The 72089-nt window shown below is 35.0% G+C and overlaps 3 protein-coding genes across 3 annotated transcripts in view; 1 reads left to right on the top strand and 2 right to left on the bottom strand.

Moving 5' to 3' along the window:
* The first annotated feature begins 684 nt into the window (after nucleotides 1-684).
* Nucleotides 685-19437, top strand: LOC145280061 (transmembrane protein 254-like). Its single transcript, XM_080131750.1, has 4 exons — nucleotides 685-936; nucleotides 13684-13787; nucleotides 17913-17972; nucleotides 19180-19437. Exons 1-4 carry the CDS (start codon nucleotides 823-825, stop codon nucleotides 19286-19288), a joined length of 387 nt encoding a protein of 128 aa, XP_079987876.1. The 5' UTR covers nucleotides 685-822; the 3' UTR covers nucleotides 19289-19437.
* A 17398-nt stretch (nucleotides 19438-36835) lies between these two features.
* Nucleotides 36836-53270, bottom strand: LOC145280060 (stromal cell-derived factor 2-like). The gene is made up of 6 exons (XM_080131749.1): nucleotides 53054-53270; nucleotides 47311-47423; nucleotides 45191-45273; nucleotides 42235-42374; nucleotides 41531-41612; nucleotides 36836-37221 (listed from the first exon to the last, which is right to left on the bottom strand). Exons 1-6 carry the CDS (start codon nucleotides 53118-53120, stop codon nucleotides 37044-37046), a joined length of 663 nt encoding a protein of 220 aa, XP_079987875.1. The 5' UTR covers nucleotides 53121-53270; the 3' UTR covers nucleotides 36836-37043.
* An 18662-nt stretch (nucleotides 53271-71932) lies between these two features.
* Nucleotides 71933-72089, bottom strand: part of LOC145280062 (uncharacterized) — a 1995-nt gene continuing 1838 nt past the window's right edge. Inside the window, exon 1 of the mRNA XM_080131751.1 lies at nucleotides 71933-72089. This exon is cut by the window's right edge and continues 1838 nt beyond it. The gene's annotated coding sequence lies outside the window, so the exon portion shown is untranslated.

Below are 72089 nucleotides of genomic sequence, written 5' to 3' on the forward strand. Positions count from 1 at the left end.
GTTTTTGATCTTTATTTATTTTTGACAATTTACAATCTTAATTCATGGTTCTAAGGGAGGTAACTCTATTTTACTAAGAATTGTAAAGACAAAAAATTATTTTTTAAAAACTATTTTATTTAATGTAACAAAGTATTGTAACATTAATAAAAAAAAAATGTAAAATCCGGTATTGTGGCGTTAATAAAAAAAAAGAAAAGAAAGATCCTTTCCCCCTTAATTGTAATTTTTTATAAACATGTGAGTAATTGTAAGAAAAATGTTGTTGCTTTTTTAACTACTTTAGTAAAATACAGTTACCTCCCTTAAAACAATGAGTTAAAATTCCGAATTGCCCTTTTCTTTTAGCTCTTTACATCAAATGGATTCACGCCTTGTCTGTGGCGATTTCCATGAAAATAAATAAATAAATAAATAAATAAATAAATAGGGGCAGCCAGAGTAATACAAAACGAAAGGAGTTATTTCCCTTTAAAGAAAAACGGCGAAAATAAATAATAGAATTTAAAAAAAAAACATAGAAATAATTTTTATCTTTTTCTTTTTGGGAGGGGATGGAGGGTGATAACGCATTCACGAAATTTGCTTGACAAACACACTCAGTTTGAAGCGAAATAATATTCGCGATAACACACGCATAAAAATTTCTCTTTAAACAATTATCAAAAAAAGTAGGCGTGTCATCGTGACACTTTAAGTAGCGTTTAATGCTGCTGTTGGTATTTTTGTTTATGAAAAGGAAATAAAAAAATATATAAAAAGGCCAAAGTATCACCGGATAGAAACAGGCGATTAAGCGCGTAGACATCATCGTTACACGTTATGGCTTCTCGAAACAAATCAGCTCCTAAAAAACCCCGACTTCGAGGGACCGAACCGCAATTGCCGCATTGGTTACCACTTGTGTTTGTGCCTATCGGTATTACCCTCTTACTGGTGAATATTATTTTTATTTAATATATATATATATATATATATATATATATATATATATATATATATATATATATATATATTGTTTTTATTAACAATTCTTGCATTCGTAAAGAAAGGCCCCCTTAATAGACACCAGCTCCACAACCACTGTCAAGCGGTAAATTCAATATATATATATATATATATATATATATATATATAAACCGGGTATGTTTGACAATAGACAAAAAGTGTCCCAAACCAAATATATAACAAATAAATGTTACCAAAGGCAAGATCAGTTACTCTTTTATCTGTCTGGATAAGGTTTTATGCTGTTTTAACTTATTTTTAAAGCGTGAAACGCAAGTGGCGCTGAGCGCTTAAGTTAAAACAAAAACAAAGATGACGACATGAAGCTGCAACCTTTAGCGTCTCAGGAATTGTAAAACAAACACAAAATCTTCATGATGTATGTACCCGTCAAAGAACGAACATGTCATGTTTCAAAAAATCACGTAAATTGATCAAATAGTTTTATTTTTAACGAAGGAAAATTAAAATTTATGAGAAAGCAAAAATAGATTGTCTGTCTTGCGTCGCCTACTTGAAAAAAAAAGGGGGGCAGATAAGTCCATAATAATTCAAATTTCCGAGATCAGCCTTGTAATTCTTTAAATCGTTTAAAGATGGTTATCAAAACTACTTGATCAATTTATGTGATTTTTGGCATATGACGTTTCTGTTCCATGACGGATACGTGCAAAACTGCATCATAAATATTTTTCTGTATTTTTTTTTTTTAAACTAGGTTGAATTTTAAATAAGAACTGTATTTTAGTAAATAAGTAAATGAGTTACATTGTTGTCGATGAACAACTTCCGCCCCTCCCCCCAAAAGAGAATCGTAGCAACAACAACAAAATTAGAATTTAGAATGTGAGATCAAGTTCGCTTATAAATTTAAGGTAAAATCGTCACCGATTTCAATTCTAGAACCGGGTAGTGTTTAAAGTAGATTTTTTTTATATATATATTTATTATGAGAAAAATTCTGTGCATTGTGTGTGTGTGTGTGTGTGTGTGTGTGTGTGTGTGTGTGTGTGTGTGTGTGTGTGTGTAGAATGGGTTTCATGGTAAAAAGTTAATCATAAAAATAAAATATTCTAATTTTTAGGCGATTACATACGGCTTTACGATTTTTGAGAGAAGAGGACTTGTTACTTAGATTTAGAGGTTGATGGTAGAAAAGGTAGGAAGATTTTTTGGAGGGATGGTCACTCAGACTTAGGATTAATTATAGGGTTCAGGGAGAGTTTTTTTTATCATTGACTATTTTTTCTTAAACGGTTTTAAAAATGTACTTTTTAGTTTTTTTGTTTTTTTTTTTTGCTAAAATAATGACTATGTTTTTTAAGGATGAAAAGTCATTTCTTTTCTAACTTTTCAGACTGACCCCTTCTTATGCTGTTCCTAGCGACGTGTAGTTTATTTTGCTGAAGTCTTTGGAAAGTCCCAAGAACAGCGTTAACAATTAATAAATGTGTAGTCGAATTGACGAATGAAAAAATAAATAAAAACACAAGCGCTAACTCAACAACGGAAATTTCATAATGAAAGCGAGAAAACATGTTAAAGTACAAAATATATTTATACATCAAGAATTTTTCAGGAATATAAAATATACTTTGAAAAATCAAAGTTTGTGGAGAAGTTTTAAAGTTCATGAATAAGAAATAGACAAAGTTAATTTCAAAGTTTCGTTGTATGTGTGTGTGTGTGTGACCTCTGCGGTCTCTACCAAATTACTCAGACATTTTCTGGTCTAAACATTTAAAATTTTACATAAAGGGTATTCAGAGATAGGGCAAGCTTTTTAATTGGTTTAGGTCGAAAATTTGAGCTATCAATGTATAAATGTATATATGTATGTTTGCATGTCTGCCTAAAACTTTCAACAGAGGCAACGGATTTTCACAAGTATCGGTTTTAAGCTCGACCCTTCAGATGAAAAATTGGCTAAAAACATTAATTTCTTCACCCTCGACTGGGCACTTTTCTACAGGGAGGGGTAACTTTTTTCACCGATATTTTCGAAAATCATCCCCTCTTTTCGATTGTCTAGCCTTAATTTAAACATAAGTCACTTCTAGGTGTTATCTATTCACTGAAAATCAAGGGATTTTAGCAAGCTTCATTCCAATCTTCTGTGATGGATGTCTGGAGAGTGGACGCAGGCGTTGCGATATCCAGGAATAACTCTGTTTATCAAGCCACTGTTTTATAGGCTTGGAGAATTTTGCACTAGATTACTACATTCACGTATACGTGTTACTTTTGGAGATTTGAAAATATTTTTTATTGATTGAAAATATTTTTTATTGATTTAACACATTCATGTTAAAATTTGGTAGCTTTAGGAAGTAACGAAGAGGGTATATTGAAACTGGCCGGAGAAAGAAAGAAAGTAAACAATTAAGATGATTGTGTTTTTGCATTCATCTGAATCACATTTCGATGTAACAATCCGATGATAAAAGATGTGAAAAGGAAAGAAGAAGGAAGAGTAATCTCAACGAACATAGAAGGAAAAGAGGTAGTTTATTATGCTCATTCGTCTCGTATCGCACATTGATTTTAAATCTACCACCCCCTCACCCAACAAAATGCACGCACACACAAATATGTAGAATTTATCTTCTTGAAAAACCGGCAATAAACGTTTTAAAAGTTTAAACCTTAAAAATATTTGAGACTTGCATATAAATTTAATCTAAAAGATAGAAGTAAAATTTATACTGAAATTTTTGTAAATAAAAAATAAACTAGTTTTTAAGATAAATTTTTGTTATAGTTAAGTAAGTTAATATTTTTGTTATAGTTAAGTAAGTTAATATTTTTGTTATAGTTAAGTAAGTTAATATTTTTGTTATAGTTAAGTAAGTTAATATTTTTGTTATAGTTAAGTAAGTTAATATTTTTGTTATAGTTAAGTAAGTTAATATTTTTGTTATAGTTAAGTAAGTTAATATTTTTGTTATAGTTAAGTAAGTTAATATTTTTGTTATAGTTAAGTAAGTTAATATTTTTGTTATAGTTAAGTAAGTTAATATTTTTGTTATAGTTAAGTAAGTTAATATTTTTGTTATAGTTAAGTAAGTTAATATTTTTTTATAGTTAAGTAAGTTAATATTTTTGTTATAGTTAAGTAAGTTAATATTTTTGTTATAGTTAAGTAAGTTAATATTTTTGTTATAGTTAAGTAAGTTAATATTTTTGTTATAGTTAAGTAAGTTAATAATAGGAGTTTGGTAGGCAAAATTTGTTAAACAAAAATATATATGTATACATAAATATATATAGAAACAATTTTGTATTTACTATAAACTTTTTACGCAAATATTATGTAAGTATAAATCATGTAGAATATCTGCATGAATATAATTACACGTAATAGTTAACTAAAGATGATTATCCCATTAGAAAACTGAACCAACTAATAGGGAATTAATTAAAATGAATGTTTAAAAGAATATGCAAATTAGCTAGATCTTTTGCTAGTGAATGCAATTCCACAACCCATACATGAGAAAATTGTATTTTCTTTTAAAATAAATAGAAAAGAGCGTTGAGTTCGGCTGTGTTTTCATTTTGCTGCTGTTCAGAGACCGGCTGCCGGTCCCTGTGGGGCGGGTGAGCCTTGTTTTTATTTTTCTGCCTCCCCGCGAGGCCATTGACTGTCTTGTTTACGAATTATTTCAGGTTGTCTCTTTTTCCGACTCGACCGGTCTGCGTCTGAGGTGGTTGTTCGAAGTCATATCCAACGGAAACTTCAGCCGGGCCAACCGGGAAGAAGACGCAGAGGAGGAGGGTAACTTGGCCGGGCTCCGGTAGTGCAGACATGTCTAGCCCGGGGTCCGGTTCCCAGAAGGGGCTTCAGCCACCTCTGAGCACAGGATTAGGCCTTGGAAAAAAAAAAATTCTACCGCCACGTGGTCCGAGTTCCGACCCCCCGCCTAGCCCAGTTTCTGGCGTTCGTGTCCCCGACACGCCCGCCGGTTCAGGCCCAGTAGACAGACCACTAGGATGGATTAGTGTTGACCCCCGCACAAAACTCGGTGTTGTCCCCCGCACCGCTAATTTAGGGGAATCGTTTGCGTTAGGCAGCGACTCTCACGTAACTAGTCGTACTGCTGTTCCCGGCAGTAATAGTAGTAGCAGTAGATTTAGGCCAGCTGAAAGAGGTGTTCCGACTCGGTGGAATCACCCGAGGAAGAGGGCTTTAACTGTCAGCCCTCCCGCCCATGGGAGAACGGACCCCCTAGGGTCGGGAATTAAACCAGCAACCTCTGGAGATATCTCAATATGGAGAAGCACCGAGTCGGAACAGACGTTTTCGAACGGGTTGCCAGACGACAGGGAAGAGGCCATTAACATGTTAACGCTTTTAGACGAACAGTTGAACGCCGCGAAGCAAGCCGACATAGAATTTAGTAGCAGCGACAGTAGCGCTGATGAATGCAACAGACAAGAACTGCTACTACGACAAGCGAGAAAGTCGCGTCAACGAGAAAGAAAGGGGGCTGCTCAGACTGAAAGAGAGAATGGGGCAGCTAGTGCCACAGCCACAAAAGAACCGGCACTGACCCCTAAACCGTCGTCCCCAAGGGAGAAGCCGGAAGAGTGGCCGACGTTGCCAGGGAGTTCACAAACAATAGACTCGTCCGGTTCTATTATTGCCCCGGGACAGAAATCACCGCTGTTAACAGTGTCACAAACGATAATATCAACACCGCAGACGGCCGCGGTGGCAGTGGTAAAAGACTGGGGCCCCCAGTCGCAACTAACTCCCGGGGATTACCGCCGGTTATTCGATACAAAATATAAGGATTTGACCGACGGAAATGTTATTAGAGTAGAACCGAAAACTATGAAAGAACTTTCAAAGAGAATAATATCGTTAGTCTCCATAGACACAAAGAAACGAGCGCTAACCGGTGTGCCGAAAGACGACATGGCGAAAATTCTGGGGGAATTAAATATCCCCGCAACCTATATCTGCCGTAGAAGCTATGCAGTGTGGGATTTACTACTGCCCAAAGAGGAAGACGCCGCCAATATTTTCAAATCGGAACACACGTGGCGACATATTCGACTTAAGCCGGAATATTTAAGTAAGACGCGGACGAACGTGTCTATTTTGGGAGTCCCCTGTATTCTCGGCCCTGAGCAATTAGGGGCCTTTATGAGTCAATATGGGGACGTAGAGTCCGTCATTCCTGTCCGTGGTCTCCGTAACCTTATGGTAGGGGACTACAACCTAAAAATGCGTGTTGACAAGGAAGGATTACAAAACATCCCCCCCATGCTCAGGTGCGACATATGGTCGATGAGCATTATAGTAGAAGGTCGCAGGCCCCACTGTTGGAATTGTCAACAGCAGGGCCATATGGCACGGGAATGTCTGAAAAGAAACCCACAGACAGTAGTAGTAGTAGCAAAGCCGGCGGCAGTGGTACCAGCAGCCCCTGAGAAGCTAACCGGAGGGGGCAAAGAAGCAACAACGTCGGACGGCTGGACTACAGTGGTAAAGAAGAATGGCAGAACCACCAAGACCCCCTCCACAAGAGAGCAGCCCCCTGAGGTACAAGGTCAGCCGGTTCCCACAGTGTCGTCAACGGTCTCTTCCACCAACGTTACCACTAAAGAAGTTGTTAGCGGCCAGAAAAGAATGCATCCGGTCTCCTCGTCTGACTCAGAAGGGGAGCACGATAAGGAAACGGCTACTGTGATAGAGTACCAAGTGCCGAAAAAGGAAACTAAAAAGAAGGCGAGAAAAAACAAGGAGGCAGGGTCCCGTTCCCCGTCCCCTATGAATGTAGAGAAGACTGTCTCTACGGTGCAGCCACCCAAAACCCCTACCCTAACCTCATCGGCTGAACCAAAATCCCCATCCCTTTTCGATACCCCCCCAACCGGTGCCCGCTCGTTGTCCCAGGAGAAGCCGGCGACAAAAACCAACAGCGGTAGAAGAGCCGCCTCTGTATCTCCTGTAAGGAGTGAAAAGACGAAAAAGCTCCCCTACCTTCCTGGAGACCGGATTTGCGAAGTAGACCCCCTTCACGCTGACACGTATATAACGCAGCGCCATAGGGGCCTGATTAAGCCGCTTAGAGAAATGAAAATAATCGACGGGAAAAGTGTTACCAACCCTAAAAACTTCCCAGACGCCCCCCTAGTCATGACCTTTGTGCGCCATACAAAAACTGGACGCACGAAGGCCATGTGGAATATGATCGACGACGCCAGGGGGGCGATTCCAGATTTAAAGTTGGTGGAAGAGAGGCATGACTCCCTCGATCAGCTGGCGCCGAGATGCGAAGGTAGGGTTCCTATTTACGTCCACCCTTGTTTGTATAGGGCCCTTAAATTAACGTTTCCCCTGGATGTCGGAGGTATTGCGCGAGACGGACGAGTAACGTCCGAGTTGCTTTCGGGCAACCTCGCCCAGTCCTGCGGCACCCTTTCTAGCAAAGACTTTAGGTCGGTGGTTGCGGATATCTAGACACAATGGCCACGTCCTTGAGCTTGTGTAGTTTGAACGTTAGGGGCATGAGGTGCCGAAGCAAAGCCGCTAGGGTACTGAGGGACCTCATGTCGATGAATATAGATGTGGCTGCGTTACAGGAGACTCACTACGATTGCGTTGACGATCATCGGGTGCTGGAGGGGCATTATGATGTCTTTTCAACATACGGTGATAGTCAAAGTAGGGGGGTTTCTTTGTTAGTTAGGCGCACCCTTTCTGCAACGGTTAGCGTTGTTCACGCGGATGCTGATGGTAGACTGATCGTGGCCGATGTTGCCGTGGCAAATAGAGCGTTTCGAGTCGTCGTGGTGTATGCGCCCAATTGCGTACGGGAGCGGGTTTCCTTTTTCCGGCGGTTGGAGGTGTTTCTCGGGGGTTCGGAACGGTTAATACTAGTGGGTGATTGGAATGCCATCCTTGACCCCAGGGCAGATAAGGTGGGCGGGACTAGCGGGACGGATGGGTGTGAAACCAGTTTGTCGGACCTGATGGCTAGATGCGATCTGGTAGACAGGTATCGGGTGGATCACCCGGGGCGGGAGACGTGGACGTGGCTCTCTAGCAGGCCTTCCGCTTCAAGTACTTACTTGGATCGGTTGTTAGTTAGAAGAGGCAACATAGAATACATATCTTGTCCCACGTTCCACTGGTTAGGCCACTCTGACCACAAACTACTTGTGGCCAGGTTAGACTTAGATAGCAACCCCAAGTTAGCTGGGTACTGGAAGTTAAATACCTCCCTACTGGAGATAGGTGACTTTCGGGAAAGGCTAACTAAACACATACAGAAGGGATTAGTGGGGGCGGTTACCGGGAGTAAGTGGTGGGTAAACGCCAAATCTAGCATTAGAGACTTCTCTGTCAAATATGGCCAACGCCTCGCGCTAGATAGGGCCAAGGCAGAGAAGCGTCTAGAGGATAGACTATCCCGGGCGGTGGCTGGGGGGGATTCCCTAGAAATAGGGTTAGCTAAGGCGGATCTGAGTCGTTTGGCTAGCGAGCGATATCAGGGCCAGGTAGTTAGGGCTAGAATTAAAAAGATGCCCAACGAAGCTGTGAATGTTGACAAAGCCGAACGAGTCTATTCGCTCGGGCGCAAATCGGATAACTACATTCGTAAAATTCAGAGCCCGGAAGGGGACTCCTTAGTGTCGGCTCGGGGGATTTGCGAGCGGTTTCGAGTGCACTTTGAAGATCTCTTTGCGCAGCTGTCCAGGCTCCGCGTCCAGGAGTTTGGCAACTATTTGGCTGGCTCGCCCCGCCTGGAGGCGGCCCGAGCGGCTGGTTGCGATGGTCGGGTTACAGAGTGTGAGGTCATAGCTGCTATGAAGCAGGTCGCCTATAACAGATCACCAGGACTGGATGGACTACCCTACGAACTTTACTTGAGGATGTCACACATGTTTGTTCCGATTCTGACGGGTGTGTTTAACCACTGGTTTGACACGGGATCTATCCCGAGTCAGGTTACCAAAGGAGTGGTCACACTTCTGAAGAAGAACGACACACATGTTGGGGGGATAGATGATTTTAGGCCAATCACGTTGCTGAATACGGATTTAAAAATCCTGGCCCGAGTGCTGGCGAATCGTTTGCAGATTGTTATCGCTGACTTGGTCGAACCGGATCAGAATTACGCTGTGAAGGGAAGATCAATTCAAAATAATTTGCATTTGATACGTACAGTCATAGAAAATTTAGAAGACGACACTGAAGCCGCGCTGATTAATTTGGATCAGTCCAAGGCGTTTGATAGGGTGGATCATCGTTTCCTGATGGCTGTTTTAGAGACCGCCGGATTTGGATCCGGCTTCTGCAGATGGATTTCCATTTTGTATGCTCGGCCGACGGCAGTTGTGCAGGTCAACGGGGTGCGGTCGGCGCCGTTCGCGGTTTCTCGGTCGGTGCGACAGGGGTGTCCATTGTCGCCCTTGCTGTATGTCCTCGCGCTGGAACCATTCCTTAGGAAAGTGAGGACCAGGGTGGCTGGACCGGCCCTGCGCGGAATTGCTCTTCCTGGCGGTGCGCGAGCCAGGGTTTCCGCGTTTGCCGATGATGTCACTGTATTTGTTTCGAGCGTCGTTGATATTATTACGGTGATTAAGGCTCTCAAGCGTTATGAACAAGTTACAGGGGCTGTAGTCAATCTCAGCAAATCCGTTGGCCTGAGGTTGGCCGCTTGGCGGGGCTCGAATGCTTTGCCTGGCGCATTTGTCTGGACGGATGGCCCGGTCCGTATTCTGGGTGTTTGGTTTGGACCCGGTCTATGTCTAGATAAGAACTGGTCGGAAGTACAGAGCAAGGTCGAAGCGTCTGTCAGGGTTTGGCTTCGAAGGGGATTGTCCCTTAAAGGTAGGGCGGAGGCATGCGCCACTTATGTGTTTCCGCTGATCCTTTACCGATTGGCTGTACTTCCTCTGCCTGCGGTCCGCATGGCGGCCTTAACGCGTGCGCTTTTCTTACTGTTGTGGAATGAGCGACGGCCGCTTGTCCGTAGACAGGTCTGCACTCAACGTCTTGAAGATGGGGGCCTGGGGATGCCTGACCTGGCTAGCCACAAAAATGCCGAAAGGTTGGCGTTCCTGGGTAGAACTCTGATTGAGGTGTCTGATTGGGGTCCCGCGGTCGGTGCAGCTTTTCCCGACCTTATCCCCAATCATTTAATTGAATGCCAAAGAAGGCCGAGAGGGCAATCAAGATTCTTCAACGAATGCCGAAATGCGCTTAGAGCGATGCCAGGGTCCTTGGACCTTGCACAGCCTAGAAGGGCATTATATCGGGGATTAGTGGTGGGGACCGCTTCGGACCCGCTTGGGGAGCGGCTGCAGCTGTCGGAGGGGGAGGTTCGCTCTCTGTGGAATTGGGCGCCAGGCCGGGGATACCTTAACAATTCCGAATTTTCCCTGACCTGGCGATTGGTTAGAAACGCTCTACCCCTCAATGACATATTGTTTAGAATTGGTATGGTATTTAGTCCCTTTTGTCCACGGTGCGACGAAGATAGCTTAGAAACCGTAGAACATGCTTTTTATACTTGTTCCAAGCTCCGTGAATTCTGGGAGTATGTCAGTGAGGTCACGGCTCGCATCGTCCCCGATCAGGTGACGATCCTGGATTTAGCATCCGTTGTCTACAACGCAGATCCCTTGTGGCCTAGGGAGGAACGAATGGTGTTCCTAGCGACCTTGGCCGTAGCTAGACTGGTAGTGTGGGTTTCACGCATAGAGATAGGGCGTGGGGGGGAGCCACCTTCTCATCGGGATCTGATTTTGTATTTTAAACACCAACTTAAAATCAAAATCAGATGCGATAGAAGGAGGTTATCTCGCTCACAGTTTAGTAGGAGGTGGATTCACACCGCTAGTTTATGTGCGTTTGTACGAAACAAGCTTGAGTACGTGTTCCCTGCCTAGGCATGGCACACGCCGACCGTAAAAGCAACCCCCAGACCAGATCAAGATAATCCCGTAGTGGATCAGTCCCTTAGCTAGTTGGTATAAATGAGTTCCATGTCCCCAATTTTTATTTTTAGGTGTTAGGATACCTCCAAAGAAGCCCAGTCCTGATAATTTATTTTAGTCCCAACCCGTCCCGATGTTATTTTTCTTGGAGGTCACCGAATATCCCTTCCCCCCCCCCCTTTATTTTGTCCGTAGCTGTGCCTACTCCCTCTTAGGAAGTGCTCCCTTGTTTTCGGCCGATACCGGAAAACAGGAAGCATTTCAAAATCAAATAGGTAAGGGTGGGTCAATACTAACACATTCACTGTTTAACGTTTTATTTGGTTCATTTATTTTTTATTACTGTTATTTTTCTTTATTTTGGGGTGTTTTTAAGGCTCTCATTATCCCCGCCCATCATCCGCATATATCATACACATCACAATTTCATCCGCATATATCATACACATCGCAATTTCCATTTTGTCATTATTTCATTGTAAATATAAAGTCAAAAAAAAAAAAAAAAAAAAGGAAAAAAAAACAAAAAAAAAAAAAACATTGTATATAATTTTATTGTTAAAAAAAAAAAAAAAAAAAAAAAATTGTACATATTGTCATCTGGGGCTTTAAGTAGATCCAACTCCTAGAGTGAATGCGGTATTGTGGTGATTGCAACTAGTGATAGGGAATAGACAAGTGGACGACCCCCGACACCCATCTTCCCCCCCACACCCTTTTTGGCCTCATGCCACATTTAAAAAGAATTAGTTGCCTGTTTTATATAATTTTAACCCTAAAATTCTGTAAAATTTGTGATTTTTCTTCTTAAATAAATATTTAAAATAAATAGAAAAGAGGGTTTTTAATATGAATATCAATACACACAAAAGAAAAACTGATTTATAGGAGTATAGAGGATAAAGAAGGCTTTAAAATAGTCAAAATTTCAGCTGTGCTATTAAAAAAGTGCTCAGCTGAAGTAGCTCCAATTCTCTCCAAACTCTACAACAAATGCCTTAATGAATCTTGCTTTCTGGGCTGTTGGAAAACTGCTTTTGTGGTACCAGTTTACAAGAATTTTGGTAACAGAACTGACTCATTAAATTATCGCCCTATTAGCCTCCTCCCACTTTTTGACAAAATATTTGAGACCTTAATTAACCGTGCTCTAGTCCATCATCTTACAGATGCTAAACTTCTGACTGACCAACAATATGGATTTAGACAAGTCCGTTCCACAGCAGACATCCTAACTGTAATCTCTGAACGTATATACCATTCACTGGACAAAGCGGAGGAGGGCAGAGCGGTAGCTCTAGATATATCTAAGGCTTTTGACAGGGTATGGCATGAGAGTCTCCTCAGGAAAATTAGATCATACTGTATCACTGGTAGAATACTTAACATAATTAAATCCTTCTTAGATTAGAGAAAAATCCAGGTTGTCCTCGACGGTCGTACATCTAAACAATATTATATAAATGTGGGAGTGCCTCAGGGGTCTATCCTTGGACCTCTATTGTTCCTAATACTCATAAATGACCTCTCCGACAAAATTGCCTCTGAGATGGGTATATATGCTGATGACACTACACTCTATAACAGGCACGACAGGAAAACTAATGAACACATGTCTAAAGAAATGGCAAAAACACTTGAAAATGACCTCCAATCTGTAATGGAATGGGGACAAAAATGGATGGTCACATTCAATGCTGCCAAGTGTTGGTTTCCTTCAATAATTACAAGAAACCGTCTTTGCCACAAATAGCAATGGGCAGTGACTCTTTATCTGAGAGTACATCTTTTAAACTCCTTGGCCTAACGTTCACAGGAAACATGAGTTGGAACAATTACATTGAAAGCATTGCCAGAGCTGCTGCGAAAAAGGTAGGCTCACTCTACTGTGCTAGAAAACTACTAACACCCGAAAGTATCCTGTACCTCTATAAAGCCACCATTCGCCCATGTATGGAGTATTGCTGTCACATTTGGCTGGTGCATCTGCTACTAGTCTCTCGCTCCTAGACAAGGTTCAAAAGAGAGTCGCCAATCTGATAGGCCCTGAACTGGTATCTAAGCTTCAGCCTTTGTCCCATCAATGAAACGTTGCATCCTTCTGCCTGTTCTACAAGTATTTTAATGGTGAATGCTCTGGCGAACTGCAGACACTTGTGCCCCACGACGTAGACACCCTCGACAAACCCGACAGCCAGCTAAATCCCACCCCCACACAGTAGAGATCCCTAGATGTAAAAGATCTTTCTACTCCAGTACTTTCTTCCCCAGAACCACTAGCCTCTGGAATTCCATTCCAGGTCCCTGCTTTCCCAACTGTACTGACATGCAGAAGTTCAAGTGTAACATGAACCGACATCTTGCTGCCCATATCCCTACATAGTACCCCAATAGTTTTTGCCCTTGATAGTAGCCTCCTACACCAAAGTGCCAATTTGCCTTGTTTGGAGTGAAAATGTAATAAAAAAAATTTTTTAAATTTTGATAATCTGCATAATTTTGCATATTTTAACCATGATTTAAATAATGGTGAAATAAAAGTTTAAAAAAGATATAACCAACTTGCAACAATTCGCATTGTTCCTACAAAATTTCAAATTCCTATATCTCATGATTTAAAAGTAGTCAGTTGACCCACAGATGACTTTGATATTAATGTAGGATTTATATTGTTGCCTTTTAATTTTAAAATCTTTTTTTGTTTTTTCTTTTTGAAAGCTGTCGTTGTTCCTTCCGACTGCAATTCCTTATGGATATCTGGGTCCCCTTGGTGTCTTCATCAAATATCTTATTGTTCATCAGCCAAATATTCTCATTGGACTGTAAGTACATTCTTTTTCTTTTTTTTTTTTTTTAAACTAGCTAAAGTACCCATCTACTATGAGTTTCTCAAATTTTTCTGCAATTTAAAGTGCGATTATGAAAATCCTCCTAGTATTAGGGGCACATTTAATGCTTATCTATGGAACAATGCAATACTTGTCAAGTTGGAGATTTGGAGGAATGTTCTGGAAAGTAAAAGTCTGAAAATGAATGTTACCAATATCAAAATGATGATCAATGATTCTTGTGTTGGAAAGTCCCTAGAAAGAGTAAAGTTTCCCTTATAGGTTTGTGGAAAGGGAGTCAGATTCAATTAAGTTTTGTAGTACTTGAATGCACAAAAAATGCAGTGGAAACAGGCAGTTTAAGAAATAACAAGTTTGCGTGCAACAAGTGTAAAGACAATGGAGGTAGATGGAAAAATCAAATATGGAGAAAGTAAATTTATATACATATTTTTCGTTCACCCCTAACAAGGCATATCGCCAGTTGGACGTAAGGGGCTACTATTTGGGACCATACCTAAGAAAGATTAACAAGATGTTGGTTTACGTTACATTTAAACTTCTGCATATCAGCACAGCTAAGGAAGCAGGTAGCAGGAAGGGAATTCCAAAGTCTAGCTGTACGCGAGAAGAAACTAATTAGAATAGAATGCTTTCTGGCATTTAGGGACCTCAATAGTGAAGGGGTGGGATTTTATTGCTAAGCGGGTTTGTCGGGGATATGTACGTTGGCGGCAGGTGGGGGGGGAACACAAGTGCAAAATATGGAAAAGCTATTGAGATTGTTCCTGTTGTGTTTGTAAGAATGATCTCATTTGTTGCTGGTTGTGAAAATTAGCAAGTGTTCTTCATATGAGCATGAAACTAAAAAAATGAAAACTTTACAAGAACGATAGTGTAAATAGCAGGATTTGTTAACCGGCATTGCCCAGTGGAAACCTGCCCTGCCTACCTTCACAAAAAAATAAACTACAGTTGTTGTTGGTAGCCACTGCTAAACCTGAACAATTGCGGATACTGGCGGCCGTGGGCGAAATGTAATAATCTGGCTTTAACTGCAAGTACTATTTGAATCTAAGAAAAGCAATTAAAGGAATGCATAAATCAATATGAATTAATAAAATTACAAAAAATAATCCATTAGAAAAATAATAGAAAGTAAAAACAGAAATTTTAGATTCTCACTGTATATGAACTGTTTAGAGTGATCGAAATCAGTGGTAACAGTCCTAGCTGTTTCTATTTGTTGTTCCAGTCTTCCTCTCTTTTCAACTCTTCCACCAATAGTATTAAATTAAATTAAATTTCAGTTTAGTTCCACCAATAGTATTAAATTAAATTCCAGTCTTAGTTTAATATGTAAAACAATTACGACTTTTTTCATTGCACTTCTTTGAGTATTGTCATGTTAAGAACGGCTTTCGGAATAGACACCACCAACCTCTCCATCTTAATGGTGTTCAGAATAGATATCCCCAACATCCCCATGTGAAGATCGACTGTCAGAGTAAACCGCCTTTTTTGAGGGGGGGGGGAGTAATAATTCTCCCAAATTTAACGATGATAATCGTTGTCAGCATACCCACTCACAAATGGTAAAAAACAATTGGGGTTGGCAGTGTCGGTAGAAGAGAAGTAGATTTGTTTATCACACGTGCATATAAACATAGCAGCCAGTGATCTCTAAAAGTACTTGTCTCTGCAAAATTAGAATGAGATTTTCTTAATCAGCATAGTTGAAAACCAATAAAAGATGTCATTCTAAAGAAAATTGTGGAGGTGGACTATATGTAGCTTTAACTACCATTACAGACACATTCAGCCGTGATATTAAAATGCTACATTCCATCTGACAGTAAAGAAGTCAAAGTACTTCTCTAATTGTTTCTCAAATTGTCCTGAACTTTAAAGACCCCAATCATTAGAGGAAGGTTTTGAAGATTCCCATACAATGCAGATCTAAAACTAATATCAATTATAACACATGGCCCCTGGTGTGGCATTGATCAATTTTTAATCTAAATATTGGACCCTGAATTTAGGACCCATTATGTGTATCAGAAACAACAGAGATGGTGTGTAGTATTTAATAAGTGTTTTTTTTTTCTAGTAAGACTTTTGGTACTTCTGCATTTACTAACCCTTATTTCCATGATGCTGCCTAGGCATATCCCAACAGCTTATGTAAACTGACAGAATATGCCGAGCACTGATCAAATTTTACAACACTAGGAAAAAAAAAAACAAGTATCTGATAATAATTGCAGCAAAGAAAAATAGAAGTATAATAAATAAAAAATATCACATTAAACTACTGTAAGTTTCATGAATGATGTTTTTTTTAAATAAAAATATTTTTTGTCGTAAGAAAAGTTTTCAAAAACATGGGATTTTTTTCTTTTTGTTATCTATTTCTTTTTTCTATTTAGGTTAGGGGGGTATTTTCTTAGGAATATTTTCAGCCAACTGAAGGGCAACCACCGATGGCAAAGAGGAATATTCTCTCCACGTGATTCCTGGTAACCTTTGTCATTGAGTTTACGAAATGAAGACTGTAGTTCATCATTAGGTGTTGGAACCCTTCTGATTTTACTTGGTTGCAGGCTTTTCAACGGTCGGATACAACCAGTGAGATATCTACTGGAGTAGTAGAATGATCCCACCATTTTTCCAGTAGCCTTGGCAACAGATTTAATGCACATGTTCCATCTCAGATCAGGAGTAAAGGTTTACAAGATGTCCTGTGTGTTGAAAGCAAACCAGTGTTGATCGGAAGGCATCCTTTTTGTTTTGCTTATTTCGTGGGGTCCTTAATACCTAATTGATCCCTTATATTTTACATTTTATACATTTAGATGTACTCGGCATTAATTGCGTGAAAGATGTAAGTAAATATGTTATGGAGTCCATGACAGTAATAGTGCGGTTTACACGGTACTGAGTTGAACACAACTTGTTTGTGCCAAGAAGTGCAAAAGCGTCGACAAAGGCTATCGATGACATAAATCAAACCCAAGATTTCTGTTGACAGAGCATGCATCTGCATTGTGAGACAGGCCAGTGAGTATATTTTAGGTGTGAGTGAGTTAACGGGAATTACAGCCCCCCCCCACACACCCTAATATAAATAGAAATGCAGATGGGGATTTTTTAGTCAGTTAGTTGAGAGTTGAGTGTGAGTTCAACAAACACAGTTGTTGGATTTAACATTCTCGTGGAGCGATGAGAAGCAGCTATGTATGGAAGATGAATCAACAGAGAAATTTCCAACCTCCTTCTAAGGATAGGTAGAGAACAGGGGCATGCCATTCAACCATGAGACCATTTCCCTGAAATCCATGTGAACCTCTGTGTACTTCTGCTCTAAAATTTGACCACATAAACATTTCTATTTTTTTTTTTTAAATTTTAATAATTTTTAAATTATAAATAGAATTAAGTAAAACATACTCACTTTTCATATATGTCACGTATGAATGAAAACCCCACAATAATGTTGTATTTAAAAAAAAATTTTTTATGGAAGTCGCTTCAGACAAGGCATGTAGCTATTTGATGTACGGAGCTTAAAAAAAAAAACAAAAAAAAACCTAGCCAGTGATAAGTGTTAGAATGAATAGATTCAAACCCAGAAAACAGCAATTCTTCCCCCTTTTTCAAAACATCACCCAAAAAACCTTTCATGAACATATTTGTCATAGCGATTCTTTACAAAAAGTAGTCTCATAGTATAAACCCTATATCATTGAGGAATGGGGATAGGGACATGATCTCCATTACCATACTATACTATAACAGTATACCATACCATTACTATAACATGATTATTTTACAAGTCCAACATAAACAAGTTCTTGATGAGCCATCCTCCAAAATAAATTAACTCATCCAATTTTCATCATCACGGTGTTGTCTGACACCCATTAACCCTTATCCTTGAGGGTCATCCAGGCCTTAATAAACAGTGATTCTATTGTAAAATTGATATTAATTAAAATATTTTTTTTTTTTTTTCAGGAAATTAGAAAGCATTTAATTAAAATATATATTCAGTTTTTATTGGTTAATACTTAATTTTAACATTTAACTTTTTATTTTATTTTTATTTTCATTTTAAAGAATGTGGTTTTCAACGATTTGCCATGTTGGTGAGGCCGGTTATGTACTCTTTCTTTGCAGGTAAGGGTTCATTGCTATATACACTTCCTTTTATGTGATTCCAAAAAGTACTCAAATGATTTTGTGAAGGTGTTAAGTTTATTTCTTGCTGCCATCTTTGAAAAGCCCTCAAAACAAATTTTGCCATTAGATTGTTCATAAACTGATTCCAAAAAAATATTGGGAGGGGGGGTGCAACTTTGCTATAGTGTGTCTTTGAACATAATAAATTTCAGGTGAAAACATTATCACATACTTGCATATCATGCCAAAATTAGTATAAATTCTACAAATTATGAAAAATGGTCCAGTAGAAAAATAATTATAAATAAAAACAGAATTTTTAGAAGTTGTGATTTTTCACTGTAAATTAAACATTTAGAAGATCGAAATCAGGGGAAGATAACTGCATTTTACTGTTTAGACCTGACTACAATAAACGCACTTATTGAAAATGGACATGAACTCATTAAATTTGATAGATTTGATTGAGATAACTAACAATCAACAAAAACTTAGTGATTTTGCATTTTCTGTGAAAAAAGGTAGGTTTTTGCGTCTGCGAGCATAAGTTTTTGTGCAGAATAATGATTTATCTGTCCTTGCATAAAGTTGCTTTGTGTAGAATCCAATAACACTATCTTTCAGGTCGGCCATCTTGCTTCATCTCGATATTCTGCACGCTTTTTCCAAAAATTAGCTCTAGCAAATCTTCCACTTGAGAAGTTTTCATAATTTCCGGAACTTATACTAATTTCAACATGACATGTAAATATATAATAATGATTTCCCTGAAATGTCTTTGTTTGAAAATGCAGTCAGGTTGGACGACACACTATGAAGATATAAAATAATTAACAAAAACCACCTCCCTTTCTTATGTTAATATTATTATTTAGAAATCCATTCTTAATATGAAGAAGGGCAGGAAGCTTTGTTAACTATTCTGTACCATTTTCTTCCTCCTCTTTTTAATACTTTCTTTTTACTTTCCTTTTCTTTATTTACATCATCTACTTACTCCCATTTTCTTATAGTGCTGCTACTGCCGCATCTATTCCTACTATTCTTCTCCTCCCACCATTTCTTGCTTCATACACTCTTCCTCTTACCTAAAAACAAACAAGCTTATCAAAATTTTAGTATTATGATGATATTATATTACTTTTTTTTTTAATTATGTGCACCCCCAAACTTTTATTCATAATTTTTGTATTTTCTTTTTCAGAAGAGAGAAAGTGAATTTGTCGCATACACTGCAATGGTTTTTCCTTGTCTTGCTCTACGGAATATTCTGTCTTCGCTATTTCAAGCCAATCAGAGAGAAAAAAAATTAGCAGCAATGACCACAACGAAAGACTGCCATTATATGCACAGATATGAAAGAAATAGACACTCCGCAAAACTAACTCATGCATGATAAAAGCTTCCACCACTTTTGTTAATGGTTATCACTTGGGCCAAACAAAAAATAGTATTAAAAGTTTTAAACATTAATATTTTATACTAATTGACATTTTTTTCATCTCAGATATCAATATAGCTATCATATATCACCGTTTAAATATAATAGAAGCCAAATAATTATTAGAAATGTCAGAGGAGCTGAACGTAGACATTATCAGCATTAAATCACTGCAAACCTTGAGATTCCACTTTCCACTATTAATCAAATGATTGACCAATTCATCAAAGGGAAATAATTAATATTATCTCAACTAGGTTAATTAGGATCCTCTGATGGTAGCCTTCATTATTAATAATAATAATAACGGTGTCTATTTGCTTCTTTCATGCCTGTGCGTGTGTCGAGATATATATATATATATATATATATATATATATATATATATATAAAATGGCTATATGGTAAAAAAATGAAAATTGTTATAAAAATTTTACCTCAGCAACATGTTCTGCCAAAGTAAATGGCCTCATCTGAGTAAAATAAAAAATATATTTTCTATCACTCAAACGAAGCCATTTCTTTTAATAAAACATGCAAGATAAATTGTTCCTAAAATAAGCTAAAATTTAAAAAAAAAAAATGCAATAATATGGTGTTGATTTCTTTAATCTATGAGTGGAGAGCCTTCTCTTTTCTCGCAACCAATAGTACTCAACAAAAAAAAAAAAAATGCCAAACTAAACCCGTTATTTTTCTCATGCATTGTTATTATCAGTTCACATCCCATGCATACTGGACACCTTACTTAGTGGATATAAATGTTGGTTCAGAGATATCCTAAAGTTTAATTCTATTCCAAAGTGAGTTCAATCTCTGTTAACAGAAATAAGAAATTAATGGATAGGAGGTGTCTAAAAAAATATGGTAGAAAACCTATTGAAAACAGTCTTCTCCAGAAGATTATATAAAGTGTTTAATTTTGGAATTTCTGAAACATTACTCATTGCAGTCAAAGGCCTCTGACAAAAGACAGAGTATTTAATAGAAATGTGAATATAATTACAATGAGGATAACTGTCCAAATAATGGAAATAACAAAAACTCATGAATATCATTCACAAACCCAATTTTAAATAAACAATCTGTACGTTCCAGCCAGCGACTAAAATTCTGAAAACAATTCAATCTAATTCAGCGAATGACACAAAATTATCATAATTGGTGCTATCTTTAACAAACCTGGCAATCATAGAACTAAGATTCAATCACTGAGGCCGGATGTATTTCTGAAGTAAATTACTACTAAATCAATCATAAATAAAACCTTGTAAATGCTTCGAGGTGGGTTATCAAACATGAATTAGTTTTTGCTGCAGATTTTATATTTTAACTCAGATTCGCTCTACCAGCAACCCAAGCCTTTTTCAAAAGAAAAATATCTTGAATGCAACATTCTGCTACACACCATACAAACATTGCAAGCTCAATGGCTTGACAAAACACATTATATGTAACATGCACTTTCAGCTAATTAATAATTACTAAGAATAATTTTATGAAGTGGTTGTGTAGTAATATCTAGTAATTAATTAATTAGCAACTATATCTATCATTGACTTATTTCCATGACTAACTTATTCCATGACTAACTTACAAATGAACAATATTTGTTTTTAAATTTTAGGTGATTACAGCAGGAAGACCTGACATTTCTCAGGATTTAATGAAGATCACTGTTTTTTTTTTCGCTATGTTCATAACACCATATTTTGTTTTTACTGTTACCAGTCTTTCCTTTTTGCTCTCATAATATAATTGAAAGAAGCTGGAATGTTGAACACTTTTCTGAATTAGTGTCTTATATCAAGTTGACAAGAAAGTTCTTGCGGTTTAACTTTTAAATTCAGATAAACCTATCTCGGCTCAAACAAAAATTTATTGATCAATAAGCACCATCAGGATCAACATACTTTTGCCAATGCAAAACAAGTGTATTTATGCCAGTAATGTAAAAATCTTGCATTCTGGTGACAATGAAGTCGTTGAAGGTGTTTTGATATTGCTTAGATTTTTTAAGCATTTCTCATGTAGAAAGTTGTTGAGATGCTTGAAAAAGTGGTAGTCGGTAGGTGAGAGGTCTGGAGAGTATGGTGGATGAGGCAGAGTTTTGTAACCCCATTAGTTCAACTCTTGCAGGGTTGGTTTAGCAATGTACGGTTGGGCATTGTCATGGAGGAGAATTGGGCCTTTTCTGTTGACTAATGCTAAGGCATTTCTTTTGGTTGTTGTTCAATTTGTAATTTATCAAGATTTTTTTTCTTTCCAATCTTTCTCTAGTGGTTAGAAATCATCGTAAATGTTATGTTTAATTCAGGAATTTCTTGAACAGTTGTGCATGGATTAGCTTTGATTAAGGCTCTCAATTGATCATTGTCAACATCTGATGGTTGGCCACTACGCTCATCATCTTCAAGACTCGTCGCTGCCACAGAATTTCTTAAACTACCATTGTACTGTGTGTTCAGTAGTGGTTCCTGGGCCAAATGCTTCATTGATATCGCAAGCTGTTTCAATAGCTTTTCAGTCCAGCTTAAATGTAAAATAAGAAAATTGAGCAAATTTGTTTTTTTTCCATCTTGTATTCAATGTTCTGAAAAGAAGACACAATTGTTTTAAAACGATTTTAATTTAAACGATTAGATAGAGCGAAAAAAATCATATATAAAATAAAGGTATAACAAAAACTTATTTCAAAATACATCATTTGAAATAAAAATTACAAATTCTGTAAGAACTTTCTTGTCAACCTTAGTTTGAATTTAATTAAAATCGCATATATTTGTATTTCAAATTTTAAGGGGTTTTTGAATGGGTCACTTAAGTGTAGGGAATGTAGATATTCAGCACATACAGGATAATAGAGATTCTAGACCATTTTCATTGTATCCCCCCCCCCCAAAAAAAAAAAAAATTTATAAAAAAATGTTTGAAGTTTTAATTTTTACTCTCATAGCCACTTTAGGGATATATTCAGAGATTTGAGAACACTTTCATTGTTTTCCCTGTTAAATTTTACCGAATACTTTAGAAATTACAGAAATACTAAGTCAATTTATGTTATACAAAATAATTGATTAAGAGTGTAGCAAATAGAATTCTATTATAATATAAATCAGAAAGGTGAAGATTTTATTAAATCGTAAACTAACAAATTTTGAAAATACTATTCAGAAAAGCATTAAACAAGCAATAATTTGTAATCATAACTATTAATAAACTAATTAATGGATATTTATGAAAAGTCCTTTTATACACTTAAGTGTTTTCAGTAAATATTATTTAGTAATAATTTATGTCACCATTGGTAGTGTTCTCTATTTGAGGACCCAAATTGTATGGCCAGTTATATGTCTCACCTTGACAAAAAAAAAAAAAAAAAATACACTCCACCGATGCCAGACATAAATTCAAAGGACGAAAGTTTCATTTTCTTTCTAGTAATGCATATAAAAGAGTTGATACGTACCAAACCTTCTTGTAATATGTTTTTTCTTTATTTTTAAATTCTAGTTAACATTCACTTAAAATGGGTTGAAATTTACAATATTTTTCAATACAAAAAATATGTAACTTAACTCAATAAAAAAAGAAAAACATACTGTTGTTGATTATAGAAATTACCAACACCACAATTACTCACTCTACTGAACTTTATATGATACCAGTATTATTTTTGGAGAATTATCCAATCGGCCATTAAACCAAATCTGTCTTCCAGAACAATATGTAATTTTTCTTCTAATTTACTAAATTGTGAAGAAAAGCTGCCAGAAGCCGAGCTGTTTTTTATTATAAAAAAAAACAAAAAAAAAAAAACGAATCAATAAAAATACAAATTTTTTCAAATTCACTTTTTGTGTTTTCATTCTATCTTACATAATTCTTCTAATTTGAATGTATAGCCTTCAAAGTGTAGTATCTGTTCTATCTTCGGTCAGAGAAAGAAAAGTTCTTTTAAAAAAGGCAATTTTTATTTTCGTCTCAGTCCAGAAGTACTCCATTTTTGGGAGGTGGGTTCTTCACTACATTAAATGTCTACCTTGTGTCTAACTTGACCTTCATGGTGAGAAAAGCAAATAGACACGTGTTCCTTTCAACCGTTGGTGCCAATACTTGAAGTCTGTTGTTGAGAATTTGTTTCATTTCATATGAATCGGATATTTAAGCATTAGTTTCCCTGATATCTTTCTAGTTAGAATTCTTTCTAGAAAGACATCAGGTACTTACGGGAGGGACCACGTGAAGATTGCCAACATCCCTGAGTGAGAAAGTTTCTGTGAAACTGAATTCAAACTTGGCACATCCAGGTTGTCAGGCCATGTTGTTAACCATTTAGCCACCTTCACCGTCCAAAGTCAGTTGTGTAGTATGTGTTATCAGTGCCAAAGAAAGACAAATATTGTGACCAATAAAAAGTTGGTACTATCTCTCCTACTACCATTTTCAATACTAGACTTCATAAATTAAGTAATTTGCAGTTCAATTGTTTAAAAAATAATCCTAGTGTAAAGACAAAAATAAAATGCAGTTAATGCTTGTGTTATATTGTTCAATCAGACTATTATTCTCATCTTAGGTGTTATTAGCACAACGTTTCGGTTGCTGCAACCTACGACCTTCTTCGGGTGTTGAAAACATGCTTCCTTTTCTCTACTAAGGAAAAGAGGGTTGGCTCTGCATTACAAGAATTCGAACCGTGTATATTTGAGGGTGGGTCCGTAGATCATAAAGATATTTTTAAAGGCTTTCCTATGACTCAATTTTGCGGAATATCTATACTAATTGTTAATATTAGTGAAAAAAATGTTTTATGAAACCTACGCATATTTTTTTTTTAACACAATACAGGGGGGGAGGCAACTCCAAGGAGGAAAAACGTTTTTTTTTTTGTGAAGTTACCTCCCTTGGGTTGGGCATATGTCTTGTTTCTTGTTCTCATCTCAAAAATTCAGAATTGCAAAATGCAGTTAACATTTGCATCTTCAAATTTTTGAACATGTGTATTCATACACATGTTACATAGCTTACATAACTAAACACATTGTTCAAGTCCCAAGGACCACTAGAGAATAATGATTAATGAGTGTCAGGTGGCCAGTGAGACAACACCATGATGATCAGTAATGGTGGAAATTGGGCAGAATTTGATTATTAAAAATGATGGCTCATAAAGAACTTGTTTACATTGCACTTGAAAACAACCATGTTATAGTCATTACATACAAGTATTTCTAAGAAAGGAACTTTACTTATGGAATTTTTGCTTAGTTTTAGGCACAGATTTAAAAGGCAGGGAATCGTTTCTATTCATTTGTGCCTGATCGTAACACAATGTATCTACATCTATTAAATCGGAGTTGCTGCATAATTCCCATTACATTATAGAAATGCACATGCGTGAACCTACATCAAGATTTTGTCAATAAAACACAACACACATTTTTTATGGTTCACACATTTATTTCTCTCTGGTTAAAATTTTATCAAACCGTAATCGTTAATCGGCTGACATAATAAGACTTCCTATTTCATCTCCTCCAAAGCTGGTTTTTGAGAAAGGGGGGGGGGATTAACATGAGCTGCATTACATGTTTGCATAAGATGCTTGTTGTGGAAAAAATGATTGACCTTTATTTCTTCAGTTATGGCATGATGTCGCATGAAAATATATAATTCTAGCCATCTTTTATTCAAACAATTCAGAAACTTTTGAATTAAATGATTTTATGCTTAGTGTTCTTTGTTTCCAAAGATTAAAGAGTATGAGACAAATAGTTTTTTAAATATAATTTGTTGCTCAAAAATCATTTCAAAAATAAAATATTAACAATGTAACCAAGACCATCTTTCCCAAAATGTGCCAATGTCTTAGTATGTATTAAACGTTATTTTACATGAAAAAAAAAAAAAAATCAATGAAAACAGAAACAAAAAAAAAAAAAAAACACCATCTTTCCCAAATTGTGCCAATGTCTTAGTATGTATTAAACGTTATTTTACATGAAAAAAAAAATCAATGAAAACAGAAACAAAAAAAAAAAAAAACACCATCTTTCCCAAATTGTGCCAATGTCTTAGTATGTATTAAACGTTATTTTACATGAAAAAAAAAATCAATGAAAACAGAATGAAAAAAAAATCAATGAAAACAGAAAAAAAAAAAAAATCAATGAAAAAGTGTTAATTCAATCAAATGGTTTAATGATGAAAAATGATTTAAGACATGAAAGACCAACCAACTGTGAGAATGCATCTAATAAACAGATTTATTTCGTTCTATTAGGTTGAGAAGAAAGTTCGTGGAATTTTTAATTTTGATTTCAAAGGATGTATTTTCAAATGAGTTTTCATTATAATAACTTTACCTTATATATCATTTTAAAGAGCGTTTTTCACTCTATCTAATCGCTTAAATTATAATCATTTTAATTTTTATCGTTTTAAAACAATTACGTTTCATTTTCAGAACGTTGAATACAAGATGAAAAAAAGCAACAATTTTCTTATTCCAATCCAAGCTAGGTTGAAAAGCTGCTGTGATATCAACGAAGCTTTTGGCCCAGTTCACATTACTGAATGCACAGCAAAAGAAAATTTTGTGATGGCGACACAAGTCTTGAAAATGAGCATAGTGGTCGGCCATTAGATGTTGACAACGATCAATTAAGAGCCTTAGTCAAAGCCAATCTCTAGAAGTGTAAGCCATGTTTAGTTTCAGAACAGTTTCTGATGGTTCGTTGTTCTACACAGGTCCTGAGTGGTGACTGGTTTGCAGTAGACAGAAAAGGTTTAATATTTATGGAGCAATTCTGGTTTCTGATCGGTTGGTAGCAGAACATGAATTAATTCGATTCATCAGTTCCTAGCAGCATCGTTTATAAATAGAATCGCCTGACTGTGTGGAATCATACCCCATTATGAATCAAAAATATTGCAACCCCCCCCCCTATTTTTACTAATAGCGAAGTCCCTTGTGTTCATTATGCTAAAAAATAAATATATATTTTTATATTCAACTATACATAACAAAAATTAGAAAGTATTTGGTTCTTAAAATTTTAGCATGTAAAAAGACGCCATTTTTAATTGTGTTTGAATGTCAAACATATGTGTACAGAGGAGAGAAATAAAAGAAATGGAACATATTTTTACCTTATGTGAAAAAGAAACCATTTTTAAATTTGATTATGCAGTTTTGTTTAAACACGCATACATATAAATAAATATACATAAAAATAAACATACATGCAATATGTACCCGTTTAATGAGAGGGTTTTTTTTTTGTTAATTAAAACAATGCAAAAATAGGACATTTTTGAAAAATAAGAAAGAAAACTAATGTGCAAAAAAATAAAAGTCAATTGTAATTTATGCGCGCCTTAAAATAAGCATGCAAAAAGTATTTGTCGAAAAGAAAAATCGCACGGAAAATGTTTGCAAAAAAAAAAATGATGCAAAAACTATTTGTCAAAAGGAAATTTACAAAGAAAAAGTTTTAAAAAAGTGACTTTTAAAAAAAAATTTTTTTTTTATTTCAGCAAAAGTATTAGTTACGCATTAGTAGTTTAGAGTGTTAATACAAACAAAATGGATACAGTTTAATGTCTTGTCCAGGGCTATTTTTTTTTGTTTTGTTTTTGATATATAGAAATTTATATACATACATACAGGTCCGTGAAAAAGTTAATCAGTCGAATCCCCCAACAAGTTTTGAAGAAAAACGCTTTAACTTTATTCTTGTTGTGGGTTTCGTGAAGAAATCAGCGATATTTTGTTCTGATGATATGTAATTCAAAGTAATTGATTCCTTTTTCACCTCGTTTTTTATGAAATGGTATTTTATATCTACATACTTAGATCTTTGGTTGATTATCGTGTTCTGTGCTAAGACTATACTGGCTTGATTATCACAATTAATTACTACGGGGCTTTTAGTTAATTCTGGCTCTAAAATAGTCTTTAGGATATTTTTAAGGTAAAGTGCTTCCTGGGTCGTGTGTGTGATCGCAATAAATTCTGCTTCACACATAGAGAGAGATACAATCTGTTGCTTTTTAGATTTCCATGAAATAATAGGCCCATTTTCTGAGAGTCTGAAACAATATCCAGATATACTTTTTCGATCTTCATCATTTCCCCAATCTGAATCCGAAAATCCTTCTAATTTTAGGGGATTTTTTGATTTTCTAAATACTAACTTCTCTTCTTTAGTTCCTTTTAAATAATGCAGGACTTGTTTAGCTCTGTTTAAATCCTTCATTGTCGGTCATGATAATTTTTGTGACAGTTTTGTTACTGTATGGCATATGTCGGGTCTGGTCGCAGTCATTAAATATAAAAGACTACCTATAATTTCCCGGTATAATTTATCATTTATTATTTCAGATTCTGTATGAATTTTTTTATTAATATCATTTTCGACCAGTGTAGAGCGTTTCTTGCACTCTCCCATTCCAGATTTTAATAGTATTTTGTCGATGTATCTCAATTGAGTCATCGTAACAAGTCCTTTGCTTTGAGTAAATTCTATCCCCAAAAACCAGGATATTTTGCCAAGATCGCTCATTTTGAATCTTTTACTTAATTTGTTCTTAACATCGGTCAGCATTATGTCACAATTTGATGCAATTAAAATATCATCGACCCACAAAACCAAAATCAGTAGTTTATCGTCTTTGTGTTGGGTATATAAACAGGGGTCTGCAGCGCATTGTCTAAATTGTTGTTTAATCATATAATCATGAAATACTATATTCCAACACTGAGCACTCTGCTTTAGACCATACAATGACTTGTTAAGTCGCCACACGCTATTTTTATTTTTCATTATAAATCCCTCTGGAGGGGTAATATAAATTTCACAGTCTATTGGGGCATTCAAATAAGCATTTTTTACATCCATTTGATGGATGTTTAGGTCATATTGCGATGCGATTTGCAGTAAAATTCTGATTGTCGTTAGGTTTGTGGTCGGTGAAAACATAGAAAAATATTCTATGCTGTAAATCTGAGAGTATCCTCTAGCAACAAATCTAGCTTTGTACTGTTCTACGCCTGATGCTGTAGTCTTTTATGTAAAGACCCATCTTGTAGAAATAACATGTTTATCTTTTCGGAGAGGCACTACCATATAGGTATCATTTTTGATTAAAGCATCTATATCGTTTTTCATGGCAATTTTCCATTCATCACAATGTTTTGAATTAATTGCTTCATTAAAGCTTTTTGGCGCATTTTCCATTGAATAGCAATAGTCAATTTGATAATCTTTTATATTGTCGACCACAAAAAAATCGGGTCGCCTTCTATTTCTTTTGGGATATCTTTCGACTTTATCATCATCATCATCATGGATACTCTTGTCTCCGTCATTTTTATCATCTTCGTTTGTTTTATTAATTTGAGGAAATATAATTTCATCCTCTTCATATGACGGGTTTTCGTCTTTAAAATTAAACGTGTCTGTGAATTTTTCACATCGGATTCTTTTTTTTTTTTTTTTCTCTGGAAAAAATACTAAATTGGCTGGATCGTTTTTATCATATCTAATAAATATACCTCTGCCGGCTTTAATATTCAATTTACTCTTTTTATCTATATATGCGAAGCAAGTTGAACCAAATATATTCATTCTGCTTAAATTTGTTTTCTTACCACAGAAAGATTCATATGGAGTTTTAGATAGTGTTTTGTTAAAACACCTGTTGCGTATATAGGCTTCCGCCATAAGTGGGTACATCCAGAGGTTTTTGGGGAGTTTTGATTCAATGAGTAGGCATCTTGTCATTTCAAAAAGTGTCCGCCACGCTCTGTCAGCAGTCCTGTTTTGGTGTGGCGATCTATGAGCTGCTTTTTCATGCTTGATACGTGGTTGATTTTATTGGTGAATTCCGTACCGTTGTCAGAGCGAATACACTTGACTTCACCGTAGGGAGCCATGTCGGCTAAATATTTTTTAGTTGCTAGCAGGGTATCAGATTTGTTCTTTAAAAAGTAAACCATTATTAAACCTGAATGGTCATCTACGAAATTCAACACATATCTATAATGTTCTCTGGCTATCGGTTCCACGGGACCATTCAAGTCACAATGCATCATTGATAGGATTTTTTTTTTTTTGGCCTTCTTGTCTGGTATCTTGCTTTGATAGTTTGTCATTTCCCCTTGAGTACAGACGTTGCAGTCGAAGTTTTTTGATGTTTTTATTTTCATTCCATCAACTACAGTCAGCAACTTTTTGATATCAAAAATATTGCAATGTCCAAGAATTTTATGCCATGTCTGTAGATCATGGCAGGTGGTTTTCGATGGGACTATGCTATTTAAATAATAGTCTTCCATTTTCTTTAATGTTGAATACAGTTCCATTCGGGTACACCAGTTTTGATTTATTGGGGTTAAAGTTTATATTTTCACCTTGTTTAGTGGCAGCTTGTACAGAAAATATATTTTGTTTAAATTTTGGGCCCATAACCTCTAGAAGTATAAGCCATGTTTAGTTTCAGAACAATTTCCGATGGTGCGTTGTTCCACACAAGTCCTGAGAGGTGACTGATTTGCAGTAGACAGTTCCACAGAGCAAAAGATTCTTACCGTGTCGAGACGGAAAAAACATGCAAAATTGCTACAGAAAAGGTTTAATATTTATGGAGCAATTCTGGTTTCTGATTGGTTGGTAGCAGAACGTGAATTAATTCGATTCATCATTTCCTAGTAGCATTGTTTATAAATAGAATCGCCCGACTGTGTGGGATCATACCCTATTATGAATCAAAAATATTGCAACACAATCCATGCACAACTGTTCGAGAACTTGCTTCTGAATTAGACAATAAATGGATGAAATGCATCAGGAACTTCAACAACATTCGGCATTAGTCAACAGAAACGGTTCAATTCTCCTCCACAACAATACCCAACCACATGTTGCTAAACTGGCCTTGCAGAAGTGAACAAGTTGGGCTATGAAAGTCTGCCTCATCCGCCATACTCACCAGACCTCTCAACTTCTGACTACCACTTTTTTAAGTCTCTCGAAAACTTTCTACGTGAGAAATGCTTCAAAATCCTAAGCGACATCAAAATGTCTTCAACAACTTCATCGCCACGAGAACGCAAAATTTTTAACGTTACTGGCATAAATACAATTGTTTTGCGTTAGCAAAAGTGTGTTCATACTGATGGTGCTTATTTCAGTCAATAAATTTTTGTTTGAGCCGAGATATGTTTATCTGAATTTAAAGAACTTTCTTGTCAACCTGATAATATTCAATTTTTTTTTTTTTACTTGAAAGTTACCGTTTACTACTCAAGGGTAAGGGTTAATAAGTGTTAGGTAGTTGGTGAAACAACTCCATGATGATCAGTAATGGTAGGGCTTAGTTATTTAAGAGGACGGGTCAACAAGAACTTATTTACATTGGACTTGAAAATGATCAAGTTATACTCAACTGGGAAGCAGTTTCATGGTATCTTGTTCTACATTCGGACAGTTTTAGGGAAGAAACTATGATTTCTCCAGTTGTACAACAAGCGGTTTTGGTTTGGTGATGTTTTACAGCTTAACACTTTTTGGGTTATTTAATGCTGAATTCAGGCATTTTAGTAAGTTTTACGATTCAAGTTCATTATATCTTCGTGATGTTTGGTTTGATTGTTTTGTAGAGAAAAATTGCTGTTTTTGACTTTGCAGAAGACGAATGAGTTTTGCAAAAGGAGATAAAAAAACAAAAAAAACAATAGCACGAATGTTTGGTGCATTTTAGATCAGGAAGCCGATACTTCAGACAGCCTGATCACCAGATACAACAAATAAAAGACTTAAAAATTTTTTTTTTTTTTTTTTTTTACAGCTTGAAATTTTACACTTCTAAAAATTTTGTGCTTAGAAGAAATGCCTTTCTGCTATGTCACTGCAAAAAAATTTAACAAAAAAAAGATTTTGTACGAACATACCCCTTCAAGTTTACCAGTGTAAAGTTTAAGAAAGTAGAATACAAGGTGAATTTTCACCAAGTTGACACAGAATTCACACGTTTTATGAACACCTTTCTGTTGACTTTAGTTTTGATTATAGCATTCTATTTATGTTGCTTTTGGTCGAGGGACACTGCATAATGTTTCCAGGTTAAAAGCCATAGAATTTCAGTTAGGTATGTCTGTGTAAGTTCATCAACTTGTGTGTCATTTAACTTATTTATTTATTTATTTTTTTTTTTTATTACATTTTCACCCCAAACAAGGCACATTGCCACTTTGTTGTATGGGGCTACTATCAGGGACATAGGCATCAGGGGTACTGTGTAGTGAGTTGGGCAGCAAGATGTCGGTTCACATTGCACTTGAACTTCTGCATGTCAGTACAGTTGGGGAAACACAGACCCGGAAGGGAATTCCAAAGTCTAGCTGTCCTGGGGAAGAAACTACTGGAGTAGAAGACTTTCTTACATCTAGGGATCTCTACTGTGAAGGAGTGGGATTTAGCTGCTTGTTGGGTTTTCAGAGGTATTTACGTCGAGGGGGCACAAGTGCTTGCAGTTCGTCAGAGAATTCACCATTAAAGTACTTGTAGAACAGGCAGAGGGATGCAACATTTCATCGATGGGACAGAGGCTGAAGTTTAGATGACAGTTCAGGACCTATCAGATTGGCAACTCTCTTTTGAACCTTGTCTAGGAGGAAGAGACTAGTGGCAGATGCACCAGCCCAAATATGACAACAATACTCCTTACATGGGCGAATGGTGGCCTTATAGATGTATAGGATACTTTCGGGCGTTAGTATCTTTCTAGCACGGTAGAGAGAACCTACCTTCTTCGCAGCGGTCCTGAGAATACTCTCAATGTAATTGTTCCAACTCATGTTTCCCGAGAGCGTTAGGCTGAGGAGTTTAAAAGATGTACTTTCAGATAAAGAGTCATTGGCCATTGCTATTGGTGGTAGAAAAGGTTTCTTGTAATTATTGAAGGAAACAAGTTTAGTCTTGGAAGCATTGAATGTGATCATCCATTTATGTTCCCATTCCACTACGGATCGGAGGTTATCCTCTAGTGTTTCTGCCATTTCTTTAGATATGTGTTTATTTGTTTTCCCGTTGTGTCTGTTATAGAGTGTGGTGTGGTCAGCATATATACCCATCTCACAGGCAATTTTGTCAGGGAGGTCATTTATGAATATTAGGAATAACAGAGGTCCCAGGATAGACCCCTGAGGCACTCCCGCATTTATATATTGTTTAGATGTACGACCGTCGAAGACAACCTGGATTTTTCTCTTATCTAAGAAGAATTTAATTAGGACATGTATTCTTTCAGTGATACCATATGATCTGATTTTCCTGAGAAGACTTTCATGCCACACCCTGTCAAAAGCCTTAGATATATCTAGAGCTATCGCTCTACCCTCCCCCGCTTTTTCCAGTGACTGGTATATACATTCTGAGATTACAGTTAGGATGTCTGCTGTGGAACAGGCTTGTCTAAATCCATATTGTTGGTCAGTCAGAAGTTTAGCATCTGTAAGGTGATGGACTAGAGCTTGGTCAATTATAGTCTCAAATATTTTGGCGAAAAGTGGGAGGAGGCTAATGGGGCGATAATTTACTGGGTCAGTTCTTTCGCCAGAATTCTTGAAAACTGGTACTACAGAAGCAGTTTTCCAGCAGGCAGGAAAGCAAGATTCATTAAGGCATTTGTTGTAAAGTTTGGAGAGAACTGGAGCTACTTCGGCGGAGCACTTTTTTTAATAGCACAGCCGGGACGAGATCAGGTCCGCATGCTTTTGCAGTGTCAAGATTTCTTATGATAGCATGCACCTGAGAAGGGGTGATTTTCAGATCATCTATTGTGGCGTCTGTCCGCAAAGGAAAGTCAAGGAGGGGGTAATTAGAAGTGTCCAACGTGGAGTTGGAGGCAAACCGGCTGGCAAGCATGTTAGCCTTCTCGGTTGCTGAGCAAACAACCTCATGATTGTTGGATAGTGGGGGAATTGTTGATTGCCCATTATTTACTACACTGTTGTAGATTTTCCAGAAGTCGCAGGTTCCTAATTTCTATGCTTCGATGCGTTTTTGGGTGGCTTCAGTAAATTCTCTCTTAGCTGTCGCTATTTCTTTCTTACAATTACTTCTGGCTTCTATATATTCTGCCTGTTTGAACTGGACTTATGTCGGTTAAATTTGCGGTATGCATGCTGCCTTTGCGCGATGGCAATTGCACAAATAGAAGTAAACCATTGTGGAGAGTGGGGCTTGCTATAAAATTTGTGTGAGAACATGTGCTTCAATTGCTGTTTTGAACCATTTAGTGGTCTCATTTACACACTGTTCAGCAGGAAATGAACAGATATTTTGCCATGGGGCATCCCTGATGAGATCCCTGATGGCTTCCCAGTCAGCCTTTTTATAATATCATTAATATCTTATTAATGAATGAATAGATTCGGCTACCCCTAGTTTATGTAAGTAACCCTCACGTTAGACTAGCGAGTAATAATTTGATAAGTTTACTCTGAATATCCATAATTGTTCACAAAGCCATGGTAACAGTGGCATGCAGGGGTCTGGTGATGACCTGGTAATACCCCGAGTCCACTTCTTGACTATATGCCCTAAAGACTAAAGTATAAATCCTAGTACTGAGAATTATGAGAAAGGGAGATAATTTTAATATGATTGGATGTCTGGGGGGCCACCACTCTGTCACCTCCTTTGCAAGCTAATGCATGGTAACCTTTCATTTCCTTGGGCATTGTCCATTATTCAGATGCGCTGTAGGTAGAGATTCAAAAATAAATAACATAGTTGGTAATTTAATGATTTTATATAACGTTGAATGAGCAAGAGAAATATTGCTGAAATCTTCAATAAATACAGGGTGGAAAGATAAAATTGTCACCCTAGAAAAGACGACATTATTCCATTTCCATTTGATGAAAACCGGTTTTCTTTTTTTCTTGCAGACTATTTACTAATTGGCTGGTTGTATACAAATCCCAAGAACTGTAAGAGCCTTCTATCATGTCTGAAAGTGACACAATGTTCAACAACCAAGATTGGAGATGCGCTACTGTACAACTCATGCTCCCTACTGATCTAAGTTATGACAACAGGACCATTGCCAGCACCCTCAAAATGTAAATTCGGACAGTTCAATGCTTGAGGGCACAGCTCAACGCATTGGATGATCCACGGTTATGATCTTTGGTGTGGTTTTAAGTGAGAGCCATATCATACCACCTCACACCTTCAAAGTCAACATCAAAGTGCATCTGGATGTTCTGAAGAGTGTGGCGATCCCCTGGTATAATCAGGTGGTCACTGACAGACCCTTGGGTGCAGAAGCAGGACTCAGTACCGGCCCACAAGTCCAAAGAGACCCAGGCCTGGCTTCTACGATTTTGTATCCTTGTCTCACTGCCCCCCGCCTACTGAACCTGCTGGGCTACATCGTTTGGTTATATGTCGAGAACATCACCAACATGACGTCTCACAACATCAAAATCAGCCTGATTGCGGTCATCCGCCGAGTTCCTGCCAGTGCTTGTAGAAAAGACATACTCCCAGTTCCAGATCCATATCGAGGTGGTGATTGAAGCTGAAGGCGGTTACATTGAATAGATGTCAGCTCTACTACATAATCAAATTACCGGAATTGACTTTTTTCAATAAAAGTTTTAAAATAAAGCTGCAGTGTTGTTTTCTTTAGGGCAACTTCTGTTCTTCCCTGTAGCCGATACTGTGTGACAAATTGAGGGGGTGTTTAGCTACTGACCAGAGGCAATCAGGATTATTTATTTTGCAGATATCAAAAAAAGATGCAATTACTTAACTGTGTTGGTTAAGGAAGGCGGTGGATCAGTTATCGTCCACATCTATTTTAACAGATATGTTAAATAAACAGTAAATATTCTTACATGACTTACACTTTAAAATAATTACAACTGGAGGAAAAAAAAAATGATGTATAAGGGTATTGGTCACTCCTGTTTAAAATCAATATTTCACCAATTTGATCTGGCCCTTTTTCCATTAATCTTCTTTGCCTACTGTATTAAACTTCTTATAAGCATCTCTATATGTGCTATGTTATTATTGACCTTGAAAATTATACAACCTTGAGAAAATATAAAGGATAAAAAAAAAAAAAAAAACATTGAAAAGCAAATCATATATAAAAAATTAGTTTTTTTCATTTTATTTTTTTTATTGTAAATCAGATTCACTCACTCATACGCACACAAAATACAAAATCTTTTACATCAGAAAGTTAAAAACCAAAATGGCAAACTTTCATTTTTAGATTTTTATTTTAAGGAAAATTTTTTTAAGAAGTTTGGGACTTGTGTATTTATTCTTTTTGCGGACTGTCATCCTCATCTTCATAGTTGTTGTTTCACTATGCTTCAACCAACTCATCCTCTGACCTTCTTCAGGTGGTTAACCGTGATTGGATAGGAATGTTGAGTCTTGTTACTTATCCTCCGTAATTACTGCCTTCTATAGTTGTTGAGTTGTTGTCTTAACGCGATTTGGCCAACTAATCCTCTGGTCTGCTTGGGTAGGATTGAAACCACTATCTTCAGATAATGCTCACCTGGAACTGTAGATTCAACACCTTTACCCACTGCACCACGGACAGGTGAGCATTGTTTGAAGATAGCGATTTCAATCCTACCCAAAGCAAACCAGTGGATTAGTTGGCCAAAATGTGGTGAGACAACTATGGAAGGCAGTAATTATTAGGAATAAGTTACAAAACTCAGCATTCCTATTCCGTCGCAATTAATCACCTAAAGAAGGCCAGAGGATGAGTTGGCCAATATGTGGTGAAACAGCAATAATGAAGATGAGGATAATAGTCTACAAAAAAAAAAAAAAAAAAAAAAAAATGAATGCACAAATTAAAAAACCTCAGCTGAAAGGACCCCCCAAAAAATTAAAAAAAAAATTAAAAAAAAAAAAAAAAATGTTTAAGACTATTAAGTCAATTATTGGCCACAAGTATTTATAATCTTTTAAACTTAGTTTTGTTCAGTGTAACATAAAAAAAAGACGTGATGATGGCATATATATATATATACCATTAATGTCCTATTGTTTATCACTCTTCATTTTGACACTGTTTTTCTTTTTGTTCCATCTTCTGCTGGTTTCTTTGATACTTTAATTTTTCTATCTAAAAACATTGTCACTTATTTACCTTATATATTTTACTTATATTCTTTATCTATATCCTCATTGTTATTGGTTTAGAATCATGGTTTATTGTTTAGGAGTAAAAGTTAAATACTATCTTGGACATCTGTAATTATAAAAGTCTGGTTTTTAGAAATAAATACTTCTATGAAATATATTGCGTAATTTCCATTGCTTTGAAGTTGGGTTAGGCAGAGAATAAAATAAATGAAACATTTAAATGTGAGAAATCCAATGGACTTTATTTAAATTTAAGGTAATTTAAATAAAGGAATTGTGATCCAATGAGGAAATGAATTGGAGCAGAATCCACCAATTCTGTCAATGTAGATGTTAGATGGATCTTCAATAAACTTGGAGATAAAAATCAAGCGAGAGAAAACCCGAAGATCTCATGAAAGCTGTGTGGAATGTCACAGAGGGTTTTCTTTAAAATTCATCATGAGGACTACGCTCAGATGCATCACTGTTAGGTTTAGGGGCTGGCTTCACGTAGATACCTTCAGCAGCTTTCCAGTAGTTTTTCTCGTTCGGGGTAGGGTGTCCACTGACTTCTCGTTGACCCTGGATCGGACGGCCATACACTTCTCCATTTACATGAAGAAAACTGCAGAAAAAAAATGCATATTTTAGCTGCAAGTTTCTAGCTAAAAAGTAAATCAGTAAAATTGAATCGATTAACAAAGTAAATAATCAATTCCGTGTATGTATTACTTGTTTTGATCGAACTATTGTTTGAATTTTGAATGTTATTTGTGCAACGTTTCAGTCAATGCAGCCTTCGACCCTCATCAGACATGTTGGTTACCATCTTGAAAAAGAAAGGAGAAAAGTTACTAGCTCCCAAGATGGTTTTGTATTCTTAGAGTCGTTTTTTTTTTTTTTTCGCCGTGTGATCAAAATCAAATGTGTGAAAAAATTTAATTGACAAAGAGAGATACCCCTAACAAAGAATGAGCAGGGGATTATCCCCCTTTTACTTTTACGGAGGGGGGGGGGTCGCACAATTTTTGTTTTTCTTTATAACTAGCAGTTTAGCCTGGTTTTGCTTGGGCCCTATGTACTGTTCATAACTTACCCTACGTGTGAATACACTTTATGTAAGATTTCAAATGTTTAGACCAAAATTTGTCTGAGTAATTTCGTAGAGACCGCAGAGGTCAATTTTCTAAAACTTTGACCACAATTTTTACCTTAATATTTATTATTTTGCTCTCAAATCAAAATAAAATGTTTTTTTCCATGTCCATGTTACCTACATCTAAAATTTCAAGTCTTTACACCTAAAATTTTCAGAGGAATTTGGTAGAATCTGCAAAGGTCAACTCTTTCAACTTTGACCTTTTGGCAGCCAAATTTTCGCCCCAAAACTTTATTAAAATGCTTGCCGCATGTCTGAATACCCGTTATGTATAAATTTCAAATGTTTAAACCCAAAATTGGCTGCGTAGTTTGCTAGACACCTCAAAAATCAAATTCTTTGAACTTTGACCCCTTGGCAGCTCAAATTCGACCCAAACCAATTAAAAAGCTTGCCCTATCTCTGAATACCCTTTATGTAAAATTTTGAATATTTAGACCTGAAATTGGCTGAGTAATTTGGTAGAGACCGCAGAGGTCAATTTTTTTTTAAACTTTGTCCCAATTTTGAACTGTTAACATTTATTTTTGGGGGCTCAAATCAAATTAAAAAGTTTGATCCATGTCTAAGTAACCCACATTTCAAATTTCAAAATTGGCAAAGGAGTTTGGTAGAGTTTTCAAAGGTCAAATCGTTGAACTGTCAAGGGGTCAGCCAAATTTCTTGTCGAAAACCAATTAAGATTTTCCCAAATCTCAATACTCTTTATGTCAAATCTCAAATCTATAGACCAAAAATTGACATTGTTATTTGGTAGGGAAATGTACACAGACAGACATTTTCACTTTTATAGATATATAATTAGAGGTTTCCATATACTGCTGATATCTATGCTTGGTCTTTTTAGTAATTTTTTTTTTTAGCATTTGTGCTGCTTCTTTAAGTCGTCTAATTCTCCATCTTGCATCTGTCAATTATTTTGACCTCGTTCCATAAATGGGAGCGTGTTCCTTTTTCTTTTCTATTTATAAATAGCTATATAAACATCAATTTAAAATTAACTTGTGTGTGTGTGTGTGTGAACAACAATTTTGCTTTATGCCAAAGTCCAAGGTTTCATTCATCTTACCAATTTTTTTTTGTTCGAAAATAAAAACTTTTACAAATCTGTTTTGTTCACGGAGAACAATTAATATTTGTATGTCAACATTGAATATTTCCTTCATCAGAAAAACTAGAAAGTTCTTTAAAAGATTATAGTTTCCCATTGCTTTCCGTCTTGATCCGGAGGTGCATCTCCTACAGTGAGTTAAATGCGCCCCCAGATACCAACCTGAAAATTTCTACGACTCGGTGTGGTTTAGGTTAAGTTACAAAAAAAAAAAATGAATACAAAAAGCCCTAGTTTATTTTAAACTATTTAAAACTAATAATTATTATAGATTGTATGCTACTACTGAACAGTTTAACATCTATGCCCAGCTGCTGGAGTTGAACAACTTGTCATGTTACCGTTAAGGACAACATTCTGTGTTGCCAAAGGTTGTAAGCCATTCTCTTCACATACCCAAACCATCTTAATCTTTCACGTCTCAGGATAACTTCCAAAGAGGAAATGCCAAGATGTTTTCTCAGATCGGCCATGTGCCTCTTTCCCAGAATTTTTGACGAGCAGATCCATCTGACAATGGTATCAAACACCTGTCCACAGGATCAGGGATATGACTGTGTTGGTCAGTATGGGAATGAGCTCTCTGAACTTTTCCCATGCAGATTATATCTTGGTTGTGATAGCATCTGTACACTCTATTGTTGCCTACCATGTCTAAAAGATGTTGTTTTACAATTTGTGATCGTTCTGAGGGAGACAACTCTTTTTTACTAAGACTAACTTCCCTCCAAATACTAACACATGTAAATTTATCAGCAAAAACACAGCGAAATTTTTCAACCTCCATTAATTTAACTACAATTATGTTTGGTTCTAATAATGCAAAAATAAATAAGGTAATTAACCCAAAATAATGATAAAGAACTATTATGTAATTGTAGAAACACTAATGATTTCCCTTTAGAAGGTAAATGTTTAATTTCAAACGTCATGTACGAATGTGATGTCAGTGAAAGAACTAGAAATTACATAGGTCCACAGATTACAGGTTCAATGATAGATTCAGAAACTATATATCATCATTTCAGGTACCTAACAATAATTCTAACAGGAAATCAACTATTCTGGCAAAGAAGGTAATGGAATTATGTAGCAGTAACATGAAATACAAATTGAAATGATCCATAGGTAGAACAGGAAATGTAAACCTAGTTAATTCAAAAGATATAATTCTAGGGTGCAGAGATGGTATTATATAATAGTATCTAATGATAACCTACTAAACAAGAGACAGGAAGTGGTCCAAAATTGTTTACATAGAGTCAGATATGTACTCTCCTGTCTCAGACCAGACTAAGTAGCTCAAAGTACATAAATACTAGGTCCTCAAGTTTCAATTCTCAGTAGACATGGATGGAAATTTGAAAAAAAAAAAAAAATAAAAAAATAAAAAAAAATAGTAAAATAAAAATAAACAAATCAGAATATAACAATGAGGCTAGACATAGCAAGCCTATCCAGCCCAAAATTTGAAATTTAGACACCACATCTTTAGCAACCATGACCAATTAGTTCAGATGATAAGACATCTGAACTAACAAATCTGCTATATGAGTTAACTTGAAAATATGATTCTAGCCATCGTTTATTCAAACAATTCTGACATTTTTTTTAATGAAATAATTTAATGCTTTCCGACATTGTTCTTTGTTTCCACAGATATAAGAGTAAGAGACAAATAGTTAAAAAAAAATATTTCTTGTTCAAAAATAAAATAATAATGTAAGCAAGACCATCTTTCCGAAAATGTGCCAACATTTTGGTATATATTAAACATTTTTTTATATAAAGAAAAAAAAAATGAAAATAAACAACAGATTTTAAAATGTGTTGATTCAATCAAACTGTTTAATGAAAAATTATTTATAACATGACAGACCAACTAACTGAAAATGCATCTAATAAATAAGAAAGGCTGGATCTATTTTGTTCTGATATTTAATTTTTTTACTTTAAAGTCACCACTTAACGAGGCCAAGAGACTATGCAAGGTTAAATGTTGAGTGTTGGATAGATGATGAGACATGATCAGTTATGGTGGAACATGAGTAGAAAACAGTTCAATAGACATTTGATTTGAAGACGACCAGGTGTCAGTCGGGAAGCAAACACATGATAATTTATTCAACAGATGGACAGTTCTGGGAAAGAAACCCTACCCATGATATTCTCGTTAGTTCTAGGCACCATTAGGGTCTAAGGGAAGTTGTTTGCAGTTGCTACAAACGTTTTACAGGGATGGATGTTAGATTGGAGCTCAGACGAGCACCTATCATGAAAGTAACGAAAGAGCAGAGGTAGGCTCATAATGTTCTTCTGTAGGAAAGAGGAAATAGAAAGGTAAAATGGTCATCGCTCACTAAATAATGCAGGTATTTTTGTACCCTGTCAAGGCAAAAAAGGGTACTCTTAGGAGCTCCCCCCCCCCCAGATTATACAGAATGTTTGTATGCCTGGACACATGGATAATTGGATATTTGATAATTATCATAACTGTTAAATAATTTGATGAGGCAAGTATTAGTGTAAAAAAAAAAAAAAAAAAAAAAAGTTATGAAATCACTAAACATGAATTAAGAGAAACATAACAAAAAAAAAAAAAAATCAATAAAAAAATAGTCAAGAAGCTTTTCTGATTAACTAAAAAGTTTCAGAATTACTTACTTTCCTGTCACTACATTCTTAAGACGGATTGACTCGGTACGTGACCAGTTTCCAGTGCTGCAAATGACAGTCCAGTCATCACCTAAAATTGAGAAAAATAAATATACATTCCTTTTATCTATAAAAAGGTAGAGAGTGGGGTTCTTTCAGCAGACTCCTCACATCTGAAGTGAAGGAGTCTATGTCAAGAATCATGTGTGTTTTTTTTTTAAGAAAAAAGAATAATAAAAACTAAACTTACAAACTCCTACTTGTGTATATAATTTGAAAGCAAAATCCAACAAATACTTTTACTTAAAATAAACTTTTTTTTTTAGTTTGAAACAGGTTATATATGCGTAGGTAGAGATGTCAACTTTTAAAAATAAGATTTAAAATATATTAGAATATTTACTATGTCAGTTTTCAAAATGAATGCACACTAGCAAACTGAACATTGTCTAAGTTTTTTTTTTTTTTTTTTAAACGAAACGGGGCATGTTTAAAAATGCCCACTTAATAGCAAGGTATACATTTTTTTTAATAAATGCAGCCTCCATTTCATTTTCTTTTTACATTTTAGAAGATAATCTATTTCTATGTTGCCAATAAGCAAAATTATGAATTGGAGGTGAGTAAAAGGACTGAACTAGAAAATAAAAAGATTAAAAAAAAAAAAAAAAAAAAAACAGATAAAAATCAAAAACTCATGAAAGAATAATTACCTGCATCACCAACGCCATTTTCACCAAATGCACTGACTTCCAAATTATTTGACAAGGGAGACCGAAAATGATGTCCATGGAGATTCTTTCTTGTCGCTAAATGCATCAGCTGAATTGTCTGGTCACATTTTACAGGCGTTCTGCATGACAGAGAAATACGGTGATCAGTTTTGTTTTAGGGAACTTACAAATTGAATTAAAAAGGTAAGTAATTTGAAATATTTAACTTTCATATTTTTTTTTAAATTACCAAAAATCTGATTGAAATGTTAGTATTAATTACTTTTATAATGAGGTAGATTTTTTATTACATTTTGCCACTATTCATTTGAATTAATATGGTGGAATCTCACATCAACAAGATGGAGTGGAGAGTACAAATAAAACAGTTAAGAGGATGGCTTCAAAACAGTATAAATTCTCTACTGATATAAAGTTAGGTTATCTGTATTTTTTTATATATTTGTATGTACAGGATTCACTCCTAAATTAATGAACTGCTCATTATGAATTTTGGTTTGATTTGTTTTACGGCACATCAACCACCAAGTTATTAATCTATAGAGACAAAGTCATAGCGTTCATGTGTGTGTGTGGACAACTCTCCTAAGCCTACACCATTGAACTGATCATGACCAAACTTGGCATGATGATAGTCCCCCATTTATGGATGGTGGCAGACTATTTTTCAAGGTCGAAGTCATAGGCTATGTATATATACTCTTCTACAGCCCGCACCACTAGACCAATCATCACCAAACTTGACATGATGATGGTCTCCGACCTAGGGATTTTCAAGGTGAATGTCAAAGGTTAAGATTAGGACTTTGCTGTATGCTTGGGTACCCACTTTGTGGGTATGAGAGCGTTCAACTAAGTCCTACGCTAAGTGCAGGTATCTTTGCTCGTGTCTAATAAAGTTAAATCCTATAGGTAAGATAAGCATTTTATAGTCTTAAAAAAAACATTGCTCCTAGAATGAAATTTCATAATGCGAGCGAGAACATGACCCCTTAAAACAGAAATTTGAAAATTATTAATGCAACGGGCATTTTAATGTTATAAAAAAATCACATAGAAACAAAAGGCAAAATGTCAAAATAATCCTTTATCTAGCATATAAAATCATTTTGATTAGAAGATAGTTTCATTTTCAAACCAAATCAATAATTGAAAACGATTAATTGAAAAAACAGGCGTCAGTTTTATGCAAAGGTGAAAAAAATGAGGGTAGAAACTTTTTGTGAAAATGCAGATGTGTCTGATTTGTGAAATTTTAACAATTGGTGTTAGACATATTGACATTCCCCAATTTTTTTTTTTTTTTTTTAATATTTTGATGGGTTTTTTATGGTTTTTGAGTGGGCCATGATATAGACACAACTTCCCATTTGAAAATTCAAATATTTCAGATTTGCATTAAATTTGATCCATAAGTCATCAATTAAGCAAGGTTCTCTTAATTTCAATTTCTTAAGACACCTTAAGACTTAAATTTTAGACATTTTCCAGAATTATCAAAATTGAATTGAGAAATCTAGATATAAGGTTTAGTATCATTATATATCGATTTTAATTTTCATAAAGAGACACAAAAATGATGCCAAACTGTTCTATTTCTTCTAGTTTCATATAATTAAAATCATTGAAGCCTTACGCATCCAAATTGTTATAGGATTTGCCCAACATGTTACTCATCTTTAGAATCAGCCGTTTGTTATCTTGATTTTTCTCCAAAACATTCAGATCATCTTTGTCTGACACTAAGTCATCCAATATTTTTAATAGATTTCGATTTCTTATATTTAATAATTAGATATGAGAATCGACACTTTTCTTTTTTTATCATTAAAAAACGAATTAACATTGTTACTCATCAATTTTTGTGAATTGTTTGGAATAAATCATGCAATTTCTAAAATTACCCTCCATTCAAATTATCCAAAAATCAATGTCTAAAATAAAACATTGATCTCATTTGAATATATATACATATATATATATACATACACACACACACACACACACAATTCTAGGTTAATATTTTCCAGAGCTGAACCAACCAATGAAGTTTTAACGAGGTTAATGCAAGAGTGCTCAATATCAAAGTAGGGCAAGATATGCATTTGATTTGTTTTACATAAACATTTATATACCGCTACACATTCACGAGTATGTTTCAGTCAGCCAGTTACAAGTAACTCGAGACCTCTTCAAGTGACATTGCTTATACAAAAGCAAAGTTCGTAATGAAAATTTTACAGGAATTTCCTTTCTCCTGATTATCCTGTGTTTTATTATTTTTTTTTTTTACATGGAGGTCACCATTTATCAAGGCCCAGAAGCCACTCGGGGATAAGGGTTATTGCATCAATGGGATAGTGTTGTAGTATTTGTTAGTATTGGAGATTTGATAAAGTGTCATTACTTAAGGGGGCGGTTCATCAGGAATTTGTTTATGTTGGGCTTGAAGACATCCAAGTTGTAGTTAGGTGGGAAACAGGCAAGCGGTAGAGAGTTCTACAGACGTGCAATTCTAAGAAAGAAGCTTTGTTCATGGAATCTATGTTTTGATTTAGGCACAGATAAAGAGTGGAGAAAATTATTGACAGTGGTTTCAGCTAGACAGGTGTTTATCGTGAAAGATTGGCGAGGGGGGGGGACCAGAGATTGGAACTCAGACGAACACTTGCCATTGGTAATCCTGCAAAATTTTCATTACGGACTTCACTTTTGTATAAGCAATATTGTCTGAAGAGGTCTCAAGTTACTTGTAACTGGCTGATCGAAACATACCCATGAATGTGCAATGTAAGACAAATAAAAAGTGTGTGTTTGTATATATATATATATATATATATGTGTGTGTGTTGGATTTTTTATCCTATTTTAATCATATATATATATATATATATATATATATATTGAAGAAAACATGAGCATTTTGTATAATTACCCTCGAAAACATGTGGTTCCAGGTTTGGGTCGCACTTGCCAATAACTATTATGATCATCAGATGACTCCACAGCAGTCACTGACTGGATTGAAAATAAGAAAAATAAAGAAAACATTCAACCATTAATTTATACATTAAATGCAAGGGTAGGAGGAGAAAACAGAAGAATAAAGATGGAGGAGGATAGTTTGGTTTGATTTATGGCGTATCAACCATCTATGAGTTATTTAATGCCAAATAAAGTTGTCAAATATAATCTTATAAGTAGGATAATTATTTTATATTCTTAGAAAACATGGCTTTTAAAAAACATTACCAGCTTCTAGTATTTATTTTGGAAGAAAACAAAAAGGTTTTGGTTTTTTAAAGAATTAGATTAAATAATACAGCCAGGAATGAAGTTATTACATATGAGGGCATGACGTGACCAACCAATCGATTGGATTGAGCCTGTCCGACTTTCTGTCCAGCCAAGTTATGTGATCACTTATGCAACTAGTCCAAGGTCTGCTCAGTCACTATCTTAAGGCATCATGAGTTGCCACCCACGGCCTATAGGTGGCCCCATTTTGGAGAGGAGGGACTTTGCCACTAATCATGGAGTTACAGTCAGTGAGTCAAGCTGTGGCCTTGCCAAAAGGGTAAATAGAGGAGGAGGAAAGGAAGAGGAAGAGGAAACAAGGGAGGAAGAGAGGAGGAGGAGAAGAAAAGGAACAAAAATAGAAAAATGAAAGCTATAATTTTCACAGAAAAGATGTAAGTTCATTATCAACAATTTAAAAAAAGAAATATTTTCTATTGAAATTTTAAAAGATGAAATGTCATCAACAATTATATCAAAAGATTATATGAAAATATTTGAATGTTTCTAATCATTTTTGCTGACATTTATTTTATGAAAGAGATTAACAATAAAAAAATTCAAGGTTAGATTATAATTAATAAATAATTCAATATGATCACACACATACACACTTGAAATTTTTTTTTCTTACACAAAATTATCGTAGTGAAGTGAATTATTGTAGTGAAGCTGATGAGTAAAACGTTACCATGTTGTGTGTTGTGTTTATGGTGATAGAGGGACGGTAACTTTTCAAAAATGAACAAAGTTGTCACAAACCCTGAAATGCTTGGATGTAAACAAATAGTCAAGATATTCTAGTAATACTTCTTGTTATGCAAATGTGTTATTTCAAAAGGCAATAACTGATGACAGTTTCGATTGTGAGAAAAATACAATTGCAAAAATTCAAATGGTCGTATTTGTTGTATGGTTGTATTTGTCTTTCATATTCTTCTGTCCTGCGCAACTGGTCATTCTACTATTTTCATCATTTATTGAAGTTGTTCCCACAAGAGATTTTCTCTTGTATTTTCTTGTTCTGTACTAACAATGACCCAATTTTTGTCTTTCATTTACGAGGTTTTGAAGATCTAAAAGATCCCTGGGTCTGTGTAACTCAACTAGTGAAGTGATAAGATCATAATATTGTAGATTGTAATTATACTATTTTGTCAAATTTTGATCATGTTAAGACCTTCTAATGCAGCCTTAAAACTCCACAAAAGCAAAACATCTTTAAACCTATAACTTAAGTGATATAATCTCTATTTCCACAGTTTTCATCAAAGCAGTATATTTTTTTTTATTGCATTCAAGTATTTGGGTGTCTTGAACTTTTTTAAAGTCAAAATCATAATAAAAATTTTAAATCCTCATATTAAAACAAAACCAAATGAGATGAAATGTATCATTAAATTGTTAAAATTTCAACAACTTTTTCACCACACAAAGAAAATATTTTCTTTTTATTTTGTCATGGGTACGTGCATCATCTTTATTTTTTTGATATGGGAGAATTCTGGACAAGAACCTTATTTTTTTTTTATTAATCAAATTTTATCTAAGGCTTATCTACTTATAAAACAAAGGAAATTAATTTTAAAAGCAGATTTAATTGTAAATATTTTGTACCAATTAAAAAACAGTCCTGTCAATTTCATGTTAAGATCTAATGTTGCCTTAAAAGTCTCATCACATAAAATAAAGGAAAATGCATGCTCAGATAAAAATCATCTATCAAAAAATCTGACCCAAATATATCATATTACTTACTTGCTGTCCACTGCCAGAGCCATATTTGATGTCATGTGAGTGGAGTCGTACATTATGAAAATGATTTTGAAGTTTTAAGACTGTTCCACAAGTGACGAGTTCATAATCAAATTCTATTAAAAAATAAAAAAATACATAAGATTTTATCGGGCAAAATAATAATTGCAAAATTTATTTAATTTGACAAAGAAATAACAATATTCATACTTATTAGGTTTATAGCTAATAAGCATAAACGTTTCTATTTTTACTGTCTCTACAATACAACATTTAATGTTTGTCTTCTCTCATGAAGATCGTTTCAAATGTTATGATACCTACATATTTCTTTAATGACCTGATGTATAAACAGATGTTTTTCAATCAGCTTCAAACACATTTTTATTTTATTCATTTTGGGGAATTAAAATTTTCAAAACAATTTTACCTTCGCTGTGTTTAGTATTTTATTTATTTACCTCCTCCCCAGGATATTAGACAATTGCGGGTTTTAATAAAAGTATTTCTGTGGAACGAACTGGATTTGAACTTGGCACACCCAGGTTTTCAGTCCATTTTTTATTCTCATATCACGTTTTTGTTATTATATTAAAGCTGGGTTAATCAACGTTTGTTTCCCTAAGACTTTTTCTCCTATATATTTAAACTAGCCTGAGTACCCAGTGTTGCCCAGGTGTTTGGAGGTGTGTGTTGAAAAAAAAAAAAAAAAAAATGTAGTAGGCAGGCAGGCTCAAATTCATAACATGAAGGCGGAAAAGAAAGTGGAGATGTGTGTAAGGGTGTTGGTCGATCAAGAAAAAGAAAAGGAAAATTGCAAGCGCACAAAAAAACAAAGTGGAAGTAGGCAGGCAGGCTTGAACCCGTACCACGAAGGAGAAAAAGTGAAAAAAAAAAAAAACATGAAGTGTTAGCTGTTGCACTCATTGCCAAACTAGAAGTGACATAAGTTTAAATTACGGCTTGTCAATCGAAAAGAGGCGATGACTTTTGAAAATATCAGTAAAAAAAAGTGATCCCTCCCTGTAAAAAAGTGTCCAGTTGAGGCCAATTTTTCGATATTTGTTGTTCGAAGGGTCAAGCTTCAAAATGATACCAATCTTGTGAAAATCCGTCGCCTCTGTCGAAAGTTTTAGGCAGACATGCAACCATACATTTAAACAGACAGGTGAGATTTATATTATAGATAACTAAACATATACTTTATTTTAGTTTAAATATTTCTTTAAACGTAACAATACTGTTCCAACTTGATTACCTTTTTCCAAATGAAAAACGAACACAACACATTATTGAAAAAAAAAAAAAAAATGATACTTGTGCATCTACGGTATCATGCTGAACTGTTATTTTGAAAGCCATTCTTAACATGGCAATGGGGAGGCGTGTCTTTCTTACTATTTTGTACTTTCATCTAACAATATAATATACAAAAAATACCATAAAAAATTGAAGTTGACTTGAAAATACTATCACAAAAAATCCGTCGCGAGACATACAAACATACATACATTTTGCGAGATATACAAACATACATACATTTTGCAAGACATACAAACATACATACATTTAAACAGACTGGTGAGATTTATATTATAGATAGCACAATATTTGTTAACGTATTCATTAATTTTTGTAAGGAAAAAAAGACAGTGATGTGTAAAGAAGAAATTGACTCAGCATAAACTAAACATTTGTTTATTCGTATTATTTGGATCACTCGAACTACTGTTCTCATCTTGAGATGTTAGATTCACAATGTTTCAGTCAATGTTACCTCCGACCTTATTCACATGTATCTTGTCAAACTAGAACTAGACACAGCGGAAGTAAAAAAAACAAAAAAAACAAAACAAAACAAAGATCTTGAGTGATGTGAAATGAAGAAATTATGACTAAGCATAAACTAAATATTTTTTCGTTAGGGTTTATGTTCCTTGAAAAGAAGCGCTGGTTGAGTTTGAATAAACTAAATACATATTAGATACGTTTGAAGCCAAAACAATGCATTATTACAAATATTCAAGGAACATAAACTCTAATGTGAATTCCACGTGACCAACGCACCATTCCAACATTGCAAAAGACTAATGCAGAAACAACAAACGGACTTCTACTGATTCCATGCTCCAACAACAACATGGCAAAAAAAAAAAAAAAGAAAGACATACTGAAGATGAAGTTTTACTTCGAAATATATTTATAAATTTCAATATAAATTTCAAACAAAATAAATATCTGTTTATTTTATAATAATGCGTTGTTTTGGCTTCAAACGTATCTAATACGTACTTATTTTATTTAAATATTTTTTATTTTATTCGTATTATTTAGATTCTCTGGACTACTGTTCTCATTTAAAGTGTATTTTCAAAACATTTCAGCTGATGTAACCTCTGACCTTATTTGGGTGTATCTTGTTGAACTCTGGAATCTTTGTCAAACTCAGGAAAAGCTTATAAAAGTAGAGAAAAAGTTTATCCTTAGGAGAAACATGTGGAGGTTGAATGAAGACAACATGAAGTGCAAGGCTTTATAATTAGTGTATTAATTTTTTTGCGGACTGTTATCTTCATCTTCATAGTTGTTGTTTCACCACGTTTCAGCCAACTAATCCTCTGGCCTTCTTTAGGTGGTAAACCGTGATGGGATAGGAATGCCGAGTCTTGTAACTGTATCCCGAGTAATTACTGCCTTCCATAGTTGTTGTTGTCTCATCATGTTTTTGGCCAACTAATCCTCTGGCCTGCTTTAGGTAGGATTGAAATCACTATCTTTAGACAATGCTCAACTGGAACCGTAGAGACTTAACGCTTCTATCTACTGCACCATGGACCCCGAAGGTTAGATTTTATGGTCTTATAAATCCAAGTTTATGTTCTTATCTGGTCTTCCATTGTCGAAACTGTACCGAATGGTATTGAATATTATTTTTATTTTTATGAATCTTACAAGAGGACTGCCATGGGGCTTTCCAAAAGTTGTTGGAATGGTATAAGAAGTGCATTGCAGCTGGAGGAGATTACTTTGAAGGGAACTAGAGTTTCATGTGTGTACGAAAAAAAAAAGTCTGGAAACCTACTCAAGGCACCTTGTATATTGGGGATGCCGAAATTATTGATGCTATCCAGAAGTTTTGTTACCTTGGTGATACTAATGGAGCACCAGAAGGAGCTTGTGCTAGTAGGATTGTAAGATTTAAGAATGCATATAGTAAGTTCAGGGAAATTTTCCCATTACTAACCAGCAGAGCAACAGAAGAGTTTATCAGGCATGTGTGTGCAGATGTATAAAAATGAAACCGAGTCAACGAGGATATGTGTTGCATGGAGAGAAATGATATGCAAATATTATGAACAATGTGTAATGTAAGTTTTAAAGACAGGATTAGATCTGAGGACCTCAGAGGAAGATTAAATCTGGTTAGTATAGGAAGATGTGTGCAGAAGATTAGTTTGTTGAACTGGTCACATTAAAATGGAACAAGGATGGCAAACAAGTTAGATATGGTCCCTTTTGATTAATGACCATCTTCCTCTCAGATGACGTGAAAGTCCCCCCTTTCCTCTTATTAAGAATGACTTTCTGATCCGCTTGATCATGACTAATTATCCAGCCAAATGAGCAGCAGAAATTGCAAGTCAAAAAGAGATATTTTTCACAAATTCAATCAGTTATTTTTTTTATCAAAAAAAATTAAAAATTCAAACAGTTAAAAAAGTTCATTTAAAAAAATTCACAAATGATGTATGTGATATGGTTTTATTTTCTGAATAAATTCTTTCAACTGAGTTACTTCCCCTTTTGCTTAAATCACGTGACCAAAATATGTTTGCCCCAGTATGTAATCTTATCCTTATTAGTACTGTTTTCTATGAGTGATTATTTTTCTACCTTATTGTTTTCGTAATTTTGGGGTATGTTACTATTTGCGACATGACAATTACGTAGGGACCATTAAATTCGATATTTTTTTCGTTATTATAATATAGAAGCACCAAATTACCAAACGTTTTATCTGCAAAATTAACAAAATAAATACAGTTTATAAAAATATCTGGTGCTAGTGCAGAGAATGATCCGCGCTATTTTTTAAATCATATTTCCAAGTTTAATTAAAGTTTATATGTTTTTTTTTATTCAATTGTAAGGTTGAAGTATAGAATAGGTGCAAAACACCCTCCCCATGTTAAGAATGGCTTTTTAAATAATAACGTTATTTATTATTTACGTCCGGATCACTCTCTGCACTAATACCAAATATCTTTTAAGCCTGAAATTAGCAATCACCCCCCCCCCCAATGGTGGCCATGTTGGAAACTACACTTACTTGGCTAATTAAATAATAAACCTTACAATTAGTGGTGAAAGGAAAGGGTACTACTAGTCACTTTCACTCATTGAATTGATCCGTGCTGAGATAATAACGTTATTTAGAAAGTCATTCTTAACATGGGGAGGGTGTTTTGTAGCTATTCTGTACTTTAACTTCACAACTAAAAAAAAAAAAAAAGAAAAAAGACATCATAAAACTTTAATTAAACTTGAAAATACTATTTAAAAAATAGCGCGGATCAATAAGTGCTGTATCAGCACCATAAGAAAATACCTTTCGGAATAAGACACCCCCCCAACCTCCCCATGTTAAGAACGGCATTTAGAATAAACACCATTTGCAGGTTGGACAACTAGTGCAGAACTGCAGAAGTGCAGTGCAGTGGGTCACTGACCGTCTTCGAGTGGCCCCACCCCCAGTGCACTTTCAACCAATTAATAAACATGTGAAAATTATACAAGTAGATAGTAAATTTTCTTGCGTTAGGTAACCCCTTATGGGTTTGTATTACTGTACACAGATTCGAAAAAGTTGTCAAAAAAACAAATATATAACAAATGTTATCAAAGGCAAGAAGTTACTTTTCTGCCAAACTGGATATATTTTTTGTGTTTTTATTCAATGTAACATATTTATTCAGCTCGAAAAACATAGTGTTTACCGATGTATTCGAAAAAAAAAGATGGTGTCTCACTGTCTCACACCCTCTTTAACACCGTAAGTATGGAAAAAGGTGTTATAAATAAAAAAAACTATACAAAATACTATTAAAAACCCGCCGAATATATGTCAACCTATGTCACGGTAACATATATTGAGCGAGTTTTTAACAGTATTTTATCGGGTTTTTTATTTATAACATCTTTTCCCACACTTACCGTGTTAAAGAGAGAATAAGACGCCATCTTGAATTTTCGAATACATCGGTAAACACTGTATGTTTTTCGAGCTGAATAAACATGTTACATTGAATAAAAACACGAAAAATATATCCAGTTTGGTAGAAAAGTAACTTATCTTGCCTTTGATAACATTTATTTGTTATATATTTGTTTTTTGACAACTTTTTCGAATCTATGTGTACAGTAATACAAACCCAACGCCAATAACAAATCTTATAAATGGCAATTAAGCTGTGCACTGTGCAGTCTTCTGCGTTTCATCTAAAATTTTAGCCTGGCGATTCCCTACGAGGATAAAACTGTGCAGCTTAATTGCTATATATATTTTCGTAAGGCAACATTCGCGTATGCGTACGTCTTACCGAATGCCTATTTCTTAAAAATCTAGATCCCATCGGTTTCTTTATGAATAAATATGATTCGTTTCGTTGCTTGTTACGCCATCTCCATGGCCTTACTTTTTCTTTTTTTATACTAAACAATATAATAAACATTAAATATTACTTACTTTCTGCAAAAGTTTTAGATAAACTGAGGAGAGTCAAAAAAGCAAAGGGAATAATGAAAGACTGCATGCTGATTCCAATAAATAACAATATCACAAAACAAGCGGATATTTTCCCCACACACTTTTTGACAAGAAAGAATATAAAGTAAGGTCGATCCTCTTGTCGACACGTCGAGTTAAGACGACGGCGTCTTTTCGTTGTTTCTACAGTTTGAAGAATTCTATTCGTCATAAATTATCCCCCCTTAAACAAGTACTATTCATGCAGTCATGCAAAGAAAACGATTTCGCTGTATCACATATATTTAATGTGGTTAGACATGCCAGTTTTTCGTTTTTTGTTTGCTTGTTTTTTATTGTCCAACTTTTTATCCACTTCTTCTCTGGCACAAGCTAGTAAGAAAAATCGGTACTTTAATCAAGACATTAAAAAATGAAAATATCGAAAAAAGTTTAAATTGTACGTATCCGTTATGGAATGAAGTTCTCCGAAAAAAAATTTCACTTAACTTCATCAAGTAGTTTTTGTTTTACAGCGAAAAAACAATTTGTTATGATACCGAGCAAAAGGTTCGATTTTTAGGAAGAAAAGCTAGTATTAAAGATCGGGAGGGAGTGTCGGCGCTTTAACTGGAGTTATCTCCCCGTGGCGTTTCTAAACTCCAAACAAAAATTAAGAAAATAATCCAAGATGCCTGCCTTCAACGTGCTGTCATAAAAACGTGTTTTTCTGCTGTAAAAAAAAAAAAAAAAAAAAAAAAAATACTCGATCAAATTAAGTGAAATTTTTTTTCGGAGATCTTCAGTTCAAAACGGATACATACAATATAACCTTTTTTCGCTATTTTCATTTGTTTAATGCCTTGATTAAACTGATTAAATCTTACTGGTTGTTTGTGTACGTTGGTAATCTTTTAAATCAACGCATTTCAAGATGAAAACATTATTACGTACTTACGTGTCATAGCGAAGTTATTATTATTATTATTATTATTATTATTATTATTATTATTATAATTATAATAATAATAATAATAATAATAATAATAATACAAACAAACAAACAAACAAACAAACAATGATTCCAGTAGTAAAACAATTACAAGTAAAAGTAGAATTTATCGAATTATCTGGTTTTATTGGGTTTTAATGGGAACAGTTGTGCGACCAATTCTGTATGACAAACAAGGAATAAAAATAAATAATAGAACTTTAACTTAAATTGTCAGAGTAAGAGGCCACCATTTTTTAAACCAACGCATTTCAGAACATAATTGTGTCCGTCTTTTTTTTTTTTTTTAAGTTAAAAATATATCTAGCACCTCTTCTACTTTTTTTTTTAAGTTAAAAATATATCTAGCACCTCTTCTACTTTTTTTAAGTTAAAAATATATCTAGCAGCTCTTCTACTTTTTTTTAAGTTAAAAATATATCTAGCACCTCTTCTACTTTTTTTTTTAAGTTAAAAATATATCTAGCACCTCTTCTACTTTTTTTAAGTTAAAAATATATCTAGCAGCTCTTCTACTTTTTTTTTTAAGTTAAAAATATATCTAGCACCTCTTCTACTTTTTTTTTAAGTTAAAAATATATCTAGCACCTCTTCTACTTTTTTTTAAGTTAAAAATATATCTAGCAGCTCTTCTACTTTTTTTTAAGTTAAAAATATATCTAGCACTTCTACTTTCTTTTTTTTGCTGTGAATGTTTTACAAGGAAAAGGGGCAATGATTAGAGCTCAGTCGAGCATCTATTGTGAGAATAATCATAGAGTAGAGAAAGATTAGTATAAATTCTTCTATGAGAAAAAGACTAAAGAGAAGATAAATGGCCATCTCCTCCATTATGTTCTGAAGACGGCTTTGTACTCTGTCAAGGAAAGAAAGCTTGCTTTGAATGACACATTCCTATACATGGCAGGAGTACTCCATCTTAAGACATTTGATTCTTAGACAGGTAGAGGATTATATCAGAAATTAGGTTATTTCTGGAGCAGTAGAATGATCCAACCATTTTTCCAATGACCATAGCAACAGATTTAATGTAAAACTTCCATTTTACACCTGGAATGAAAGTATTGCTGTTATATTTTAACGGGTGAATTTCTGTCCCATTTGAGGGTTCTTGACAAGGTGAAGAAACGTATCTGCAATTTGGTTGGTAAGCCATTCTATCTTCTTCACTGCACCCTCTCTCTCTCTCTCCCTCTCTCTCTCTCACACACACACACAGACATGATGCTGCTAGTCTCAGTCTTTTCTATAAATAGTATTATAGTGCTGAATAGTATTCTGGGCAACGCCGGAATTATTGCTGGTAGTGCACACACACATATAGAGCTGGGTGCACACACGCAAATATTGTTGACAAGTCTTCAAACCAAGAAATGTCATCAAAAATCATAACAATTGGGCAGAATGTACAAAAACTTGGAATTAAACATTCTTTAGTTGACCAAGTTTCGAAAATGTAAACAATCATTTGGAATGTGGATTTGATTGAAAATTGGGAGTGGAATTCGAAAAAAGACAGAGAGAAGAAAAAAGACAGTGGAGAAAGCCGACCTGTATCATCAGTCGTCAACAAGCTACCTACCATTGAACACCTTCCTCCCTCCCTCTCTCTCTCTCTCTCTCTCTCTCTCTCTCTCTCTCTCTCTCTCTCTCTCTCTCTATCTATCTATCTATCTATCTCTCTCTCTCTTCGTCTCTAGCATACGGTAAAAGTATTTTGGAGAGAATAAATTGTCACTTTTTGATTATACCCCAAACTGACCGCATCTGTTATACATTCGCCGAACAGTTTGGCATATGATTGATGAAATGAATAGACAACACGGTTAAAAACAATAGAACTACAGAATAATGTAACATAGCATGTGTTCTTCAAAATTGTCTGATCTATTCCCTGCTTCCTTTGTTCCAGCTCATGTAACTTTTTGGTCTAATAGCCTTCATCCATTTGCTGCTTTGATACCTCATTGTAATGCAGTTTTCTATTCCAGTAGTTTCTTTCCAAGAACTGCAGGTTAATGGAACTCTCTTACTGCTGACAGTTTTCCTCCTACCTAGAGCATTGATCTTTTCAAGACTAATGTCAGTCAGCATTTTTTTCCTCTGCGATAATCATCAGTTAGTGTATGACGTCAAGTGACTTCATGCCTTGTCTGGAACGATTTCCATAAAAAAGTCAGTATGTATTAGGAATGTATTAAGATATGGGGCTTTCTCAATTCAGCTTTAAGAAACCATTCTTTCACCACCCCCAGGAAAGTGAATCAGAAAGATTTTGATCATTAATACTCTTTGAAGTGCTGCTATAGACAGTTGTGTTATCTGTATAGACCTCAATGAATGATCTCAGAATATGGTTTGTAAAATCATTGATGAAGATCAGGTTGCGTCTAGAGGCATGTTGGCGTAGATTCTATGTCCTTCAGACTTCTACCCATAAACAAGTAACTTTATAAATCTATCAGAGGAAAAAAGTTTGATACTTGAGAAGACATCTCCAGATTTTCCATAGCTAGAAGCTCATGGATCAGAAATGTGTGCCGATCCTATCAAGAGTTATTATGCTAGAAATGAAACCCCTGTCAATAGATTCACTAATCCTGCACGTTAGCTGTTGATCTTGCAGGACAAAATCCATATTGTTTGTTGCTAAGTAGATTGTCTTTGCTGAGGTAATTAACAACTTGTTGGTTTATATCAAAGATTCTAACAACTTACTCATGATGCACAGTGTAATTGTCGATCTCTATTGAGTTGCAAAAGACTGATTTTTAAATATGGGGCAGATTAACAAAATTTTTCATGGATATGAAAAGCGTTTCTCCTTTAAGCAATTATTGAACAATTTTGTAAGGATAGGAGTTAGTTCCGGCTGCAGTACTTTTCTTTCTTTTCTTTTTTTTTTTTACTCAAAGGAGTCATCACTTATCAAGACCCAAAGCTACTTGAGGATAAGGGTCACCAGGACAATAACATACTTGTCATTAGAAGTGGAAATCGGGTATAATTTGATTATTTAAGAGGCCAGCTCAACAAGAACTTGTTTACATTAGACTTGAAGACGACCATGCTGTAGTCAACTGGAAAGCAGGCCAGCATGAGTTCCACAGGCTGGCAGTTCTAGGAAAGAAGCTTTGTTCATGAAACTTGCATTTAGATTTAGATTAAATTGTTGATAGTGGTTGTAGCTATGTGAGTGTTTTTTGTGAAAGTTTGGCAAGGGATGACCATAGATTGAAGCTCAAACAAACAGTTGTCATGATAATAATGATAGAAATAGGCTCACGATGTCTCTTATGCGGGAAAAAGGTTGCTGGGAAGAGAAAAGGGCATCACCTACTAGGTTATGAAGCCAGTTTTGAACTGTGTCAGGAGAGTATAGAGTGCTCCTGCCTAGATCTGGCCACATTTCTCCATTCTAAGAATGTACTTAGCTTTTATACAGTTGGAGGATTGAATCGGCAGTGAGTTATCCACTGGAGCAGTAGAATGATCCAACCATTTTTGGCAACCGATTTGATGTATGTGTTCTGTTTCAGATCAAGAGTGAAGATCAGTTCCAAAAACTTGTTAAAACATGATGCTTCCTCAAGACAAGAGCCATTCATTTCAATTGGGGCAGATGGTGATTTAACCAGTGATGATGAAATGGTTTTGGATGAATAAAAATTACCCAGCCACCTTTTCCCCCCGTTGCAACACGTAGTTAAGTTCAGAAGAAAGAGAATCAGAAAGACCTTGTTCATTCCCGGCCTTTGAGTGTTGCCATAGATTGTAGTGTCGTCTATGAATGATCTAAGAATGTGATTTGGGAGATCATTGATGAAGATCAGGAAAAGAGTTGGGCCCATCCTGGGCCCAGCATTGATACTATGAGCTTCTGATTTCTGCCTTTTGACGACTACTCTTATAAACCTTTCAGAGAGAAAGGATTTAATTACTGAGAGGACATTTTTAGCTATTCCGTAACTGGAAATCTTGTGGAGTAGACCTTTTATAAAATGCCTCCAATATGTCAAGAGCAAATGCTCTAGAAACAAAGACCCCATCAAGAGATTTACTTGTGGGATATTACAGTTAGCACATCAGCTGTGGGTGTAGCAGAATGAAAACCATATTGCATGTCACTGAGTAGGTTATTTCTGCTGAGGACCACTTCTCTATTTATCACAGATTCCAGCAACTTAATCATGATATGCGGGAGACTGATTAGTCTGTACTGAGAGGCAGAAATTTTAAATACGGGGAAGACTGATAAAGTTTTCCAGAGTATTTAGAAGCATTTCTCCTGAAGGCAATGTTTAAACAGCTTTATAAGTATGGGAGCTAGTTCCAGTTGAAGCTTTTTGAGCACTATGATTAGAATGCCGTCAGAGCCAGTTGCTTTACTAAAAGCAAGGGTTTTTGATAAGTTTGGCAACATCATGTGCATATATTCAGTTACAGGAGGAAAGACGGGAGGTAGACAGCTCTGATCACAAAGGGTAGGATTTGCTACAAAGTTCTTAACAAAGAATTTGGCCTTGTCGGATCCTGATGAAATTACCTCAGATCCATAAATGATGGTTGGGATAAAGGACATGCCTCTCTTCAGGACCCTGTTTGCTATTTGCCAAAACTAATGGGAACCAAGCCGCTGCTCAGCTACTTTAAACTTGATGGACTGAGCATATGACTCTCTCACGTTCTTTATTACTCTTTTGCAGTGGTTGCTGGCAGTTCTGTAATTTAATTTCATAATATCTATTTCCTTAAAAGCAATGAAAATAGTGGTTTCTGTGTATTATGGTAGCAGCACAATCTGGAGTTAACCACAGTTGGCTGTTAGGTTTTTGCTGGAATTTCTTGGAGGGTATGAAGTGGTCCATACTGATAGCTAACCAGTCAATCAGTTCTGATACTGTAGAGAACATGTTCTTTTTAAACATGGAGTGCAGAGATATATCTGATATAAATGTTCGGAAGCTATTCAAGTCAGCCATAAAGTATATTAATACTTTATGATGAAGAGGTACATCTGAGGACTTATTACATGTTGTTTTTATCTTAATTAAGCCAACCGAGTGATTGGAAGATCCCAGTGAAAACAGAACTGAGGATGAGCACAGTTCTGGGCAAGTTATAAGAAAAAGGTCTAGGAGACTTGGATACTGTCCATCAGTATCGGACACACGGGTGGGTTCATGAACAATCTGTGTTAGATCATAAACAATGGAGAAATCATGACAGAACCTCCCCTCATCTGTCTTGTTTAAGTGGGCTAGCCATTCAACATTGTGAACATTGAAGTCGTCATTGACATGAATGTTATCCAAGCGATGAACAGATGATGTGATCAATTTTCTCAGAGATACTCTCAATAATAATAACTTCGTTGTTGTGGGGGTGGTGGAAGGCAAATATGAACGTGGTGCTGTAAGTGCTACTCAGAAGCACATATAGGGTAATTTAAAATCTTCTTCGGAGATGTCCCTACCACATGGAAAGTCATCCTTACTGTAGACACATATTCCATGCCCGTGGCGATCTTGGGGGTAAGATTTTATTGTGAAGTTTGAGTATCCTTTAGTTGAAAATTTATTTACTGAAACAGTCATAACGTAATTTTGGGTTTGTTACCAAAATTTGTTTCATATGGGATTAAATATTAAAAAAATGTGAAAAAAGGGTAAAATCAAAGTCTCGTAAATAAAGGCAAAGGAAGCAATAAAAAAAAGGAGCAAATGAAAACTAGACCCAAAAAATATTAATTTAGTTCAAATATTATTAAAACAGAATAAAATACCCTTGCTTTTATTTCCCAAATGTCCGTATTTACTTGCTTCTCAAAAGGGCAGAGTTAGATGAAAAACTGATTTTTAACATAGGGGAACTCTAGCTCCCCCAAAAAGGAGCACTTTGGATTGTGACAAAAAGAAAAATTGCCTTAGTCTAGAAAGATTTCCCCTTCACTGATCGAAGATAGAAATGATAAAATTTAGTATCAGATCTTGTTTGTACAAACTAAAATTGTGGGACAAGGAAGTAGATAATATTTACCCTGATATCATGCCAAATATGGCTGGTGCAACTCTAAGAGTTTTGAAGGAAGCATTCAAACATAGAACACACAGTTGAGAAGAGCTTAATGAAATAATGGTATTATTAAGCAATACACTTAACACATAATTAACCCTCTCTCTCTGTACCCTTTGATTTTTAATCTGATTATAGTTTGGTTGAATAATTCCTTCTTCTAAGAATGTGTTGTTTGGATTAATTGCATGATAATTAATAACTGACAGCCTTTTATTTCAGTTAATGGAAATATCCTTAGCCCTGGGAGGAAGGGGTCAATGAAGATATGGATTTCATTAGATAAATAATTAATATCAAATGTAACAAAATGACACTGAATCTAACATAACTCAAAAACCTTCCAAGATAAAAAAAAAAAAAGAACAGATTTTGTAATGGTTTCATCTTTAAACAGGGAGGTGACGGTAGTCTAGTGGTTAATGACATGGACTGATGACCTGGGTGTTCCAAGTTCGAATCCAGCTCATTCCACAAAAATCACTGTCACTTACAATGTTGGGAACCTTCTTGTGGTCCCTCTCGTAAGTACTCAATGTCTTTCTAAAAAGAATTCTGACTAAAAAAATATCGGGGAAACCAAATGCACACAATAGAATCTTCGGATTCATATGATGATGATATCTGAACAAAACTTTTTTCTATTAAAAAAACAAATTCATATTTGTTTCTTACAAAAAATATATATCTTTATTACAAAAAAATTGCATACAATTTCAATTTGACTGAAATTAGTTTCATCCAAACATGGATAACTAATTTTACACAAACTTGATTGAGATTGTCGGACTGACTTCCTCATCTTGTTTGTTATCGTCACAACGTTTCGGCAATGAAAACACCTCATCTCAAAAATACAGACAATTATTATTACACAAACTTATTAGCAATCTAAGAAAAATATTATTCTGACTACTATTCTCATCTTGATTATTATTTTCACAACGTTTCGGTTGATGCAACCGCTGACCTTCTTCAGGTGCATCTTTTTTATTTTAAACTCAGGAATTTATAAATAATTTCAAATTAAACACTTGATTAAATTGACGGGAATTGATTGTTATTGTTCCGTCAGCTGTGACCAGATAAAAGTGTTAAATAATTTTAACCTGTAGTAAAGACTGAACCTGAAAAAGGTTGGCAGTTAAATCAACCAAAATGTTGTGAAAATAGAATTGAAGATGGGAATAATAATATAAATTATCAAAATTATGAATCCTCGTCTCAAAAAACTCAGAAACATATGAAAAATGAGTAATTTTTCTTATGTTTTTCTTAATTAAAAGAAAAAGAAAAAAAAAAGAAGATAAATGGAGATACATATTAATATTTAGTGGTTTATGGGAAATTTGATATATTTACGTTTATTTTAACATTTCCTGTAAAGGAAATCTAAAATTTATGAAAAATCAAAAATTAATAAATTTAATTAATTATATAATCAATATATCTATAAAATTGAAATTGTCTTTGTGTGTGTGCACATTTCCCAACCAAACAATCTGTCCATTTTCAGTATACAGACTCGAGATTTGACATAAGGAGTATTGAGATTTGGGAAAATCTTTTTAATCGGATTTTGGCCAGAAATTTGGCTGTGAAGGGGTAAAAGTTCAACATTTGAAATTTTACATTAAGTGTATTCAGACATAGGGCAAGCTTTTTAATCGGTTTTTGGTCGAAAATTTAGCTACCAAGGGATCAAAATTAAAAGAGTTGGCCATAGCAGACTCTACCAAACTCCTCCACCTCCAATTTTGGGTCTAAACACTAGAAATTTTAGATGTAGGTTACCTGAACATGTGTCAAACTTTTTAATATATATATATATATATATAGTATGTAGTGTTCATAACTTTATGTGCATATATATATATATATATATATATATATATATATATATATATATATATATATATATATATATGCACATAAAGTTATGAACACTACATAGGGCCCAAGCAAAGCCAGGCTGAACTGCTAATATAGAAAAAACATTGTATCTTGATCACAAGTCATTTTTATCAGGTATCAAAATATACAGCCATTTTTTTTTTAAATGAATATTTTATTAAATAATTTTTGTGGAATTTGCTTAGTTTGCAATAGACCTATTATGCATGTCTAAAAATCAAGCACACACATGACAAAAGAAAGGATTTCCCGAAATATTGCAATACGGATATGCTACCTGAACACATGATGCAAGTAAAACATATTACATGTACAATATTATATATAAAAAATATAGGTACTTGTTCACAATTTGAACCAGACGTAATTCAACGTCCATTCAGCTTTGTTCGGAATATGATGTCAATTACTGGCGTTTGTTTAGCATCGCTTATTATGAATGCATAACAAACGCTACTCCAAAAAATACTGAAGAAAACTTTAAAATATAATAAAATCAACAGAAAAAAAAAAACACAAAAATAAAAAAAAGAAACAACGACAACCTACCGTAACAACTTCTGTTTTATTTTTTTGTAATAAATATTTTTTTACTGGAAAAAACAAAACAATTAAGTTGATTTTTTTCTTTTTTACCATTTTTTTTTTTGTTTGTCCAACAAAATTGACCAAAATTAAACAGCTAAGCAAATTTTTTTGCTTAGTAATTTTTTTCAACAAAAGTTTTCAATCAAGCAATTTTTTTTGTTTTTGTATTTACTGCAAAATTTTTATTTTTGGAATCCAACAAAATTGCAAAAAAGTAAACAGATAATCAATTTTTTTTTCAAAAATAAAATTTTTAATAAAAAAATTTTTTTTTTAACAAAAAAGTTTATAAATAAGCATTTTCTTTTTGTTTTTATTTAATTATTAATATATTTTTTTTCTGGTAGGATGGGGCTAGACAACCGTTTTTTTTTTTTTTTTTGCCGTTAGGTTTAGATAGACTTTTCTGTGGTCGCATCAGACGATATCAAAGTGGTGTGAGAAGAGAAGACAACCAGGTAACTTTCTGAAATATGGTTTAAGATGGAGACAAAAGGGTCATGGCCAAATTTCTATCTCCACATACGTAAACCCCAAAAGATAATTGTCGAGAAGCTCCCGGCTGGTCCCACATTCTTTTTTATTCTATTGTTTGGCTTCCTTCCACATCCCCTCCACATGATTAGTGGTTGCCTTGGTGTTAGGGTTGATGAAGTGAAGACTGTGGTTCACCGTTAAATGGTGAAACCCTTCTCCTCCCACTCTGCTATATGCTTTCCAGCAGTCTGACACAACCATAATCCCTTGCAGAATATATTGTTTTAGAATAGGAAGGAGGGTTTCAGCATTTCTATTAGGGACTGTGATGAGGAAACCCTCCTTCTCCGCGGGGTCATAACCACCGAACACCCAGAGTGGCTTGAGTAGTTGGCCGACATTGTGTTTCCGATGGATAAATACGGACTATTTCTACAGTATGCCTTGGGTCACCAATCTACTGGGGATGTCTGAGGAAATAATCCCAGCATATGTCGCATATAAAATTCTTCCAGTCTACTATGGTATGCGCAGACCTCACCCCACATTCTCGTATAAGATTTTTTTGAGTTGCCATATTGAATGCCCACAGGTAAATGAACCTTATTATGGTGGCAATTTGAAGGTTTCATTGTTGAAAAAACTTGCCTATCCTTATGGAAGTCCACTGCCGGTATTGCATGCATGTGCATCTCCACCCATATCCATCCTTGACAGATGATGCACTTCTTAGCACAGGAAGTACAGTTTTTTTTCGGCAATTAATTTTTTTTGACAGTAGGATACCACTTGTTCCGGCGTCATCAACAATTTTTTCAAATTGGAGATATTCATTTTTTTTAGACATTCAGAAAAGGGCTGTTTGAGGTGTGTGTTGCTTAGTGAATTTAAAGATTTTTTTTCTTCAAATTTTTCTTGCCAAAAGTTCATCTGCTACTTTGCAGAGCATTGATTGGCTGATTGACGTCTTATGTTAGATTATAATCAAACCCGAGCACATGACATCATGTTCCAAGCAAAGCCAATTGAGTTGAGTTACGTCTGGTTCAAATTGTGCACAAGTACCAAAATATATATACTTATAATTGTAAAGATATAAACGCATGTATTGAATCAATAAGTTGAAACTGAATAGCCTGTTTCATCATATCTTTTGTTTTATTTCTCACTTAATTTTTAAATTCTTTTAATACAAATTATTAGCCAACTGAAATATAATAATAATTGTTGTATACATCGAATAATACGAGTTATTTCCCCTTGACTGGGATTACTCCCACCATCAGCTGCAACCTTGTGCCACACAATTACGTGGTATATTGTAGTAACAAAAACTACTCCCTTTTTTTCAGTGTTAATAAAGTTTCTGTTACGTTCACGCGTGTCTCTCTTCTCTTAATGTTTTCACTAACCCTTTACTAATTCAGTCACATACACCTGTATAAACATAATATAACAATAATAATAAAAAAAATGCTTCTCCATAGATTGAATATGGATGTTAAGAAAAAAAAATAGCAACAAGCCTGTATGAATGCACTTATTTGTGAGTGGAAAATAAGTACTGGTCACAAGAAATTACAGAAATACACCCAGTAGTTCAGTCTTTAGAAAATAAATATCACCTTTGGGCGCAAAGATTATTTCATGGATAAATTAGGTGTGATATTTGTGCAGTTAGGTAGATCAAGTTTTAGAATAACACATTTCAATGTCGACTGAAAGTCGATACATAGCGTAATAAAGACCTACACGAAACATCTACTTCCCAAATTCTACCATCATTTGAGGAAATTCATTTTTAAATTGAAATTTTCAAATTCTTCAATACTATTTTGCTGTGTTAACAAAACTAAAGAATGCTATATAAATAAAAATGATTTAAAACTAAATAATTATACAGTGATAAGAAAATACCTGTGCATCTAATTAGATAATTCATGATTAAACAACAAAATAATTAAAACTTGATTACATAGAATTTCATTCACTTAAAATCTCACCTGTTTAAATGTATGTATGTATGTATGTATGTATGTCTGCCTAAAACTTTCGACAAAGGCAACGGGTTTTCACGAGATCAGTATCATTTTAAAGCTTGACCCTTCAGACGACAAATATAAAAAAATTGGCTAAAATCATTAATTCCTTCTCCCTTAGCTGGGCACTTTTCTACAGGGAGGGTTTGCTTTTTTCGTCGATATTTTCGAAAGTCATCTCCTCTTTTCGATTGTCTAGCCTTAATTTAAACTTACATCACTTCTGGTTTGGCGATGGACGCAACAGCAAACATGTCACTTTTTTTCATATTCTTTTTCTCCTTCGCGGTATGGGTTTGAGCCTGTCTCCCTATTACCACTTTTTTTTTTTTTTTGCTCAACACACACCTCTAAACACCCGGGCAATGCTGGGCACCCAGGCTAGTTCATTTATAAAGGACCTTTCGATCATTATGTATTATCAGTATCTCTATATATAGAATTAACATTGTCTGTCTGTTTGAGGAAGGGTCTCTACCAAACTCCTCTATTAATCTTTGGTCTACAGACTTAAAATCTGATATGTAAGGAATTTGGATCTGTGGAACAAATTCGATTTGGTCTTTAGCTGGTAAAAATAGCTGCTAAAAGGACAAAATTGGAACTTGCCAGGTGTAAGTAGACTTAAAGTGCTCTTCTATGCATGTGCAAATATACATTTATATGTTAAAGTCAGTTAAATTTTAACATTTTCTTACTCATCTAATGATAGCTCAAATGGTAACGACTAAGGCTAGAGAGCTATGTTTTGGTTTCAATTCTAACTGCTGGCACCAAGTTATATATTCTTTTTTTTCTGAAATGACTACTATATATATATATATATATATATATATATATATATATATATATATATATAGTAGTAAGTTATAAAAATATATATGGCACAATATGATAATCAATAGAAAATTGACTTTATAATAATAAATACGAAATCTGTAAGAATTCAAATATCATATTTAAGCGTATTTTATAACTGGGCCATGCCGGACAGCCACTACAATATATTGGGTACAATATAATAATTAATAGAGAATTGGCTCTATAATAATAAATATAAAATCTGCATTAATTCAAATATTATATTTAAGCATATTTTACGACTGGACAATACAAAGGTGGCCCGCTAGTTTTCTATATAACCTTCGTTGCTTTTCCAGGATTCCACTTAGTTTAAATATGGATTTTAAAAAAATAACAACAAAACTGCATTTTTTTTTTTTGATGGGAAATAAATTCTGATCAAGAAAAAAATTACAGAAATTTGTTTAAAAAATATTTCAACTGTACACTGAATATTGCTGCCATGATCATTTATGGCAGATAATTACATTTTTTTTAATGTTTTATCCCCATCTCCCTTGACTTTCATAATAATGCTAGTAATAGCGGTGATATTTATTCTCTAAAGTTTCATGTAAAATACGCTTAAATATGATATTTTAATTTGTCCAGATTTCGTATATATTATAGAGTCGTGATTTTAAAAGTAAAAAAAAATGTACTTGGATGCCATCAGCTAGAATCGAAACTGAAAGCAAAACTGTAGCATTCAAAACTGGTGACGTTACCACTGTACCAACGTGACACGCATATGAACTGATTAAAAATAAACTAAGATGAATGTACAAAATGAGTGACGATTTTTTTCAATTTTGACCCATTTTTGACCCCTTAAAAATTATTTTAACTGGCTAAAGATGCATAAAAGAGTGGTCCATAAAAAATCCAATCATTTGAGGTCCCTAGCGCCGCTCTGTGACTTTTAGTTTCGGATGAGATAGAGCTTGAAAATATGGAAACAGACAGACAAACAGTGAGTTTTATAAATTAGTTGAAAAGATTCCATATATTTGGAAAACCACAATTGCAATAGCACTACATAAAATGGCTTCAATACATTTGAAAAATAAATGCAGATCAGATCAGTTTCTCTGACATGTTAAATATTTAAATTTTTTAAAGGATTAGCGGTGTTCACCTGGCGTTGACTTGTGGAGATGTATTGGTGGTTGGAAAAAAAATTGTCAAATATCATGTTTATAATTTTCATCTTGAAAGAAAAATTAGAAATAAGATTTGCAATATGGTTTGGTTTGGTTGTTTTTGTTTTATGGCATATCAACCCTTTTCAGGTTATTTAATGCCGAATCCAAAGACTTTGAAGATAAAATTTTAATATAATACATTTGTTGTTTTCAAGTTGGTTTCTATTTAACCCATAGTTGGGACCTTAACAGGTACTACCACTCTGGGTCAGAGTGGACCTGGGTGCAATGGCAATTAAAGGGTGGGTGCACACTTCCCAAAGCCCGCAAGCTAGGGCCTCACCACTGGATATAGTTTAAGGTCATATCTAGGACCGATTTGCAATATGAGATCAAGTAATATAAAAACTGCTAGTGCATTGTTTTCTACAAAAAAAATGTACTTGTTGTCACAGATACCCATAAAACGATAAACAGTTTAAACAAAACTAAACAAATTTGTTTATTATAAATCTTTAAAAATTCAGTTTAAAAAGGTGATGTCATAACATGACAAACAAACAAACAAACAAAAAAATAAATAATAATAATAATAATAATAATAATAATAATAATAATACACCAAATAGGTGAAGGAGGATGGAAAGACCGAGGAGAGAAAGCACTAACCAGACCTCCACTAGATGAGTCCAAAAAGAACTGGGACCTTAGGGAGGCTTATTACCACCCAAATTCAGTGGAAGACAAATGGTCATTGCCAGCAAGAAATCAATGGTAACTGGCTGTTGCAATAACTCAAATTTATTTGCAAAGGTTATTATTGAAAGAGATGGAGAGGACTGGTAATTTGGGGAGATTTGTTGTTTTTTTTTTTTTTTATTTTAATCACATTTTCACTCCAAACAAGGCGCATTGCCACTTTGGTGTAGGGGACTACTATCAGGGGCAGCAACTACTGGGGCACTATGTTGGGATTTGGGCAGCAAGATGTCGGTTCACGTTGCACTTGAACTTCTGCATGTTAGTACAGTTAGGGAAGCAGGAACCTGGAATGGAATTCCAGAGTCTAGCGGTTCTGGGGAAGAAACTACTGGAGTAGAAAGATCTTTTACATCTAGGGATTTCTACTGTGTGGGGGTGGGATTTAGCTGCCTGTCGGGTTTGTCAAGGGTGTCTACGTCGTGGGGGCACAAGTGTCTGCAGTTCGTCAGAGCATTCACCATTAAAATACTTGTAGAACAGGCAGAGGGATGCAACTTTTCATCGATGGGACAGAGAATGAAGCTTAGATGACAGTTCAGGGCCTATCAGATTGGCGACTTTCTTTTGAACCTTGTCTAGGAGCGAGAGACTAGTAGCAGATGCACCAGCCCAAATGTGACAACAATACTCCATACATGGGCGAATGGTGGCCTTATAGAGGTACAGGATACTTTTAGGTGTCAGTAGTTTTCTAGCACAGTAGAGAGAGCCTACCTTTTTCGCAGCGGCCCTGGCAATGTTTTCAATATAATTGTTCCAACTCATGTTTCCTGTGAACGTTAGGCCAAGAAGTTTGAAAGATGTACTCTCAGACAGGGAGTCACTGGCCATTGCTATTGGTGGCAGAGAAGGTTTCTTGTAATTATTGAAGGAAACCAGTTTAGTCTTGGCAGCATTGAATGTGTCCATCCATTTATGTCCCCATTTCACTACAGATTGGAGGTCATCCTCTAGTGTTTTTGCCATTTCTTTAGATATGTGTTCATTTGTTTTCCTGTCATGCCTGTTATAGAGTGTAGTGTCATCAGCATATATACCCATCTCAGAGGGAGTTTTGTCGGGGAGGTCATTAATAAATATTAGGAACAATAGAGGTCCAAGGATAGACCCCTGAGGCACTCCCGCATTTATATCACACTGTTTAGATGTACGACCGTCGAGGACAACCTGGATTTTTCTCTTATCTAAGAAGGATTTAATTATGTTAAGTATTCTACCAGTGATACCGTATGATTTAATTTTCCTGAGGAGACCCTTGTGCCATACCCTGTCAAAAGCCTTAGATATATCTAGAGCTACCGCTCTGCCCTCCTCCACTTTGTCCAGTGAATGGTATATACGTTCAGAGATTACAGTGAGGATGTCAGCTGTGGAACGGGCATGTCTAAATCCATATTGTTTGTCAGTCAGAAGTTTAGCATCTGTAAGGTGCCAGACTAGAGCATGGTTAATTATGGTCACTTAGACTCCAGGGAACACCACCGATTGTTGACAAAGAAATCTTGGATGATAGCCTGTGTGCAAACTCCTCGTGAGTACAGATAATAATAAATATTATTTTGAGACTAAGTCGATTGGAAAATACATGTTTTGATTGCATTTGGGAAGGAGTCTCATTTAAATGACGTCAGATATGATGTCATGCTAAACCTACTCCTTTCACCTTTTTCTTTTTAACTCCTTTTTCACCACAAACAAGGCATATTGCCACTTGGAACGTAAAGGGCTACTATTTGGGATCATGTCTAACAGGGGATTGTGGGGAGTTGATCAGCAACATGTGTTCACATCACATTTAAATTCTGCAGGTTAGTACAATCAGGGAATTCTGCAGGTTAGTACAATCAGGGAATTCTGCAGGTTAGTACAATCAGGGAAGCAGAAATCAGAGGGATTTACAAAGCCTAAGGGTAGAAACTATTAGAGTAGACAGTTTTCTAGCATCTAGAGACCTCAACGGTGAAGGGGGTGGGATTTTGCTGTTTGTCAAGTTTATTATGAGTATGTATGTCGCAGGGACACAAGTGCTTTGAGTTCATCAGTGGTTGAGAAGGTTTTTTGTATTTGTTAAAGGAAAGAAGCTTAGTCTTAGAAGCATTAAATGTTACCGTGCACTTACAGCCCCATTCCACGACAAACTGAAGATCAGTTTCTGCCATTGCCTTGGGTATGTGTGCATTCTGCTCCGATAATTGAAACATACGGTTATAAAGAAGTAGATCTGAAAATAAATATTTATCCATCATTGTTATAGCTGTTTACTTTGCGTGCTAGAATGAAAGTATGAGGTGCTTTAAATAAGTTTCCAGACCTTTTTTGTACAGCCATTTAAAATTGTTGTAGATTCTTGAAGATTCAGTAGGTTATTGCTAATACATCAGTTCCTCATCCTCCATATAGTTCAGACCTTGCTCCCTATGACCTTTTGTTATTCCCTAAGCTCAAGAAAATCCTTAGAGGCTGTTGTTATAAGACAATTGAGATGAAAGAGTGACACAAGGGTGTTTGACACACTCATGCAAAAAGACTTCCATGGGATCTTTTAGAAGTCGTTTGAACAGTACAACACATGCATTGCAGCTGGAGGAAATTACTTTGAATGAGACAAGAGTTTCATGTGTGCACTATCAATAAAAGTGCCTATATGAAAAAGTCTGGAAACTTATTGAAGGCACCTCGTACAAAAACAGTTTTTTTAATGCATGCACCATACGAGATTGGAACAGACTACCTGAGGAGGCAGTGAGTGCAGAATCAATCAATAGTTCCTTGGCCTTTTAGCTAGGAACAAAGCATAGTATCTGTTTTGATGCTGCACTTTACCTAGTTTGTTCTCGGTCATTGAAGAAATCCTTCTAGACTGAGGCAACTTTAATTTTTGTTCCAATCCAGATTGAGGGAGCTGGATTTTCAACACATTAAAATCGACCTTGTGTCTAACTTTGCTTTCGTGGAGAGAGGACCAACTTCAAAAAACATGTGGACAAAGTCATCACATAAGACAGTACTAGACTTTCTGACGTTCAATCCACTTTGAACCTGAGTAAGGAATGTGAGAGTGGTGGTGGTGGTGGTGAAGTCAGGTAAATTTAAGTAAAAAAAATTAACTGTGATGCTGAATTTACATATGATCCAAATTTAGATTCGCAGTTTGGTTTTTATCCAGAATTCAGCCTAATTAAAAAAATACAGAAAAATCTTTATATGTTATATTAAAAAAATTATGTAAATTGATCAAGTATTTCTTTTCTATGGAGAAAATAATGTTTTTACGAATTTTAGCAATTAATAGTATATCGTAGGCATTACAAGGCTGATTTTAAAATCTAAGTAGTTAGAATTGACTTGTCTATATCTATTTATTAAATATGGCTGATCAACACACCATTCTCGCTTCCTCGTAAAATTTGATTTTCTTAGTTAAAAAAAACAAAAAAAAACTACTTGATCAATTTATGTAATTTTTGGAGTATGACATTTTCGTTCAGTGACTAGTACGCACGTTTTTTTTTTTTTGTTTGTATTTTTTAATTAGGTTGCATTCTGAACTTGCGCTATTGATATTTATTGGCTTCTCCATGAAAGCAAAATGTGACACAAGGTCATTTTTAATGTGGGAGAATATTAGCTCCCCAAAAAGGGGCACTCTGGAAGCAGGCAAAAATTGCCTTAGTATAGAAGGGTTTCCCTCCATTGACCAAGGACAAATTAATTTAAATGTGGCACCAGAACAGATACCACATTGTGATTTTGTATATTTAATTTATTGCTCGTTAAGTTATAATATATTTCAGTAATGGTTACATTAAATAAAATAAAATAAAATAACTAACAAAAAACTTAGGCATGAAGCCCTAAAAAAAATTGGGGGAGGGATCGAGGGTCTTTCTAGCTGTCTACAAAACTTGAGATTATCACTCTTAGTCGGCACCTTTCACCACAATACCGCATTCACACTGAGTTAATCATACTTAAAGAATTTCCAAACGTTTAAAAAAATATATGTACATGTGTGCGTGCATAATTTTATTTTTTATTTTACTACATTGTGACCTTGACTCGGAGGCCAGATACTTTTTCTTGCGCTATTTGCTTTACTTATCCTGGGCCCTCAAAATCAACAGAGATTAGACCATTCCTGTAAATGATCAGGTCTCTGTTGATTTTGTGGTGGGGGTTAA

Source organism: Euprymna scolopes, chromosome 7 (genome assembly GCF_053919585.1).
Source record: "Euprymna scolopes isolate OS-2025 chromosome 7, ASM5391958v1, whole genome shotgun sequence".
NCBI classification, from domain to species: domain Eukaryota; kingdom Metazoa; phylum Mollusca; class Cephalopoda; order Sepiida; family Sepiolidae; genus Euprymna; species Euprymna scolopes.

What these genes read in the sequence shown, in the direction of transcription:
- LOC145280060 (XM_080131749.1), bottom strand. Translation starts at nt 53,120, where the DNA reads ATGCAGTCTTTCATTATTCCCTTTGCTTTTTTGACTCTCCTCAGTTTA. An exon ending in AAATGGCGTTGGTGATGCAG is followed by an intron (nt 41,613 to 42,234) that starts GTAATTATTCTT and finishes TCTCAATTTTAG; the next exon opens with GTGATGACTGGACTGTCATT. An exon ending in AAGAATGTAGTGACAGGAAA is followed by an intron (nt 37,222 to 41,530) that starts GTAAGTAATTCT and finishes TTTTTTCTGCAG; the next exon opens with TTTTCTTCATGTAAATGGAG.
- LOC145280061 (XM_080131750.1), top strand. Translation starts at nt 823, where the DNA reads ATGGCTTCTCGAAACAAATCAGCTCCTAAAAAACCCCGACTTCGAGGG. An exon ending in TCGGTATTACCCTCTTACTG is followed by an intron (nt 937 to 13,683) that starts GTGAATATTATT and finishes TCTTTTTGAAAG; the next exon opens with CTGTCGTTGTTCCTTCCGAC. An exon ending in TATGTACTCTTTCTTTGCAG is followed by an intron (nt 17,973 to 19,179) that starts GTAAGGGTTCAT and finishes TTTCTTTTTCAG; the next exon opens with AAGAGAGAAAGTGAATTTGT.